Source organism: Medicago truncatula, chromosome 2, assembly GCF_003473485.1.
Source record: "Medicago truncatula cultivar Jemalong A17 chromosome 2, MtrunA17r5.0-ANR, whole genome shotgun sequence".
In the NCBI taxonomy this organism is placed as follows: Eukaryota; Viridiplantae; Streptophyta; class Magnoliopsida; order Fabales; family Fabaceae; genus Medicago; species Medicago truncatula.
Window position 1 is genome coordinate 23208935 of NC_053043.1, and position 72089 is coordinate 23281023.

General features: G+C 35.1%; 1 protein-coding gene, 2 long non-coding RNA genes and 1 other non-coding gene across 4 annotated transcripts; 2 read left to right on the forward strand and 2 right to left on the reverse strand.

The window, feature by feature from the left end:
• The first annotated feature begins 30427 nt into the window (after positions 1 to 30427).
• On the forward strand, positions 30428 to 30561 carry LOC112420546 (small nucleolar RNA Z247). Its single transcript, XR_003010726.2, has one exon. It is a non-coding gene; the product is annotated as a small nucleolar RNA Z247 (small nucleolar RNA).
• An 8991-nt stretch (positions 30562 to 39552) lies between these two features.
• On the reverse strand, positions 39553 to 40864 carry LOC120578053 (uncharacterized). The gene is made up of 3 exons (XR_005643998.1): positions 39983 to 40864; positions 39816 to 39888; positions 39553 to 39699 (listed from the first exon to the last, which is right to left on the reverse strand). It is a non-coding gene; the product is annotated as an uncharacterized lncRNA (long non-coding RNA).
• Positions 40865 to 52264: 11400 nt separating this feature from the next.
• Positions 52265 to 57339, forward strand: LOC25488317 (probable flavin-containing monooxygenase 1). Its single transcript, XM_024775945.2, has 5 exons — positions 52265 to 52846; positions 54776 to 55013; positions 55114 to 55289; positions 55556 to 55905; positions 56673 to 57339. Exons 1-5 carry the CDS (start codon positions 52409 to 52411, stop codon positions 57022 to 57024), a joined length of 1554 nt encoding a protein of 517 aa, XP_024631713.2. The 5' UTR covers positions 52265 to 52408; the 3' UTR covers positions 57025 to 57339.
• Positions 57340 to 66040: 8701 nt separating this feature from the next.
• On the reverse strand, positions 66041 to 66714 carry LOC25488316 (uncharacterized). Its single transcript, XR_003009634.2, has 2 exons — positions 66519 to 66714; positions 66041 to 66415 (listed from the first exon to the last, which is right to left on the reverse strand). It is a non-coding gene; the product is annotated as an uncharacterized lncRNA (long non-coding RNA).
• Between the last annotated feature and the right edge of the window lie 5375 nt (positions 66715 to 72089).

Consider the following 72089-nt stretch of genomic DNA (forward strand, 5'->3'; position numbering starts at 1 on the left):
GTGTGATTGCATAAATGCAAGTAATAATTGGTGAGAATATGGTGAATTGTTTGTATGAACATATGTATTGTGTTGAGATATATGTTTATGCATACATGACTGATGGTGACGGATTTTATATCCAATGTGGTGAGTTGTTTGTGTGAACATATGAATTGTTGTTGAGTCATATGTTCATGCATACATGACTGATGGAGACAAATATTTTTATATATCCAAATGGTGATGATATTAGTGATGATTATGATGTTCTGTCGGCATCATGGGCGACGGCCTAAATATTGGTGAGATCGGTACCGCATGCATATAGAGTTGTGTCTAGGATCATATCATGTTGTGGCATGAGTCCTAGTTGTGCAAATTACTTGATGTACTTGTGGTTGTACGTGATTGATGGTGATGTTTGTATTTGATGGATTGTTGTGTCATGTTATGATTAATGATGTGAATTGATAAACTAATGAAAGTAGTGGAATTGTGAATGATGATTATTGATGATGATGTGTTCATTGAATATATGCCGGTGAGACTTGAATTGCGGTGATAATGTATGTATGGAATATATCTATTTTGATTCGTACATGATATTGGATTATGCTATTTCTGCTTATCTGTGTTATTGATTATGTTGATGTAATACTCACCCCAGTGGTTTTAACCGCCTACTTGCCTGTATGGGTGAGTAGACGTTGTGCAGGAATAGTAGCTTGGTGTTTTCCTGATGTTGGTGCATAGTGGGAGCTTTCTCCACTATCGGGTCTTAGAGTAGAGCGGCTCTGATCTAGGATTTTGTTGTTAGCTCTAGATCTTGTTGGATTATTTTTTTTATTTGTTGAGATTTTGTCCATGTGTCGGACTTGGAGGATTTTATGCTTATGTATTTTGAGATCACATGACATGTATGTTGATGTATGAGATTTGTATCCGCTGCGACTGATGAGGTTTTATATACATGCATGCTGACTGTTTATTCGATTTTGTTTTCTTTGATTTGGTGAAAGTAGCGACTATTTCTTGAATATATGAATTATTCGCATGTTTAATTACTTTAATAGTGTTAGGGTGTTACAATAAGAAGCTTACTTGCAAGATGAAGACCAAAGGTGACTGCTATTGGGGAAGCCAAAGATTTAAACACTTTAAGTGTTGATGATCTTGTTAGCTCTCTCAAAGTTCATGAGATAAGTCTTAATGAACATGAGTCTACTAAAAAGAGTAAATCTATTACTCTACCATCTAAAGAGAAGTCATCAAAAGCTCTTAAAGTTGTTGAATAGGAAGAAGAATCACCTGATGGAGATTCTGATGAAGATCCTACTGAGAAGATGGCTATGCTTCCCAACAAGCTTTAGTATCTGGCAAGGAAGAACATGAAGTTTCTGAGTAAGAGAAGTGGCTATAAGAACTCCAAGAAAGAAGATCAGAAGGGATGCTTCAACTGTAAGAAGCCTGGACACTTCATTGTTGATTGCCTTGATCTTCAAAAGGAGAAATCAAAGGACAAGTCAAAGAAGTCAAACTTCAACACAAGGAAATTTAGGAAACAGATCAAGAAGAGTTTAATGGAAACTTGGGAAGATTTAGACAGTGAGCCAGACCCCGTTTTCCCAACTTGAATTTTTTTGTATAAATCAGAGTAAAACAACTAAACAGGATGCTACACTTCTTTCAAATTTGAATATAGTAAAATTACTAATCATCTCAATCATCAAATTAAATCTTATTGCAGCGGAAATTATTTCAACGTTTAAAACAACCTTGGCACAAATGTCTAAATGTAAAATCTCATAAAATTATTCCAACAACATGTTCATAAAATAATTCGTAAGGAATAGAAAGCAACAACAAAATTCCCATCTTGTTACGTATCAGAGCACCTAAGACACACGTGAGAGAATCCACTCACGATCGCAACTATTCTTGGTTACCTGCAAGTTACCCAATTGTGAGGGCAACATTTTCCAAGCAGAATGGGTGAAATTTCACATTCAATAATAATAAGCATATAATTCATCAGAAGCATTTAACAACTTATACTTCATCAATTAATAACATTAACTCTTCTTATAATACTTCATTAATTAATAACATTAACTCTTCCTATAAGACTTCATTAATAACTCAATCAACTTCTAATCATCATTAACTTCATATTCATCACATTACACACAACGTCATATAGCAACATAAACATCACATCATAAACATCATTTTATAACATCATATACTTCACATCATAAACATCATCATATAACAACATAATCACATCATAAACAACATCGTAAACAACATAACAACATCATAAGCACTTCATTAACGACACATGGGTAAATAACAACTTAACAACAACGACACGACTTCAACTCGACAATGCAACTTAGACATCTTACACATCTTGAACCATCCAGACAAATGCAACTACGACCTCTTAATCATGCATGTGCTACCAACCAGGGCATCAAGCCCTCAACTTATTTGAGCAAAGGCTCCAGGGCATCAAGCCCCCAACGTGTTGAGCAAAGGCTCCAGGGTATCAAGCCCCCAACTTAAATGAGTATGCATGGACTCCACAACGTGTACAACTTGGACAACATCAACAACTTAGGACTCCAACACTTTGGAACGACCTCTTACATCTTAAACCGACCCATGCAGCTTAATTAATATACAAGAGCAACATAGGCAGCACATAATCATCTCAAGATATAATAATGTCAAATAATAATCAATCATCAACTTAAGCATCTTATATAATTCACATAATGCATATTAAAATATATCACATTACTAACAACATCAAATCATATTCATCAACATATACATTTATATAATAATTCATCAATCATGAACAACATCATATAACATCATATTCATCAACATATACATTCATATAATAATTCATCAACCATGAACAACATCATATTCATCAACATATACATTCATATATATATATATATATATATATATATATATATATATATATTAAATCATCCAACAAGGATATTCACATCAAACCAAATTAGATCCATCACCACATAGGTTAAATATTCTTAAACCCCTTAATTAAAATCCTAGTACTTCTAGTCTTTAGGTTTGGAATAATTCCATAAGTTTTGGATTAACTTAGAAACGGTTATGCTGAATTTTCATAAAATTTCACTAAGATCTACTTGGAGTATTTTCATCATATCTCAAGAACAAAAAATCATTTTCACGTCAAACCAAAGCCACTGCAAAGCCAACTCCATTATCTACAACTTTCATGTTTACACCAAAGGCCAATTCAAAACAGAAACGTGTAAAAAAAACGCAAGAACATGAAACAGGACGTGCTGTCAGAGAGCAACTCGGGAAAAACCCACTTTTCACTCCAAAATCCCAATTTTAACTTCCCTATGCCCAAATTTGATCCAAAAACTTGTCTAACCATTTCTATACATGTTAAGGCACTCAAAACCATATAAAACATTGCACTAAAAATAACACATGATCTGAACATCAATTCTACACAAATTCAACAGATTTTCTACTCTATTAACAACCAATTACAACTTCAAAACCTAATTCCCAAATTCCCATAACTACAACCTACAACATGCTAAACTCAATTTCAGAATTATACAACTTAGAATTAGAGAAAATTAGTTTCACCCTTACCTTAAATTAGATGATCAGACTCTACAAGATTACTCCTCTTCTCACAAGATTCTTCTCTTCTCTGACTTCTCTCTTCTCTTGGTATTCTCCCTTTTTCTCCAAAAACAGTTTCACGTAATCCTTATTTTTCTAATTCTAACTCTCCCCCCTTTTATATAAATCCTTAACCTACTTATTTTCTCTTATTTTCAAATCTGCCCTCCAAGTCTCGATATTATATTCTAATATATATATATATATATATATATATATATAATAGAAAATATTTCTATAACAAATAACAAATATATTTCTACACCAAATAAGAAATATATTTCTACACCAGATAACATATATATTTCTACACTAGAAAACATATATATTTCTACACCAAATAACATATATTTTTCCACTTATTCCACTAAACTCTTCTAATTTCCAAAACAGCCCCCACAACCTAATCTTATTTTATTTTCAAATCTTATTCTATTTAAATCAACAACACATCACAAAAATCATATAAATCACATAAGTCATAAAAATAGACTCTAAACTCAATAAAATAAATAAATATTAAAATAGGGCGTTACAAAATCAGTCTTAAAGCATGTTGTGAATGCATCAAGGAAGGGTCGAAAACCTTCTTTGTACCTAAAGGTGCTAAGAGTGAAACTGCTGTTCAGTCAGATCCTGAAGCTACTAGCTCTGAGGCTAAGATTATTTCAAAGCCAAAGAACTCTAAGCTAAGACTTCAAAGATTAAGATTTTGAAGAGATCATAATTTGTTCCTCAGAGTCTGTTGAAACTAGAAGCTAGTATCTTAAAGTCTAAGTTTCAGAAGAAGAAAACAGTAGTTGCTACTTGGGAATCAGAACCAAGAGGTACTAAACCTAAGGGAATGAGTAACCAGAGGAAATCAAACTCTCGGCACAAGGTACAAGAAGTGAAGAGTAAAACTTCTAGTACTAACCTCAAAGGAAACATAAGACAATGGGTACCTAAATATGAAAATATCAATATTGCAGATATGTCTAAGAGCAAAAGTAAAGCAAAAATCATGGTACCTAGACAGCGGTTGCTCAAGGCATATGACAGGAGAGAAATCTATGTTCCTCACCCTTACAATGAAAGAAGGAGGAAGTGTGAAGTTTGGAGGTAGACAACCTAGCAAAATCATTGGTACAGGAACTATTGGTAACTCCTCTATCTCAATTAATAATGTGTGGTTGGTAGATAGTCTTTAACACAACCTTTTAAGTATCAGTCAGTTTTTTGAAAATGGTTATGATGTGATGTTAGGAAAGACCAACTACACAGTAATAAAAAAGGATGACAAATCCGTAATATTCAAGGGAAAGAGAGTAGAGAATGTCTATAAAATTAATTTTTCTGAACTGGTTGATCAGAAGGTAATTTCCCTTCTATTAGTGAATGATAAGAAATGAATGTGGCACAGAAGGTTGGGACATGGTAACTAGCGATTAATCTCTAAGCTTAGTAAGTTACAACTGGTCAAAGGCCTACCTTACATTGATTATCATTCAGATGCACTTTCTGGTGCATTCCAGAAAGGGAAGATTGTGAAATCAACTTTTAAAACAAAAGACATTGTCTTAACCTCCATACCCTTAGAATTACTTCATTGGATCAGTTAACACTACATCCTTATATTGAAGTAAATATGGATTAGTCATTGTTGATGATTATAGAAGATGAACTTGGGTAAAATTTCTGAGAATTAAGGATAATGCATATGATGTATTTAGTAACTTCTGCACTTAAATACAGTTTGAAAAAGAAATGAAAATTTTAAAAGTCAGAAGTGATCTGTTGGAACAAAATGTGTTTTACAATAAACCTTAATGAGTTTTGATGATAACAAGGTATTAAAAATTGTCAATTGGTTTTTGCTAATAATTGTTCAAGTGTACAGGACCATAGGCAAAACTCTGTCAAATTTGATTCTAAAGGCACTCTGAATTTCTGCACTTATTTGATATATCTTAGAAATTCTTAAGTCTAGAGTCTTTAGTGCATTGTATTGTGAACACCACTGATTGTATATCAAGTGTTCAAGTCAAACAATTTTCTGTGTAATTTTGTTTGATTAGAAGTCTCTTGCTTTAGTGCTTGAGCATTGGAAGTCTCTCGCCTGCGTGCTTGAGCATTTGGGAAGTCTCATACTAAAGAGTATTGAGCAGTTGTAATCTGTGTGATTATTTCTTTGTGGAAATATCCTTGGAAGTGCAAGGGGAACTGGACTACTTCCGGTTTGTGGAAGGAACCAGGATAATTGCTTGTGTCTCTCTCTTTCTTTTCTCTGCTCTGTTTTTATTCCGCTGCATATCTGATTCTGAACATCACATCAGAAGCATTCCCAACCAGCTTCTGAAGTGATACCAGAAGAAGAATTTTCGAGAAAAAAAAAAAACACAATTCAACCCCCCCCCCCCCCCCCCCCCCCCCTCTTGTGTTTTTCTCACCTTCAATTGGTATCAGAGCTTGCTCTGTTATCAAAGCACTTAACCGTGTGACAGATCAAGATCTGAGAAAAACATGTTTGAGGAACCTGAATCTTCTACATCTACAAGATACAATAATGTTAGTCATGACTATGGTACATCTGACAAGAAATCAGAGTCTGGAAAAGCTCCAAAGTTCAATGGAGATCCAGAAGAGTTTTCTTGGTGGAAAACCAACATGTACAACTACATCATGGGATTAGATGAAGAGCTGTGGGATATTCTTGAAGATGGAGTTGATGATTTGGTTTTGGATGAAGAAGGAGCTGCTATTGACAGAAAGATTCACACTCCTGCTCAGAAGAAGCTTTACAAAAAGCATCACAAGATCAGAGGGATCATTGTTGCTTCTATACCACGCACTGAATATATGAATATGAGTGATAAATCCACTGCTAAGGCAATGTTTGCATCACTCTGTGCTAACTACGAAGGTAGCAAGAAGGTTAAAGAAGCAAAGGCACTAATTCTAGTTCATCAGTATGAGCTGTTCAAGATGAAGGATGATGAGAGTATAGAGGAGATGTACTCAAGATTTCAAACTTTAGTATCTGGACTGCAAATACTGAAGAAGAGTTATGTTGCTTCTGATCATGTGAGCAAGATTCTGAGAAGCTTGCCTTCTAGATGGAGACCCAAAGTAACTGCCATTGAGGAAGCTAAGGATCTAAACACTTTGAGTGTTGAAGATCTTGTCAGTTCCCTCAAGGTACATGAAATGAGTTTGAATGAGCATGAATCCTCTAAGAAGAATAGATCTATTGCTCTACCATCTAAAGGATAGTCTTCCAAAGCTTACAAGGCCAGTGAATCTGAAGAAGAGTCACCAGATGGAGATTCTGATGAAGATCAATAAGCTGTCTAACAAGCTTGAATATCTGGCAAAGAAGCAGAAGAAGTTTTTGAGCAAGAGGGGTGGTTATAAGAACTCCAAGAGAGAAGATCAAAAGGGATGCTTCAATTGTAAGAAGCCTGGACATTTCATTGCTGATTGCCCTGATCTTCAGAAGGAGAAGTCAAAGAGCAGACCTAAGAAACCAAGTTTTAGCTCGAGCAAATTCAGAAAGCAAATCAAGAAGAGTTTGATGGCGACCTGGGAAGATCTGGATAGTGAATCTGGTTCTGATAAAGAAGAAGCAGATGATGATGCAAAAGCAGCCATGGGGTTAGTGGCAACAGAATCATCAGAAGCCGTATCAGAAGCTGAATCAGATTCAGAAGATGAAAATGAGGTATGCCTAAGGGCAAGAGAGAAACAAAGGTCCTGGTACCTAGACAGCGGGTGTTCAAGGCATATGACAGGAGAGAAAGCTTTGTTCCTCACCCTTACCATGAAAGATGGAGGAGAAGTGAAGTTTGTTGGCAACCAAACTGGAAAAATCATTGGTACAGGTACTATTGGTAATTCCTCCATTTCAATAAATAATGTTTGGCTAGTAGATGGTCTGAAGCATAACCTATTGAGCATCAGTCAATTTTGTGACAATGGGTATGATGTTATGTTCAGTAAGACCAACTGCACTCTAGTCAACAAGGATGACAAATCCATTACCTTTAAGGGAAAAAGAGTTGAGAATGTCTATAAGATTAATTTCTCTGATCTGGCTGATCAGAAGGTAGTTTGCCTTCTGTCAATGAATGATAAAAAGTGGGCATGGCATAGAAGGTTGGGACATGCTAATTGGAGATTAATTTATAAAATCAGCAAGTTACAACTTGTCAAAGGTTTGTCTAACATTGATTATCATTCAGATGTACTCTGTGGTGCATGTCAGAAAGGAAAAATTGTTAAAACTTCTTTCAAATCCAAAGACATTGTATCAACCTCTAGACCCTTAGAATTACTCCATATTGTTTTGTTTGGACCAGTTAACACTGCATCCTTATATGGAAGTAAATATGGTTTGGTCATTGTTGATGATTACAGCAGATGGACTTGGGTAAAATTCCTAAGAAGTAAAGATTATGCTTGTGAGTTGTTTAGCAGCTTCTGCACTCAAATACAATCTGAAAAGGAAATGAAAATTTTGAAAGTCAGAATTGATCATGGTGGAGAATTTGAAAACGAGCCATTTGAATCTTTTTGTGAAAAACATGGAATTATCCATGAATTCTCTTCTCCTAGAACTCCACAACAAAATGGGGTTGTAAAGAGAAAGAACAGAACTTTACAAGAAATGGCCAGAACCATGATTCATGAAAATAATTTAGCTAAACATTTCTGGGAAGAAGCAGTTAATACTTCATGTTATATCCAAAATAGGATCTATATCATACCTATACTGGAGAAAACTGCATATGAACTCTTCAAAGAAGAAGACCCAATATCTCTTACTTTCATCAGTTTGGATGTACTTGTTACATTCTAAATACTAAAGACTATCTAAAGAAATTTGATGCCAAGGCTCAAAGAGGGATTGTTTTTGGTTACTCTGAAAGGTCAAAAGCATACAGAGTGTATAATTCAGATACACATTGTGTTGAAGAATCTATGCATGTTAAATTTGATGATAGAGAGCCTGGAAGTGAAACTCCAGAGCAAGTTGAAAGTAATGCAGGTGTAGATGATTCTGAAGATGCATCAGAATCTGATCAACCTTCTGATACTGAAAAGAATCCAGAAGATGAATCAAGTCCAGAAGCTGAGTCAAGTTCAGAAGCTGAATCTAATCCAGAAGCAAATACTGAAAATGCTTCTGAGGATATTCAAGATAACACTCAGCATGTAGTTCAATAAAAATTCAAGTACAAATCTTCACATCCTGAGGAGCTAATAATTGGAAGCAAAGATAGTCCTAGAAGAACAAGATCTCATTTCAGACAAGAAGAATCTATGATAGGATTGCTGTCAATAATTGAGCCAAAGACTGTTGATGAAGCTTTCTCAGATGATGGATGGATATTAGCTATGCAAGAAGAGCTAAATCAGTTTCAAAGGAATGATGTGTGGAATCTGATACCCAAACCTAACCAGAAGAACATTATTGGAACAAAATGGGTATTCAGAAACAAGCTGAATGAACAAGGAGAGGTAACCAGAAACAAAGCTAGACTTTTTACACAAGGTTATAGTCAACAAGAAGACATTGATTACACTGAAACATTTGCTCCAGTTGCAAGATTGGAAGCAATCAGGTTACTTCTATCCTATGCAGTTAATCATGGCATAATATTATATCAAATGGATGTCAAGAGAGCATTTCTTAATGGTGTCATTGAAGAAGAAGTGTATGTCAAACAACCTCCTGGGTTTGAGGATCTTAAGCATCCTGACCATGTTTACAAACTTAAGAAATCACTATATGGCTTGAAACAAGCTCCCAGAGCTTGGTATGATAGACTAAGTAATTTCTTAATCAAAAATGATTTTAAGAGAGGCCAAGTTGACACAACACTCTTCAGAAAGACACTTAAGAAGGACATTCTGATTGTGCAGATATATGTTGATGATATAATATTTGGTTCTACTAATGCATCTCTTTGCAAGGAATTTTCAAAGCTAATGCAGGATGAATTTGAAATGAGCATGATGGGAGAATTAAAGTTCTTTCTTGGAATTCAAATTAATCAAAGCAAAGAAGAAGTATATGTTCATCAAACAAAATATACAAAGGAGCTTCTGAAGAAGTTCAAGCTAGAAGATTGTAAAGTGATGAACACTCCAATGCATCCAACATGCACCTTAAGCAAAGAAGATACTAGAACTAAAGTAGACCAGAAGCTATACAGAGGTATGATTGGTTCTCTATTATACTTCACTGCGTCTAGACCAGATATTTTGTTCAGTGTATGCTTGTGTGCAAGATTTCAATCAGATCCTAGAGAATCTCATTTAACTGCAGTTAAGAGAATCTTCAGGTATCTGAAGGAAAAAACTAATCTTGGACTCCTGTATAGGAAATCCCTAGATTATCAGTTGGTTGGATTATGTGATGCTGATTATGCTGGTGACAGGATTGAAAGAAAATCAACCAGTGGAAATTGTCCATTCCTGGGAGAGAATCTGATATCCTGGGCAAGCAAAATACAAGCAACAATTGCTATGTCTACAGCAGAAGCAGAATACATTTCAGCTGCAAGTTGTTGTACACAACTACTTTGGATGAAACATCAGTTGGAAGACTATCAGATTAATGCTAACAGTATTCCCATCTTTTGTGATAATACTGTTGCTATTTGTTTGTCAAAGAATCCAATTCTACATTCAAGAGCAAAGCATATTGAAATCAAACACCATTTTATCAGAGATTATGTTCAAAAAGGAGTTTTAGATATACAATTCATTGATACTGAGAATCAATGGGCTGATATATTTAAAAATCCTTTAACTGTTGAAAGATTTGATTTTATCAAGAAAAATTTGAACATGTACTTTGTGTCTGATTAAGATTTGCTTGCCTCTGAATAAGAAGTTTGGTTCTGAAGTTTATTCAGAAGCTTTGGTCCATCAGAAGCTCTTAACTAAAGTTCTGAGAAAAATGTGCTTTCTGAAGATGACGTCAGCACTAAATCTTCAGAAGTTGTGTTCTTTACTTCTGAATAACAGGGTTAGTGGAAGCGTTGGCAGTTACGTCTCAGTAACACCTGCCCCATTAACCAAGGTTGTAAGTCTGAAAAGTTTCTGACGTGGTCTATTCGTATTGGAGTATAACAAAAAGGGCAATGATGATTTTATATGCTTTTAAACTAGCTTACACGCGCCCCCAATTTGTCATTAATGTTGTGTTTGTTTGTCCCCTTGTGAATTGCAATCGTTTTACTTAAAACACTTTGACAATACACACACTACTCACTTCACAACCAACACTTTCATTTTTCTCTAAACCTTCTCTACGAAGTAAGCGCATTGTCTCCTAAAACCCTAGAAACCCTTTTCACTTCAATCATTTCTAATGGCTTCCTCAAGCTCTGTTCCTTCAATTAAGATCGACACCAACGAATCCTATGTGCTCAAGGATAGAACGATGACTATACCTCTAAACAAACTGGATGTTCAAGTAGAAGCCACCGTTGATTTTGGTTCCTTGGAAAGGAACGGTATGGATATCAAAGGTTATTTTGTTGCTCAACATATGTTGGATTACTTCACGATGATCAACAGACCTTCATATGAAAACCTGGTCAAGGACTTCTATGTAAAGGCAGAGGTGTTCGACAGGAAAAACGCTAAAGAAGAAGAAGTCAGGGCTGTAAAGGAGAACCCCAGACTCAAAGGGAAATCAAGAGAAGAAATGGGTTTAAGACCATTCAATGGAACAGAAATCAGATCAACAGTGATGGGTATGGAGATTACCATCACAGTAGAAACTATTGCTAAAGAATGTAGATGCCCAAATGAAGGTCAGTATCAAGTGGATGCAATCAAAGACCAATGGGAGAAGAAGATTAATGAAGTTCTATTCAATGGAAATCCAAAAGCCAAATCTTCTGACTTGTCTCCAACTCATAGGGTGCTCAAGAAGATTGTCTCAGAATGCATCTTTTAGAAAGGAGGTGGTACTGATGCTCCTTCTTTGGATCACAAGTTGGTTCTGTACTTCCTTGCTACCTATGAGAGTATAAACCTTCCAAAGTACATATTGCATCATAAGTGCTGGGCTCTGAGGGAAAGTCAAAGAATTGGTAGAAGACAGATTCCTTTTGGAAGACTTTTATCTGAACTCTTTATTCAGGGAAAGCTTCTAAAGTATCTGAAAGAATCTGGAGTGTCCTCAGATGAAGAGCTTGGAACCGTTGTTGGGAAGATCATCAGTGGGAAAAACTCTCAGGTCAATGCAGCTGATTAAGGATCTAATTCTGAGTGAAGAGGATCTGAAGACAGAGACTGTACAATCAGATCTTATGACGAATTTCCCTTTTATCTCAAGAGAGGATAATCCTGAAGTTATGTATTAGTACATCAAAGCTCACTTTCAGCATACGGGTGAAATTATCAGCCTTGCATCTATTCCTGACAAGATAGGAGGAGCACCTCTCAAGGTTAAAGGGAAAAGGTCAAAGAATGCTGATAAGGATGATGCTTCTGAACCCAAACCCAAAAGAGCTAAAACTGTTAAGGCTGAAGGTTCAACTGTTTCTGCTTCTGATGAAGTCATTCAGAAGAAGAGAAACAAAGAGTCAGAGGTTTGGGATGCTGCCAGAGAAGCTGCCCTTCGTGAAACAGTCATCTAGAAGAAAAGAAGCAGGGAGATTAAGGTTCGAGATGCTGCTAGGGAAGCTGCTCTTCGTGAAGAAGATGAACCACAAATGAAGAAGCATAAAACTCCTATTTTCACACCTATGGTAGAAGTCACACCTAAGCAGAAGCAAATGGCTAAGGAAGTTGTTGTTAATGAATTAGCTAAGAGGAAGGAATTAGCTGAACTTTACAGACAGCAAAGAGATGAGAAGCTCAAAGCTGCAGGGATTGAAGACTCTGGTTTACTGGATGCTAAGAAAGCTGACAAGATAGCATCTTTGGTTTCTGATATTAGCAAACAGATAGTTGATGAAACAACTAATCTGCTTGGAGGAAATCTGGAAGGAAAAGGAACTTCAGAAGCTGTCGCTTCAGAATATGTGTCAGAAGCTGTGAGAGTAGAAGCTTATCCTTCAGGTAACTCAACTGATCCTAGCTCTCATGTTAATATTCAGATTCTAAGTTCTTCCCCTTCTCTTCCATCCTCACCATCATCGTCCTCCACTGATTCAGATAACTTAACTCTGAGTCAGCGCTACAAAAAATCCATATCATATTCATCAGAACCTTATGAATCCATAGAGCTACAGGAAGAGCAAATTAGACTTTCACAAAAGAGAATAAAAATTTGTGAAAATTTGCCTGCTGACCACTTTTTTCAACCACCTGTCATCCAACCTCTTAACATGATTCCTGCTGATAAACCATCTGGATCCTCATCAAATCCAAAATCAAACACTGTCATACCAAAACCATCCTCTCCATCAACCCTTTCCTCCATAGAAAAACATTTAGGTGGTGAGATGAGTATAACTCCACAAAAAGCCTCTGAGACAGTCCCTGAAAAGACTGTTTCAGAAAATCAACAACCACCAAATCCAGTCATAGGAAAAAAACCTGAAGTTCTAAGTGAACTTCAGAACCAACCTCAAATTAACCCAGAACCCCAATTTGAGGAAACTGTTTCTGAACATGCAGTTCCTGAACAAGTTGCTTCTGAGGAACCTGCTCCGGAACATGTTTTTCCTGAACAAGTTGCTTCTGAGCAAACTGTTCTTGAACTTAGTGTTCCTAAACAAGTTGATTCTGACCCAACCCAACCTGAATCTAACTCTGAGTCACAAGCAGCATCTGATCATCCATCCGCGTCACAAATCTTAACCATCCAACAACCTTTTCCAAACATTCTGGAATCCGAATATATTGATAATGAGATGCTAAGAATCAGGGATGAGGTTAAAGAACTTATTTCTCTTAGAAAAGTTTCTACACTTTCCATCCACTATGAAGATCAATGGATGAACCTGAAGAAGAATGTTGCTGAGCTGTTAGACAAGATAAGCAAGAAATGCCTAAGAACTCAAGTTGAGGTTCTTAAGAGGCATCTGGAAGCTATGCACAAAGCTGAAAGAGCTAAATGTCCGGTTCTCTGTCTTGCAAATGCTCCTTTCTTTTCAGAAAGTGAGTATACTACAAAGGATGCAAAGCTAGTTCAGTATCTACAGAAAAAGCTCTTGTCTACTCAAGCTATAGCTCAAGCTAAGGATGAAGAACTTCAGAAGATGAAAAAGAAGACAGAAAATTTGGAAGCTGTTGTTTCTAAGCAAACAGAAGACATGAAGCTGTTATCAGAACAAGTGAAATATCTGATGGAAGTAGCCTCTAAACAAGCCAAACCTTAGTTGCACACCTTCTTAGCTTGCTTAGTTTATCTTTCATTGTTATGCTTCTGATACAGTAATTGCTTCTGACAATGTATGCTTCTGAAAAATTTGTTTCTGATCTTGTGTGTTTCCAGTTTTTACTAACTTTTCAGTTGAATACTTTAATTGTTTTTCATTATCTTTAAAATGAATGATATTCAGTTTTCTGCTCTAATATTGTTAAGTGCTTCTGATTATTTCTCACCTTTAATTTTTTTTTATATACTTTTTACTCTCTTTCGTTTTGTCTTTCTTTTATATTTTTTATTGATGACAAAAGGGGGAGTAAGTGTATAGTATTTTTTGGCTCTGAGCCCCATTAATTTAATCAAATTAAATTAATAGAACCATTTTCTAAACTCTTGGTAATTTTTTAATACTTCTGAAATTTTATTAATTACCTTGTGCGCATTTTATTGAAAATTTAATTAACTTGTATAGAACTTAGGGGCAGCTTACAAACCTCACCTTAAAGGTCTATTAGACTCAGGGGGAGCTTACAAACCTCATATCTAGTAGTCAACTTGTTAATTAGATCAACAACAATTGAACATTTTAAATACTATTGTTTGTCATCATCAAAAAGGGGGAGATTGTTGGAACAAAATGTGTTTTACAATAAACCTTAATGAGTTTTGATGATAACAAGGTATTAAAAATTGTCAATTGGTTTTTGCTAATAATTGTTCAAGTGTACAGGACCATAGGCAAAGTTATTCAATTTCAATAGGTCTTGGAAAAAACAATAGAGAGCAAAGGAATTTAAAGCATCTGAAGAAAACTACGTCTGAAGCTATGAAGTGCTTATGAAGTTTCAAGTGCCTCTGAAGTAATGACGTCATCAGAAGCAGAAGTCCATCAGAAGCAAAGTTGATCAGAAGCAAGATTTCATCAGAAGCTATATCATCACCAGAAGCTTCAATTGATCAGAAAATTCAATCTAAAATCTCAAAGAGCTGATTCTTTACGTTAATCTCGTCTACGAAAGCAAAGGATCAAAAGGGAAGTGCCAACGTTCATCTGAAAAGCACTGGGTGCTTGTACCTCTTTGAAGAGTTGACAAAGTACAAGTGTACAACCACTACCTCCACGAACCTGAGCATGTCCTCGCTACAAGACAAGATAACAGCTCTGCCTGCAGAATTGTTCCTTCAAGATAGGAATGAATTTGAAGTTGATCCTTCATAGGACTACACCCAAATCAGGCAAAAGATTACTGGTGGATGATCAAAGGAACTCAACGACTCTTTAGACGTGCTAAAAAATCTCAACGTCTCTCTACTCACCTCTATATAAAGGAGTGAAGACTTGAAGATTGGAAGAGATATTAACACAAGTTAAAAGCGCCAAAACTCTGTCAAATTTGATTCTAAAGTCACTCTGAATTTCTGCACTGATTTGATATATCTTAGAAATTCTTAAGTCTAGAGTCTTTAGTGCATTGTATTGTGAACACCACTGATTGTATATCAAGTGTTCAAGTCAAACAATTTTCTGTGTAATTCTGTTTGATTAGAAGTCTCTTGCTTTAGTGCTTGAGCATTAGAAGTCTCTTGCTTTAGTGCTTGAGCATTGGAAGTCTCTCGCCTGCGTGCTTGAGAATTTGGGAAGTCTCATACTAGAGAGTATTGAGCAGTTGTAATCTGTGTGATTATTTCTTAGTGGAAATCTCCTTGGAAGTGCAAGGGGGACTGGACTACTTCCGGTTTGTGGAAGGAACCAGGATAATTGCTTGTGTCTCTCTTTCTTTTCTCTGCTCTGTTTTTATTCCGCTGCATATATGATTCTGAACATCACATCAGAAGCATTCCCAACCAGCTTCTGAAGTGATACCAGAAGAAGAATTTTCGAGAAAAAGAAAACACAATTCAACCCCCCCTCTTGTGTTTTTCTCACCTTCATGATCATGGTGGAGAATTTGAAAATGAGTCATTTGAATCTTTTTGTGAAAAAACATAGAATTGTCCGTAAATTCTCTTCTCCTAGAACTCCACAACAAAATGGGATTGTAGAGAGAAAGAATAGAACTTTAAAAGAAATGGTTAGTACCATGATTCATGAAAACAATTTGGCTAAACATTTCTGGGCAGAAGCAGTGAATACATCATGTTATTTCCAAAATAGAATCTATATCAGACCTATCTTGGAGAAAACAGCATATGAACTCTTTAAAGAAAGAAGACCCAATATTTCTTACTTTCATCAATTTAGATGTATCTGTTACATTCTAAATAACAAGCTTTACCTAAAGAAATTTGATGCCAAGGCCCAAAGAGCAATCTTTTTAGGTTACTTTGAAAGGTCAAAGGCATACAGAGTGTATAATTCATATACACTTTGTGTTGAAGAATCAATGCACATTAAATTTAATGACAAAGAGCCTGGAAGTGAAACTCTAGAGCAAGATGAAAGTTTTGCAGATATACAGGTTACTGAAGACATTCCAAAACATGATCAGATAGCTGAATTTGAAGATAGTTCATAAGCTGAACCCACCCCAGAAGCTGAACCAACTTCAGAAGCACAAGATGAAAATGCTTCTGATGAAACTCAAGATGGCTCCCAGCAAGCAATTCAATCCAAGAATACATTTAAGTACAAGTTTTCATATCCTCAGGATCAAATCATTGGAAACAAAGATAGTCCTAAAAGAACAAGATCATACTTCAGACAAGAAGAGTCTATGATAGGATTGTTATCAGTGATTGAACCTGCTACAGTTGGTGAAGCACTTTCAGATAATGAATGGATATTAGTTATGCAAGAATAGCTCAATCAGTTTCAAAGAAATGATGTGTGGGATCTGGTACCCAAACCTCAGCAGAAGAACATTATTGGAACAAAATGGGTATTCAGAAACAAGTTGAATGAACAAGGTGAAGTAGTCAGAAGCAAAGCTATACTTGTTGCACAAGGTTACAGTCAACAAGAAGGCATTGACTACACTGAAACATTTGCTCCAGTTGCAAGATTGGAAGCAATCAGTTTACTTCTATCTTATCCAGTTAATCATGGCATAATATTATATCAAATGGATGTCAAGAGTGCATTTCTTAATGGAGTCAATGAAGAAGAAATGTTTGTCAAGCAACCTCCTGATTTTGAGGATCTTAAGCATCCTAACTATGTTTATAAACTTAAGAAATCACTATATGGCTTGAAACAAGCTCCTAGAGCTTGGTATGATATACTAAGTAATCTCCTGATTAAAAATGATATTAAAAGAGGTCAAGTTGACACAACACTTGTAACGCCCACTTTCGTTTAATAGTTATTTAATCGAGTTTAGGCAATTATATTATAGTTATATAATATATGCATGATTTTGATATGTTTTGATGATATGATTGATGACGTGATAAGTTATGAGTTTTGGAGGATTTGATTATGATATGAGATTTATTTTATTGATAAATAGAATAAAGATTTGAAAATAATATAAAATATTTAGTTGAGGGTTGTTTTGATATTTTAGATAGTTTTGGGGGAGAAATTGAGATAAGATAAGTAATTAGGAAGAGATATAAATAGAGAAGACCTAATTGTTAGAAAAACGGATTGTACGTGAAAACTTTTGGAAAAGGGAGAAAAAGCTTTGAGAGGAGCAAGAGACCAAGAGGGCTGCGATTTTTCTTCATAACCAGGTAAGGGTGGGACTAATAACTCAGTAGCATTAACCTCTGTAATTCTGATGATTAGTTGACATAGTTAGGATTGATTTAGAGAAGTTTTGGAATTAGGTCAAAACCCTAAGAATTGAGAATAAACGGTAAAACTTGTTTAGATTGATGTAAGAATTGTCCTGTAACCTTAGAATATGTTTAGGATGAATTCTGGAATCAAAACCAAGCTTAGAACCTTGTGAAACGTCGGATTTTTGTGTTTTTAGGAAGCCTGGCCGTAGCGACATTCATCGCTCGCCACGGCGAGCTATGATCCTCGCCTCGCGAGTGATGAAGATTCATCGCTCGCCACGCGAGCCTTTCCCCTTCGCCTCGCGAGTTGTCTGGTGCAACTCGCCATGGCGAGCAACCTTTCCTCGCCTCGCGAGCTTAGGCAGAGTGCATGTCATATTTCGTGTTTCGACCTTTTTAGTTGGACCTTGAGTGCCTTTGAGTACCTGAACATACCTAGTATTGATTAGGGATGATTTATAGTTAGGATTGAACCCAGAACAACATCAGTTTGGGAGATTAGTGTTACTCGCCATGGCGAGTAAGTACTCTCGCCTCGCGAGTACAACCAGAAGGTAGTTGCTTGAGTGTTTGTGCGATCTGTGTCGCATGTGTTGATCAAGAGTGAACCCCTAATTGGCATTGAGACCTAGTGATGATGTTTACTGCAGCCTGTAGAGTTGTTTAAGACTATATTGATATTAATTGAGTATGAACTAATGTATTGTATATTCATGCAAGATATGAAGGTTTGATAATAATGCAATTTATGTGCTATTGATATAATGATATCATCTTGCTGTGTGACTTGTTTATGCTGCTTCTGTTATTTAACTAAGTGCATATGTATATGATAATGTTTAGCTCCAAATTATTGGATGCATGTTGATTACGATGATTACGTGTTCTGTTCATAAGTGTCCATGCATAGCATATCATTGAGCTTAGTCCTCACCACGAATATTAGGAGCTTTGTCCTCCGCACGTTTTATAGGAGCTTTGTCCTCCGCACGATTAAAGTATATTAATACGTATGATGACGATTGGTACCACATGCATATAAGGAGTCTAAGAGCATTGTCACATTGTCATGATTAAGATGCCTTGTTGATAATGATTGAATATGTGATTACGTGATAAGTGTTATTTGATATGTTATGATATTCCTAATTATTGAACAAACGATTACGTGATAACTGTTTAGCAATTATGCAAAGTTAATAATGGAATGATTATGTTGTTAATTTATGATTCTCAATTACATTGATTAATGTTATTGTATTATGAAATCTCACCCCTTCTGCTTGAAAATGTTGCCCTTCGTATGGGTAACTTGCAGGTGATCGTGCTTAGTGTGCAGTTGCCGTCGTGAGTGGCCTTGCCTTCACTGTGTCGTCTAGGTCGCTCTGATACGTAACGGGATGGGGTTATATGCTATAACATGCTTCATTCTCTTACGTGGATAATATGTTATTTTTATTATGTTATGGATTATGAACTATTTTTGATGGGGCCTACGTGCCAAACTGATTTATGATTTTTGAATTAAATATTCCGCTGCTATGTTAAAGATATTGTGAAGGTTAAATTATTATTTAACTGTTTATGGATTACGTTTCTATGTGATATCCCGTTTATGGTTTTTACTCTGATAATTGTTTATGAAATTTGTATATTGGGAAAACGGGGTGTTACAATTGGTATCAGAGCAGGTCGATCCGTCCGGTCAATTAGAGAGTCATGTCGAGTCTTAGTAATATTTATATTACTATCTTATGTTGTTGTTGCTACTTTGGTAGAATATCAGAATGGCTGGAAGGAATGATGCTGCGTTAGCTGCTGCTCTACAAGCTGTTGCCCAAGCTGTGGGACAACAACCTAACGTGAATGTTGGTGCAAATGCTGAAGCTAGGATGTTGGAGACGTTCATGAAGAAGAACCCTCCGACTTTCAAAGGACGTTATGACCCTGATGGAGCCCAGACGTGGCTTAAGGAGATTGAGAAGATTTTCCGGGTTATGCAGTGCACGGAGGATCAGAAAGTGCGATTTGGTACTCATCAGCTGGCCGAGGAAGCTGATGACTGGTGGGTTGCTCTTCTGCCTACCCTTGGGCAGGAGGGAGCTGTTGTGACTTGGGCTGTTTTCAGGAGAGAGTTCCTGAGAAGATACTTTCCGAAAGATGTTCGCGGAAAGAAGGAGATCGAATTCCTTGAGCTGAAGCAAGGAAATATGTCCGTGACAGAGTATGCTGCCAAGTTCGTGGAGCTGTCTAAGTTCTATCCGCACTATACTGCAGAGAATGCTGAGTTCTCGAGATGCATCAAGTTCGAGAACGGTTTGAGGCCCGACATTAAGAGGGCGATTGGATACCAACAGCTGAGAGTTTTTCAGGATTTGGTTAATAGCTGCAGGATCTACGAAGAGGACACGAAGGCTCACTACAAGGTAGTGAATGAGAGGAAGGGCAAGGGACAGCAGAGTCATCCTAAGCCGTACAGTGCCCCCGCTGACAAAGGGAAACAGAAGATGGTCGATGTTAGGCGGCCTAAGAGGAAGGATGCTGCAGAGATTGTGTGCTTCAATTGTGGTGAGAAAGGCCACAAGAGCAACGCCTGTTCTGAGGAAATCAAGAAATGTGTCCGGTGTGGTAAGAAGGGTCATGTGGTGGCTGATTGCAACCGTACAGACATTGTTTGTTTTAATTGCAACGGAGAGGGTCACATTAGTTCACAGTGTACTCAGCCTAAGAGGGCGCCGACTACTGGTAGGGTCTTTGCTTTGACTGGGACTCAGACAGAGAATGAGGATCGTTTGATTAGAGGTACTTGTTATATTAATAATACTCCTTTAGTTGCTATTATTGATACTGGTGCTACGCATTGTTTTATTGCTTTCGATTGTGTTTCTGCTTTGGGTCTTGATTTGTCTGATATGAATGGAGAGACGGTTGTCGAAACTCCAGCTAAGGGTTCGGTGACTACTTCTCTCGTATGTTTGAAATGTCCTTTGTCTATGTTTGGTCGTGATTTTGAAATGGATTTAGTTTGTCTACCTTTGAGTGGTATGGATGTGATTCTGGGTATGAACTGGTTAGAGTACAACCACGTTCTTATTAATTGTTTTAGCAAGTCAGTACATTTCTCTTCCGTCGAAGAGGAAAGTGGTGCAGAGTTTTTATCTACTAAGCAGCTGAAGCAACTGGAACGCGACGGTATCTTGATGTTTTCGTTGATGGCTACTTTATCTATTGAGAATCAAGCGGTGATTGATAGGTTACCGGTGGTGTGTGAATTTCCTGAAGTTTTTCCAGATGAGATTCCTGATGTGCCTCCAGAGAGAGAAGTTGAGTTTTCTATTGATCTTGTTCCTGGAACGAAGCCGGTCTCGATGGCACCTTATCGTATGTCTGCCTCCGAGTTATCTGAGTTGAAGAAACAGTTAGAAGACTTGCTTGAGAAGAAGTTTGTTAGACCAAGTGTTTCACCTTGGGGAGCGCCGGTTTTGCTAGTAAAGAAGAAAGATGGTAGTATGCGGTTGTGTATTGATTATCGACAGTTGAACAAGGTAACTATCAAGAATAGGTATCCACTTCCGAGAATTGATGATTTGATGGATCAGCTAGTGGGTGCACGAGTTTTCAGCAAGATTGATTTGAGATCAGGTTATCACCAGATTAAAGTAAAGGATGAAGATATGCAGAAGACGGCTTTCAGAACGCGTTATGGTCACTATGAATATAAAGTTATGCCTTTCGGTGTGACCAATGCACCTGGAGTGTTTATGGAGTATATGAATCGCATCTTCCATGCATTTTTGGATCGGTTTGTGGTTGTGTTTATCGACGATATTTTAATTTACTCCAAGACCGAAGAAGAACATGCTGAGCATCTGAAGATTGTCTTACAAGTGTTGAAAGAGAAGAAACTTTATGCTAAATTGTCTAAGTGTGAATTCTGGTTGAAAGAAGTGAGTTTTCTAGGCCATGTTATTTCTGGTGATGGAATTGCAGTGGATCCGTCTAAAGTTGAAGCGGTATCACAGTGGGAGACTCCTAAGTCAGTTACTGAGATTAGAAGTTTCTTGGGTTTAGCTGGTTACTATAGAAGGTTTATTGAAGGATTTTCTAAGTTAGCTCTTCCGCTAACGCAGTTGACTTGTAAAGGTAAAACTTTTGTGTGGGACGTCCATTGTGAGAAAAGTTTCGGTGAATTGAAGAAGCGTTTGACGACTGCTCCAGTGTTAATTTTGCCGAAGTCGGATGAACCTTTTGTGGTATATTGTGATGCGTCCAAGTTGGGTTTAGGAGGTGTACTTATGCAAGAAGGTAAAGTGGTAGCTTATGCTTCAAGACAGTTGAGAATTCATGAGAAGAATTATCCTACGCATGATCTCGAGTTGGCGGCCGTAGTCTTTGTATTGAAGATATGGAGACATTACTTGTATGGTTCGAGATTTGAAGTGTTTAGTGATCACAAGAGTTTGAAGTATTTGTTCGATCAGAAGGAATTGAATATGAGACAGCGAAGATGGCTCGAATTGTTGAAGGATTATGACTTTGGTTTGAATTATCATCCAGGTAAAGCTAATGTTGTTGCAGATGCCTTGAGTAGGAAGACATTGCATATGTCCGCCATGATGGTCAGAGAGTTCGAATTGCTTGAACAGTTTAGAGATATGAGTTTGGTTTGCGAATGGTCACCTCAGAGTGTGAAACTGGGTATGCTGAAGATTGATAGTGAATTTCTGAAAAGTATCAAGGAAGCACAGAAAGTTGATGTAAAGTTTGTGGACTTGTTGGTTGCTAGAGATCAGACTGAAGACAGTGATTTTAAAATCGATGATCAAGGTGTGTTGAGATTCCGAGGAAGAATTTGTATCCCAGACAATGAAGAGATTAAGAAGATGATTCTTGAAGAGAGTCATAGAAGTAGCTTGAGTATTCATCCGGGAGCTACGAAGATGTATCATGATCTAAAGAAGATTTTCTGGTGGTCTGGTTTGAAACGAGATGTGGCACAATTTGTGTATTCCTGTTTAGTTTGTCAGAAGTCGAAAGTTGAGCATCAGAAACCTGCTGGGATGATGGTACCTTTAGACGTGCCAGAATGGAAATGGGATAGTATATCGATGGATTTTGTGACGAGTTTGCCGAATACTCCGAGAGGGAGCGACGCAATTTGGGTTATTGTTGATAGGTTGACGAAGTCAGCTCATTTCCTACCTATTAATATTAGTTTCCCTGTTGCCCAGTTGGCAGAGATTTACATCAAAGAGATTGTGAAGCTGCATGGTGTTCCTTCGAGCATTGTATCAGATAGAGATCCAAGATTTACTTCTAGATTTTGGAAAAGTTTGCAAGAGGCCTTGGGTTCGAAGTTGAGATTGAGTTCGGCGTATCATCCACAGACAGATGGTCAGTCGGAGAGGACAATTCAGTCGCTAGAGGATTTGTTGAGGATTTGTGTTCTTGAGCAAGGAGGAACTTGGGATAGTCATCTTCCGTTGATCGAGTTCACTTATAATAATAGTTATCATTCTAGTATTGGAATGGCACCGTTCGAGGCTTTGTATGGTCGGAGATGCAGAACTCCGTTGTGTTGGTTTGAATCAGGAGAAAGAGTGGTCTTAGGACCAGAGATTGTTCAGCAAACTACTGAGAAAGTTCAGATGATCCAAGAGAAAATGAAGGCGTCGCAGAGTCGACAAAAGAGTTATCATGATAAGCGTAGAAAAGATCTTGAATTTCAGGAAGGAGACCACGTGTTTTTGAGAGTCACTCCTATGACTGGTGTAGGACGTGCTTTGAAGTCAAAGAAGTTGACCCCGAAGTTCATTGGTCCGTATCAGATATTGGAAAGAGTTGGAACGGTGGCTTACCGAGTGGGTTTACCGCCGCATCTTGCGAATTTGCACAACGTTTTCCATGTGTCGCAACTTCGGAAGTATGTTCCGGATCCATCTCATGTAATCCAAAGCGACGATGTGCAAATTAGAGACAACCTTACGGTAGAGACTTTACCGTTGAGGATTGATGATCGTAAAGTGAAGACGTTGAGAGGCAAGGAGATACCTCTCGTGAGAGTCGTTTGGTCGGGAGCGACTGGTGAAAGCTTGACGTGGGAGCTTGAGAGTAAGATGCTGGAGTCTTATCCAGAGTTGTTTGCTTGAGGTAAATTTTCGAGGACGAAAATCTCTTAAGTGGGGGAGAGTTGTAACGCCCACTTTCGTTTAATAGTTATTTAATCGAGTTTAGGCAATTATATTATAGTTATATAATATATGCATGATTTTGATATGTTTTGATGATATGATTGATGACGTGATAAGTTATGAGTTTTGGAGGATTTGATTATGATATGAGATTTATTTTATTGATAAATAGAATAAAGATTTGAAAATAATATAAAATATTTAGTTGAGGGTTGTTTTGATATTTTAGATAGTTTTGGGGGAGAAATTGAGATAAGATAAGTAATTAGGAAGAGATATAAATAGAGAAGACCTAATTGTTAGAAAAACGGATTGTACGTGAAAACTTTTGGAAAAGGGAGAAAAAGCTTTGAGAGGAGCAAGAGACCAAGAGGGCTGCGATTTTTCTTCATAACCAGGTAAGGGTGGGACTAATAACTCAGTAGCATTAACCTCTGTAATTCTGATGATTAGTTGACATAGTTAGGATTGATTTAGAGAAGTTTTGGAATTAGGTCAAAACCCTAAGAATTGAGAATAAACGGTAAAACTTGTTTAGATTGATGTAAGAATTGTCCTGTAACCTTAGAATATGTTTAGGATGAATTCTGGAATCAAAACCAAGCTTAGAACCTTGTGAAACGTCGGATTTTTGTGTTTTTAGGAAGCCTGGCCGTAGCGACATTCATCGCTCGCCGCGGCGAGCTATGATCCTCGCCTCGCGAGTGATGAAGATTCATCGCTCGCCACGCGAGCCTTTCCCCTTCGCCTCGCGAGTTGTCTGGTGCAACTCGCCATGGCGAGCAACCTTTCCTCGCCTCGCGAGCTTAGGCAGAGTGCATGTCATATTTCGTGTTTCGACCTTTTTAGTTGGACCTTGAGTGCCTTTGAGTACCTGAACATACCTAGTATTGATTAGGGATGATTTATAGTTAGGATTGAACCCAGAACAACATCAGTTTGGGAGATTAGTGTTACTCGCCATGGCGAGTAAGTACTCTCGCCTCGCGAGTACAACCAGAAGGTAGTTGCTTGAGTGTTTGTGCGATCTGTGTCGCATGTGTTGATCAAGAGTGAACCCCTAATTGGCATTGAGACCTAGTGATGATGTTTACTGCAGCCTGTAGAGTTGTTTAAGACTATATTGATATTAATTGAGTATGAACTAATGTATTGTATATTCATGCAAGATATGAAGGTTTGATAATAATGCAATTTATGTGCTATTGATATAATGATATCATCTTGCTGTGTGACTTGTTTATGCTGCTTCTGTTATTTAACTAAGTGCATATGTATATGATAATGTTTAGCTCCAAATTATTGGATGCATGTTGATTACGATGATTACGTGTTCTGTTCATAAGTGTCCATGCATAGCATATCATTGAGCTTAGTCCTCACCACGAATATTAGGAGCTTTGTCCTCCGCACGTTTTATAGGAGCTTTGTCCTCCGCACGATTAAAGTATATTAATACTTATGATGACGATTGGTACCACATGCATATAAGGAGTCTAAGAGCATTGTCACATTGTCATGATTAAGATGCCTTGTTGATAATGATTGAATATGTGATTACGTGATAAGTGTTATTTGATATGTTATGATATTCCTAATTATTGAACAAACGATTACGTGATAACTGTTTAGCAATTATGCAAAGTTAATAATGGAATGATTATGTTGTTAATTTATGATTCTCAATTACATTGATTAATGTTATTGTATTATGAAATCTCACCCCTTCTGCTTGAAAATGTTGCCCTTCGTATGGGTAACTTGCAGGTGATCGTGCTTAGTGTGCAGTTGCCGTCGTGAGTGGCCTTGCCTTCACTGTGTCGTCTAGGTCGCTCTGATACGTAACGGGATGGGGTTATATGCTATAACATGCTTCATTCTCTTACGTGGATAATATGTTATTTTTATTATGTTATGGATTATGAACTATTTTTGATGGGGCCTACGTGCCAAACTGATTTATGATTTTTGAATTAAATATTCCGCTGCTATGTTAAAGATATTGTGAAGGTTAAATTATTATTTAACTGTTTATGGATTACGTTTCTATGTGATATCCCGTTTATGGTTTTTACTCTGATAATTGTTTATGAAATTTGTATATTGGGAAAACGGGGTGTTACAACACTCTTCAGAATGACTCTTAAGAAAGACATTCTTATTGTGCAGATATATGTTGATGATATAATATTTGGTTCTACTAATGCATCTCTTTGCAAGGAATTTTCTAAGTTAATGCAGGATGAATTTGAAATGAGCATGATGGGAGAATTGAAGTTTTTCCTTGGAATTCAAATAAATCAAAGCAAGGATGGAGTATATGTTCATCAAACAAAATATACAAAGGAGCTTCTGAAGAAGTTCAAGCTGGAAGGCTGTAAAGTTGTGAACACTCCAATGCATCCAACCTGCACCTTAAGCAAAGAAGATACTGGAACAAAGGTAGACCAGAAGCTGTACAGAGATATTATTGGTTCTTTTCTATACCTAACTGCATCTAGGCCATATATTTTATTCAGTGTATGCTTGTGTGCAAGATTCCAGTCAGATCCTAGAGAATCTCATTTAACTGTTGTTAAGAGAATATTCAGGTATCTAAAAGGAACAACTAATCTTTGACTCCTCTATAGGAAATCCCAAGATTATCAGTTGGTTGGATTTTGTGATGCTGATTATGCTGGTGACAGGATTGAAAGAAAATCAACCAGTGGTAACTTTCAGTTCCTAGGAGAGAATCTGATATCTTGGGCTAGCAAAATACAAAAAACTATTGCTATGTCTACAACAGAAGCAAAATACATCTCAGCTGCAAGTTGTTGTACACAACTACTTTGGATGAAACATCAGTTGGAAGACTATCAGATAAATGCTAACTGTATTCCCATTTATTGTGATAATATACTGCTGATATTTGTTTGTCAAAGAATACAATTATGCATTCAAGAGCCAAATGTAAAGCCCTATTTTTTTTATTTCTTTTTGTCTTTAGTTTTTATACTTTTTAATGATGACAAAAGGGGGAGTAGATGTATAGTATTTATAGGCTCTGAGCCCCATTAATTTAATTTTAAACAAGTTAAACTAATATGACCTTCTTCTTATCTCTTAGTCTATTAATGTGAGATTATTCTGAGTGACATTTCGTTTTTAACTGATGAATTTAATTAACTTGGATAGAACTCAGGGGGAGCTTACAAACCTCACCTTAAAGTACTATTAGACTTAGGGAGAGCTTACAAACCTCATACCCTTATAGTCAACTTGTTAATTAGATTAACAATAATTGCACATTTAAAATACTAATGTTTGTCATCATCAACAAGGGGGAGATTGTTGGAACAAAATGTGTTTAACTTTACCCTTTGAGAGTTTTGATGATAACAAGGTATTAAAAATTGTCAATTGGATATGCTAATATTTGTTCAAGTGTACAAGACCATAAACAAAAATTTGGAATCATTATTAGGTTCTGGAAGAACAAAAGAGAGCAAAGGAATCAACGAAAAGGAAGCTTAATGCGTCAGAAGAGAAGTGCTCCTGAAGACAAAAGTGCTCCTGAAGTAATGATGTCATCAGAAGCAAGTTCATCAGAAGCAAGATCACCAGAAGCTAAAGCTCATCAGGAGATTTAGCATTAGCTTTAGCTTTAGCTTTAGCTTCTGGTGATCTTGCTTCTGATGATCTTGCTTCTCTTTAAAGCGTCAGCTGTTCAATGGATTTAATCTCGTCTAAGCATTGCAGAAGATTGGAAAAGTGAAGCAACAACTATTTTGAAAGGATTTGAAGGCATTGGATGTTTGTTCTTTGAAGAGCGTTGACATAGTACAATTGTACAAAGTGTACAACCACTATCTCCACTACTCAGTTTGTGTCTCTGCTACAAGACAAGGATAATATCTCTTCCTGCAACAATGTTTCTACATATTGTGAATGGATTTGAAATTGATCCTTCATAAGACAATAACCATATCAAGCAAAAGATCATTAGTGATTGATCAAAGCTTCAACCGACTATATTTTGATGTGCTAGCAATTCACAATGTCTCTTTCACACCTCTATATAAAGGAGTGAAGACTTAGAGAATGGCAAGACTCAACAACAATTTGAAAGCACTAAAACTCTGTTGAAATTGTTCTGCATCAAAAGTTCACTTAGAATTTCTTATCAAAGTTCATATCTTAGAAATTCTAGAGTTTTAAGAATTCGTATCTGATTTGTATTGTGAACACCACTGATTGTATATCAAGTGTTCAACCTCAAACAATTTTCTTTGTAATTCTGTTTGAATTTAGAAGTCTCTTGCAGTTGTGCTTGAACATTAGAAGTCTCTTTCTAGTTTTAGCAGTGAGCAGTTGTAATCAGGGGGCAGCCTTGTGATGCTGCCTTCACGTTTACATCGAAGAAAAATAAAGGAGGCACTGTCAAGCGGTTTGTTGGGTTTGTCAAACGAGTAGCACGATTTCCAGCAGATGACCGGAAAAGAAATTTTAAAATTTTTAAAGAAGCAAGCTAGCTCAATAAAGGTAAAAAAAAAAAAAATAAAGATTAGCTGGTGTAACCATTTATGAGTCATCAAAAAATTCTTCTTCATTTGTGAATAAAGATTGGAAAAATTGGGTTTTATTACATGGCAAGTCGAAAGAAGTGGAAGCGGATGTTAAGGAGATTGGTAAGACTGTAAGGGTGAGTTTCACGTGTGATACTTCTAATGTTTTAATTTGTTGACGAAGGAGGGGAGGAAAGGGTGGCGGGATGATGGTGGAGGTGGGGTGGGTAATGAGGGCGTTGTGGTAGGATAGGGAGATTGGTCCGGTTGTTGATTAGTGTTGGTGGGTTGGTAGTGGGGGGGTCTGTCGTTTCCAATGAGGTTGTTATCTTATAATGTGAGGGGATTAGGTGGTGGTGAGAAAAGGGGGGAGGTCCGAAAGTTGGTTTCTGAAAAGCATTCTTTTGTGATGTGTATCCAAGAATCTAAATTGGGAGTTGTCGATGACTTGATGATTAAATTGATTTGGGGTGACGCAGCTTGTGGTTATTCCTACCAACCTTTGGTGGGAGCTTCTGGTGGATTGGTGACAGTTTGGGACACTTCTTGTGTTGTTGTTTGGTCTACTACGAGCTTTAGTCATGTGTTAGTAATTAAGGAGACGGTTGTTCGCTCGGCGGAAGATTTTATTATTATTAATGTGTATGCGCCATGTGATCCGATGGCTAAAGGGGAGTTATGGGATTTTTGACACCTTTAGTGGCTAACAATAATGATGTATGTGTTTGTGTTTGTGGGGACTTCAATTCCGTTCGCAATTGGAAAGAAAGAAGAGGTCGGTCGAGTGTGTTTAGGCAGGCAGATGCTGATTTGTTTAATAAATTCATTGAAGACAATTTTTTGATTGACTTACCTATCTGCGGCCGTCTGTTTACTTGGTACCGTGGGGATGGCATTTCAATGAGCAGAATAGACCGATTCTTGTTGTCTGCAAAGTGGTGTGAAGCTTGGCCAAATAGTATTCAAGTTGCTCACCAACGGGGTTTGTCTGATCACGTTCCTTTATCGTTATATGTTGATGCAGCCAATTGGGGACCCCGACCATTACGTATGCTCAGGTGTTGGGCTGAATTTCCAGGATATGATGACTTTGTTCGAAATAAATGGGTAAGGAATGGCATCAACAACACTCTCAGAACTTGAATGGTAAGATTACAACGGTGAAAAATTGAATCTCTATTTTGGATTCAAAAGGAGAGACGCACGTGTTACTGGATGATGAGATGTCGGAGTTGTTAGAGACACAATCCCTTAATTATTGGATCATATCAAGTCAACACATCAAGTTATAAATAACAATTATCTGCATATCAAGTCAGCACATCTTATACATAATTAGCAATTATGTTTCCTTATAGCTTATCATATTCTGTTGTATATATTGTATGTCTTACTCAACATTTTAAAGATAAGAAATACAATACAAACTTTCTATCTTGGCATCAGAGCTCTTAAGCTGAAAAGCTCTTGATCCATCAGAAAAACATGGCTTCCGCTGCCAACAACAACAAAAATGACCTACCATCATCTGTATCTGTCAAGCTGGACAGAAACAATTATCCCCTATGGAAATCTCTAGTTCTACCAGTGGTCAGAGGATGCAAGCTCGATGGATATATGTTGGGAACGAAAAAGTGTCCTGAAGAATTCATTACCTCTTCGGACTCAAGCAAGAGCAACAACCCTGCCTTTAAAGAATGGCAAGCCAATGATCAACGCCTCCTTGGGTGGATGCTCAACTCGATGGCTACTGAAATGGCAACTCAGCTGCTGCATTGTGAGACCTCCAAACAGCTTTGGGATGAGGCTCAAAGTCTGGCTAGAGCACACACAAGGTCTCAAATCATTTATCTCAAGTCTGAATTTCACAGCATCAGAAAAGGGGAAATGAAAATGGAAGACTATCTAATCAAAATGAAGAACCTTGCTGACAAACTCAAACTTGCTGGCAATCCGATTTCAAATTCTGATCTGATCATTCAAACTCTTAATGGTTTGGATTCTGAATATAATCCTATAGTTGTAAAATTGTCCGATCATACCACACTCAGCTGGGTGGATTTACAAGCTCAATTACTAACTTTTGAAAGTAGAATTGAGCAACCGAATAACCTCACCAATCTGAATTTGAATGCAACAGCAAATGTTGCAAACAAATTTGATCACCGAGACAACAGGTTCAATTCCAACAACAATTGGAGAGGTTCCAACTTCAGAGGTTGGAGAGGAGGCAGAGGAAGAGGCAGGTCATCCAAAGCACCATGCCAAGTCTGTGGCAAGACTAATCACACTGCAATAAATTGCTTTCACAGGTTTGACAAAAACTACTCAAGATCCAATTATTCAGCAGACAGTGACAAGCAAGGATCTCACAATGCCTTCATAGCCTCTCAGAACTCAGTCGAAGACTATGACTGGTACTTTGATAGCGGTGCAAGCAATCATGTAACACATCAAACTGACAAGTTCCAAGACTTGACTGAGCACCATGGTAAGAATTCTCTGGTTGTTGGTAATGGTGATAAATTAGAGATTGTGGCCACAGGTTCTTCAAAACTTAAGTCACTCAATTTAGATGATGTCTTATATGTACCTAACATTACCGAAAATCTATTAAGTGTTTCAAAATTGGCTGCTGACAACAACATATTTGTTGAGTTTGATAAAAATTGTTGCTTTGTGAAGGAAAAATTGACAGGGAAGGTAATACTAAAAGGGCTACTTAAAAATGGATTATACCAGCTCTCAGGCACCAAAGGAAACCCATATGCTTTTGTATCTGTCAAGGAAAGCTGGCATAGGAGACTTGGTCATCCTAATAATAAGGTCTTAGACAAAGTCTTGAAAAGTTGTAATGTCAAAGTACCACCTAGTGATAATTTTAGTTTTTGCGAGGCATGCCAATATGGCAAAATGCACCTTTTACCTTTTAAGTCTTCTTCTTCTCATGCCCAGGAACCACTTGAGTTGGTCCACACTGATGTATGGGGTCCTGCACCAATAATGTCTTCCTCTGGTTTTAAATACTATGTGCACTTTATTGATGATTTCAGTAGGTTTACCTGGACTTATCCCTTGAAACAAAAGTCTGAAACTATGCAGGCTTTTACTCAATTTAAAAACCTAACTGAAAACCAGTTCAATAAAAGAATCAAAGTAATTCAATGTGATGGTGGTGGTGAATACAAACCTGTGCAGAAACTTGCAATAGATGCTGGTATACAATTTAGAATGTCATGCCCATATACCTCTCAACAAAATGGAAGAGCCGAGAGGAAACACAGACATATAGCTGAATTTGGCTTAACCTTACTTGCACAAGCTCAAATGCCCTTACATTATTGGTGGGAAGCCTTCTCTACTGCAGTATACCTCATTAACAGACTGCCATCCCAAGTTACTCAAAATGAGAGTCCCTATTCACTCATATTTCATAAAGAACCTGACTATAAGTTGCTAAAACCATTTGGTTGTGCGTGTTACCCTTGCCTCAAACCGTATAACCAACACAAGCTACAATTCCACACAACCAGGTGTGTGTTCTTGGGATATAGCAACTCCCACAAAGGTTACAAATGTCTCAACTCTCATGGAAGGACTTTCATATCAAGACATGTCATCTTTAATGAAGACCTTTTTCCATTCCATGAGGGGTTTCTCAATACAAGAAGTCCTTTGAAAACAACAATTAACAATCCATCTACTTCTTTTCCTTTGTGCAGTGCAGGTAATTCTATCAATGATGCTAGCATACCAATCATTGAAGAAGAAAATCAAGATGAGACAAACGAAGAAGACTCTCAAGGTGTTACTAGTGACACAGAACAAACTGACAATGGTTCATCAGAAGGTGACACCACTCATGAAGAGACACCAGACATAGTTCAGCAGCAAAATGTGGGTGAATCAAGCTTGGACACAAATACAAGTAATGCAATACACACAAGGAGTAAGTCAGGCATTCACAAGCCGAAGCTACCTTACATTGGAATCACTGAGACTTACAAAGACACAGTGGAACCTGCAAATGTCAAGGAAGCTCTCACAAGAACCTTATGGAAAGAAGCAATGCAAAAGGAGTTTCAAGCTCTCATGTCCAACAAGACGTGGATACTAGTCCCTTACCAAGATCAAGAAAACATAGTTGACTCAAAATGGGTCTTCAAGACCAAATACAAGTCAGATGGTTCCATAGAAAGGAGGAAAGCCAGACTAGTTGCAAAGGGGTTTCAACAAACAGCTGGAATCGACTATGAAGAAACATTTAGTCCTGTAGTCAAAGCTAGCACAGTCAGAGTCATCCTCTCAATTGCAGTACACCTCAATTGGAAAGTTAGGCAACTAGACATCAACAATGCGTTCCTAAATGGATACCTCAAAGAAACCGTATTCATGCATCAGCCAGAAGGATTTGTTGATCCTACCAATCCTAATCACATATGCAAACTATCTAAAGCAATTTATGGGCTGAAGCAGGCACCGAGAGCTTGGTTTGATAGTCTCAAAACTGCATTGTTAAATTGGGGCTTTCAAAACACAAAAAGTGATTCTTCTCTTTTTCTTTTAAAAGGTAAAGATCATATCACATTTCTCCTTATATATGTGGATGACATAATAGTCACAGGCAGCAGCAACAATTTCCTTCAAGCTTTCATCAAACAACTTAATGATGTCTTCTCTCTCAAAGATTTGGGTCGTTTACACTACTTTATGGGCATAGAAGTACAAAGAGATGCAAGTGGAATGTACCTTAAACAATCCAAATACATCGGTGACTTGCTGAAGAAATTCAAGATGGAAAATGCCTCACCATGTCCAACACCGATGATAACAGGAAGACATTTCACAGTTGAGGGGGAGAAATTGAAAGATCCAACTGTGTTCAGACAAGCCATAGGAGGGCTGCAATATTTAACTCACACAAGACCTGACATAGCCTTTTCTGTTAATAAACTCAGTCAATACATGAGTTCACCTACCACTGACCATTGGCAAGGTATAAAAAGAATCTTGAGATATCTCCAAGGCACCATCAATTATTGCATGCACATCAAGCCATCCACTGACTTGGATATAACAGGTTTTTCTGATGCAGACTAGGCCACTAGTATTGATGATAGAAAATCCATGGCTGGTCAATGTGTGTTCCTTGGTGAAACACTCATCTCTTGGTCCTCAAGAAAACAAAAAGTAGTATCAAGATCAAGCACAGAGTCAGAGTACAAAGTACAGAGCACTAGCTGACCTAGCTGCTGAGATAGCATGGATTCGTTCACTACTTTTTGAACTGAAACTCCCATTGCCAAGGAAGCCCATACTATGGTGTGATAACTTGAGTGTCAAGGCACTAGCTTCTAATCCAGTATTGCATGCTCGTTCTAAGCATATTGAAATTGATGTTCATTACATCAGAGACCAAGTACTACAAAATAAGGTTGTTGTGGCTTATGTTCCTACAACGGATCAAATTGCAGATTGTCTCACCAAGCCATTAAGTCACACACGTTTCAGTCAACTAAGAGACAAACTTGGTGTGATTCACTCACCACCAGTTTTAAGGGGGGTGTTAGAGACACAATCCCTTAATGATTGGATCATATCAAGTCAACACATCAAGTTATAAATAACAATTATCTGCATATCAAGTCAGCACATCTTATACATAATTAGCAATTATGTTTCCTTATAGCTTATCATATTCTGTTGTATATATTGTATGTCTTACTCAACATTTTAAAGATAAGAAATACAATACAAACTTTCTATCTGGAGTTACATGACTTGTCTCTTAATCTTCAGTATTCAATTAATGTTCTAATTGAATGTATGCAAGATTTTAGATTTGATTAGTAGCATATATATATTTTGCGATTGAAAAGAACTTTTAGCCGGAATCACTTTCGGAAGCATTTTGATTATTAACTTTTCAGAGATCAAAATAAAAAACAAATTTTGTATCTTAACCGTCTTCATGTTATCAATATATTTAACCCTTTTTCTGAAGTAGCTATAAAAACTGCAACATGTAATTGACAATGGGAGAACATTGTTATTTGAAAATTAACGCAAAGTGCAACTCATAATTACTTATAAGAAATAACATAAAGAAATACATCCTCAAAGGCACAATCCAAAATAGTTTTGAACAACATAAAAACAAAATGGCTTAGTGGAATTTGAGAAGCCTTCACTTTAGTGATAACAGGGTAGACCCCAATAAGTTGAGTTTGTACTTTTTTTTTTTTTTTATAAAAATAAAATAATATTAATTCATTCAAATCGAGAGATTACATCAGGATGAATCTGCGTACAAACTCACAACATCCAAGTTAATAGCATATAACGACATAATGCATACAAAAATATATGATAAAACTAAAGTGACCGGATTATTCATGGCCTTTGGATCTGCAACGTTGATGCCCAAATATTTGATTGAATAATCGATCTTTCAATATGAATCAAATGAACACCGCAAGAAGACGGGAAATCAAACAATGCCGTACAAGACGACGAACAACAAACCACCACACTAAGATGTGAAAATCACTTATTTAGATTGGAATAGAGAAAAAAAGATGAAGAGGGGTGATTTTAGGTCAAGAATTGACCTGAAACCACCCTCAATGAAGAAACTGGAAGAGAAAACCTAAAGAGAGAAAATTAGGGCCGGCTTATTGGAGAGGGAGAGGAGAGATAAACCAAAACAACTTCAACCACGTATATTGATCCTTCTTCAACTCTTTTCTTAATCATAGGCACAATAGTCTTTCGCACAAATGCTAAAATTTTGCTACCCTCGCTAAGAAACAATAAAATCAAATATTTGAAAATTATCTCAGCAACAATGTAAATATTGCAAACAAATTAAATTAAACACATTTTTGCGACATTGAAGAAATAATACTAATTGGACCAGAGGATTGTTCCCGTGAGCTTAGCTCAGTTGAAAAGAATAATGTATAATATATGTAAGGTCTGGGGTTCGAACCCCAGACACCACCAAAAAACAAATTGGACCGGAGGATTCTAAGAAAAAAAGCAATTTCCTACTCGCATCTTTTTTTTTGGTCGAATTTCCTACTTGCATCTTCAGCATTGGGATTTTTCAAGCCTTATGTTTAGGAATATTGCTTTTCATGCTTTAATGTTTGCTAAAAAACATTAGCATTTTACAAAAATAACTCCTCGACAGTTAACTACCATCAAGCATCGTATAGAATATGTGAATGATGGTTTCAATATCTTCAAATTAATTAACATACTAAAATAGAATAGATTTGCAGTTTTAGTCTACTATGAATTATTCCAACTTTAAAAGTCATATATAGTTATACGTTTTTCCCTTTCACATTAAAACAATTTAAAACTGACCACCATTCTTACCAAAGTAAAATATTTTCAAAATCTACCACCAATTTAATTAATAATTCATCAACGGTTTATACCCTGAATTTTCTTGAAATAAAAACTAAGATTTGTAAGGGTTAATTTATAATCAGAGTCTAAAAACTAAGACTCATCAACAATTTATACCATTCTTGCCTCTCATTAGCAAGGCCGGCCCAAGGCATAGGCTGCAGGTGAGGCGGCCTAGGGCCCAAATTTTATTTTTTATTTTTTTTATAAAGAAGTGGCTTATATATGGACATTTGGTTTAAACGGGATATATATAAGACTAAACACAAAGAAGGCCCAACCATTTACCAAACTTCAGCCCATCACCCATTTCATCCTTATTTTAAAAACCCAGCGTCATATTGTTTTCACACTCCAACCCATCGCTTTCGTTTTCATCCCCAACATTACATTAGATAAAACGCAAAACTTAGAAGTAAAACCTAAATCCCATAAGCAACACAAAAAATTCCTCCTTCTCGGAGACTAATTTGTTTATTATTTTGAGAATAAAGTCTTCATGTAGCTCTTATCTTCCTCTCAAAAAAAGAGTGAAAAGACATTTGGTCCTCAAATTTGTATGTGCACGTCAATTTCATCCCTCAATTTTTCGAAATAGCCAATACGTCATTGGATTTTATAAATGTCCATCAATTTAGTTTGTCTGTCAAGTCTCGTCGTTAACAATGCTAACGTGTCACATTAAGCGCTAACGTTGAGTTCCAAGTCAGCTTCCATGTGTACATCGACGAATTTGATCGAAATTTGTTTGATTTTTTTTGGACTTTTTTTTCAAATGAAAGTTAACACAAATTGTTACACTGTCGAATTGATCCCTGAGCTATTCATTAAAAATTAAGTTGATTCCTGAATTATGTTACTCACCATCAATCAATTTGATCTTTAATATTGTCAAATGAATTGGCCCTCGAATAATAATAACAAATTTGGTGATTCTGTCTATAAATAGGCACTGAAGTGAAGTATATATTGTGTTCACTAAACACAAAATATTAACTTGCAGCTAAAAGAAATGCATAGGCAAGACAAATTTAACAGAAGCATTAGGGTCTCTTTGGCTAATTTGAGTTTATCTACTGATAAAAATATTTGTGAGACTGTTTGAAAAAGTTTATGGAAACAACTTATGACATAACATATGACATCTCTATAAGTTATATTCAGCCTTTTCCATTAGTGTTCAAGATAGCATATGAAAACAGTTTCCCTTTATGTACATGTCATAAGGTGCTTTCAAAAGTTCTCCCAAATAGTCTCTTTCAAAAGTTCTTCCAAACAGTCTCAAAGTGCTTATGCTAGTAGACAAGCTCAAATAATTCAATTAAGACAGACTTAGTTTATACATAATACCTTATACTATAAGCACTCAATTAAGTTGTTTATCCAAATAAAACCTTAGTAAAATATTTTTCGTAATAATTAAAAATGGAATCTTTCATCTCACGGTAAAAAAAAGTAAACAACACATTGAACCTCGCTATCTTCATTCATTCAAATTTCAAAGTACAAACATATAAATTTTAAGGAAAAATCATTTGCTAGAAAAGTATATTAAAAAACAATAATTTCTTGTGATCTAGACAACCCATCAAATCTTCAATGGCACAGTAGCAACTACTCAACAAATATACATGAACAATCATGAAATTCAAAACCAGTGAAATCACGAAATAATTATAAAAAAAAAGCGTGAAATGTGGCGAAAATGAAGAACATGTACTTGATTTGATTACATTAAGATTACAATGGCATAACCAAATTAAAAGAGTTTGAGCAAGGTTTAACTAAGTGAGATGGAATCAAATCAAATTCTTCACATTTATTAGTTTTTACCATTTATTTGACAGTATCAATGATCAAATTGATATATAAAAAAATAATTTAGGGATCGATTTGGTGGTGAATGACATAATTTAAGAACCAACTTTATTTTTAATGAATAATTCAGAGATCAATTTGACAATGTAACAATTTGTATTGACTTTCAAATACTACCATGTTTCTCTCAGACTTGTAAGAGCAGCTCCAACGGCAGTTTTTGAGGACAGACTGCTAACATGTCATCCAGTTTTTCAACAAATTACCATTAGAGTTGTGCAATATTTTGACAACCATTATTTTCTGACACCAAGTACAAAAGGACTTGCATATTATTAAAATATTAATATATGAATTAAAATTGTGGGATCATGCATTGATTTTTTAATTGTTGGGTATGGAGCCTTGTTGGAAGCCACCCAGCTTTGAAGAGTCAGGCTCAAGACTGAATTCTTCAGATAAGGCAACGTACACTTTTCACGCAAACAAAAAACTCAATTAAACCTACAAGAATTAGGTTATAAGAGATTCAAAATAAATTATCTATCTGAGAAATTGTCAAATTTAAAAGAATCACGTAATTCTTTAATCAAAAGACAGTCACATGTTTCATTATTATTTGGTTGTCAAGTTTGCTACTGCTTCCTCTCCAAAAAAAATAAAAATGTTGGCTACTGCTTGAAATTCTGCTATACAAATTGTATTATAAAGTCCTATGCTGATCATAACTATTGTTTTCTCAATAAATATTGAAGATATAGGTAGTCATCATTAGTTGATGGTCGTTCTATGAGCCGTCTCCGATAATTTAAAGGTCTCATTGTAATTTTGACAATTTTAATTTAAAAAGTATTGAAAAAATTCAATCCACTTAGAATGACTAACATCTACATTATGACTTTTACCCACACACAAATAGACATTTACATACATAAAATGTATAATTGATAGTAAAATAATTGAATTTTGGACTTTTACCTACAGAAAAATGACATTAGTGACGAATTTTGTCCGTAGATGATGTAGTATTTTTCTATCAATCAAAAGTAAGTATTTGTGTATCGTTTCAACAGGGACTAATGCGATATTATAGGTCGTTCAACATTAGGGTTTAATTGATTGTATGTTATAGAACCTAATCGAACTATAATGTGGTAAATAAATGGAGATTTGACAGAGATTAAAAAATGCTGGGATTAGACTTCACTGACCAATCGTCGCATATATTCTCATGATCATGCATATAGATTCTAGTTATTATCCGATATTACCACATATCCTCGACAACACCATTTATGTCTAAATCGTGAGCTCAATCGTATTTTTTGATCGACGATTTCTTAGTCTATCAAGCAATCTGATAGCATTAAGCTTTGATATTTGAAATGATTATCAAAACCTAAACCCCATTTATAGAAATCTAGTTTCAATCACTACTACAAAATATCCCCTTTAATAGCACTCATTTTCGCGTTTAATAGCGCTTTCGAAGCGCTAAGAAAGCCCCCGTTATTATAGGTCAGTATACTATAATAGCGATTTTAAAGCGCTATTAAAAAGCAATGTTTCAATAGCGCTTTCAAAAAAGCGCTAATATATATAGCCTTATTTTTATGCTATTAAAGTCGTTTTCTAACAACCGTTTCTTAGCACTTTCAGAAAAGCGTTATTGTAGCCTTCCTACACACACCGGCTTTTCTTAGCGTTTTACTGAAAGCGTTAATAAAAGTTACTTTTTTTTTTAATTTAAATCTACAACCATAAACACTATAATTAAATATACTATCTAAAAGGCTATAATAAGATACTGAAATATGAATATAGCCAATTGCAGTCATAATAATCTCATTACAAATTGATCATAAACTTAACTAAAAATTTCATGATATGAATCAATCCACAATTACCAACGAAAAAACACCTAAATTTAAGAGAACTCGTGTCAAGCTATCCAATGTTTAGTTAATAAATCTACCAGCAACATTTTCTCCTGTGTCGTATAAAATGAAACGAAAAATTAATTAACATCGAATTTTCAGCACAAACCAACGGTAACTCAATTAAAAAATGAAAATGAAAATTGTTGAAAAAGAAAACGAAACTCACTAATATACTTGACCATAAAGGTTGCCCAATCCTCCTCGACCTCAACTAGCTTATCTTTAGGAGCTTCAAAGTACTTCAAATATAAAAGTAGCGAAAAATTGTATTAGAAAATGAATGCCTATATATATAATTACAAATTAATAGTATTTTTAAAATCACATACGTACATTTGTAGGTGTTTAAGAAGCAGCCTTAGCATTAAAAAGCTTGTCAAATTGTAGAATCCATAACAGTTCAGTGTATCATACTTCACAATATAAATTATTGAAACCTCAAATGGTGATAGCATAGAATGAATATCCCGGATTTAGGACATATTTCAAGTAACAGAAACAAATTCAGATAGCCAATGATATTCCAATTGAAAATATAACTACCTTCAGAATGCTAGTAGTTACAGTAATAAAATCTTGTAGAAATCCATAGGCTAAAAGACAAGATTACCATATCATAAGAATAAGAGTAAGAAAATTACCCACGCCTGCAAAATCCAAGAACGTATGCAGGCAGCTACAGCTGCAGAATTGTTGCGGCATGAACATTTCCAAGGCCAATGTTTTCAGCAAACCCAGCTAGGAATTGTTGAGAATCGTCGCCATTAATATGAAATGAAGTAGAGTAAGTCGGTGCACTGAATATAAACAAAATAATCATTAAAATAGAAGTACACAACATCATTAACAGCTGCTATCTAGCAGTAAAGAAAGAGACACAGACGCAAGACTATGAAGATCACACTTGCTGCAAGCATCTAAAACCAAATTAACTGATGCTCGATACAAGGAGTCCCGAATATTTGTAGGTTCAACAGACACATGCACACCAGAATTTCTGCATAATTGACGTAATTGTTCATGTCACAGCCAAAAATCATTCATGTCAGTACAATTTACAATTTAGTATATCATAGTTCACAGTATAAAAGTGTTTGTTCATTTTATTTTATTAGAAGTGTCGCTGATTGCTTGAACAGATCAATTTATGCACTGCCAAAATTCAAGATATGTATTATTGCAAACAGCATATTGAACCAGATAGCAAGAGATCCAAAAAAAAGTCCCAACAAAGGGTAAAGATAACAGTAAAATTTCGGAATAAAAAAAAAGTGGTACCCTTGTATCATATACAAACTTATATCATTCTATGAAGTCAACTATGTTAAAATACATCTTATATTTATTTCGTTTAAAATTCAGGCTCCAAAACCTCATTTTCGTCCTTAAAATTGTAGGATGTTGTCAAGTTAGTCCCTAAAATTAAGAAATTGACAAAAATATGCCTAAAATCGAAAATACTCCGTCATTTTAGTCAACAGTAACACATTCATACCTTATTCTTTTAGTGAGCAATTCATTTTAAGTATTTAACTTTACAGAATTACGTAAAATATTGTCTGGACTAAATAACAAACAATTTACAATTTCAATGTTCCTGTTAATTCCTAATTTTAGGAATCAACTCACCAGAACCATACATATTAAGGGACCAACTAGGACATTGACTCCTCTAGTTAGTACAAGAGCATTCCCAATTCAACTATCAAACAACTAAACTCATGATGCCATTTCTAAATTCTAATCCCATAAAAAGGGGGGAAAAATAGTGGTAAAAACTCAAAATGTAGAAGCAAATGTCATTTTCATTAGCATGTGCTTCTAAACATTGATGAAAATAAGACCACAATCTCTAAACCTAGCTGAGATGCTAAGGTTGAGCTTATGTGTGCCTATGATTTGTCTCCCCTCCACCCCTCATCACCCAAAAACATGAAATATACAAAATTGTGGCCTAATTGAATTTAAACAAGGAGTAGTGAAATTATAGATGAACCAAATTTTTACCTTATGAATTGACTAACACAAACTAGCTAGGTACCACACTACAAATTGTTGCCTAAATTACCATATGGTAAATGTTTAGAGATTGAGCACCATAATTGTTGTAGTTACCATAAGTGATCAAATTTTGTGGTCCACTCAAATTTTATGGTCCACTGTTATGATATAATAGTAAAGTTTGAAACAAATTTGACACTCAACAAAGAAACTCCAAATTGTAGTGATTTCTATTAATAACTATATAATACAAACTGTAGTGATTAAATATGTTTTCTACCATAATTAACTAGTGATTAATTAGTATGCTATCTTCTAATTGCATGCTTCAAATTGAAAAGTTTATCTAATAGTAGAAATATCATTACGCATGGAACTTTGAAAATAATTAGTGCACTTATGTAAACTTGTGTTTAGTTTTGTATATTATTGAATACACAGGGACAAAAAGAATACAGAGACAAGATGGTAAAACATATACAACCTTAAAACTCTATTTTATAAAATGCTATAAGCGGAAATAACGATCTCTTCTTCATCGTGAGTTTGATGGAGATATGGATTGAGGTGGTGAGAGGGAGAACGAGTGAACGGTGAGGTGAAAAAACGAGATCAATAGAGAAAAATATGTGATGGGTTTACGATTTATGAGATGGTTCTGTGGTGGTGAGAAAAATGAGCGAAGTAGAGAGAGGGAGAGATCGAGTGGTAAAGTGAGAGAGAGTGAGAGACACGAGTGAGGAGAGATAATGGGATAGAGATTGGAAAACTGTATTTTTTATTTTCATAAAGCCCAAAAGCGTTATCTATAACCCGTCCAACAATAGCGTTTCTGAAAAGCGCTATTAGTGCGTACCAAAATAATAGCATTCATAAGAAAGTGCTATCTAACCTAGTTTTTAACATGTTTTTCTTAGCGCTTTCTTAAAATTGCTATAACAGGTCTATGAGTTGTTTTTTAATAGTGTTTATCCATAAGCGCTATTAAAAAACATGGACTAAATAACAAACAATTTACAATTTCAATGGTCCTGTTAATTCCTAATTTTAGGAATCAACTCACCAGAACCATACATATTAAGGGACCAACTAAGACATTGACTCCTCTAGTTAGTACAAGAGCATTCCCAATTCCACTATCAAAGAACTAAACTCATGATGCCATTTCTAAATTCTAATCCCATAAAAAGGGGGGAAAAATAGTGGTAAAAACTCAAAATGTAGAAGCAAATGTCATTTTCATTAGCATGTGCTTCTAAACATTGATGAAAATAAGACCACAATCTCTAAACCTATCTGAGATGCTAAGGTTGAGCTTATGTGTGCCTATGATTTGTCTCCCCTCCAACCCTCATCACCCAAAAACATGAAATATACAAAATTGTGGCCTAATTGAATTTAAACAAGGAGTAGTGAAATTCTAGATGAACCGAATTTGTACCTTACGAATTGACTAACACTAACTAGCTAGGTACCACACTACAAATTGTTGCCTAAATTACCATATGGTAAATGTTTAGAGATTGAGCACCATAATTGTTGTAGCTACCATAAGTGATCAAATTTTATGGTCCACTCAAATTTTATGGTCCACTGTTATGATATAATAGTAAAGTTTGAAACAAATTTGACACTCAACAAAGAAACTCCAAATTGTAGTGATTTCAATTAATAACTATATAATACAAACTCTAGTGATTAAATATGTTTTCTACCATAATTAACTAGTGATTAATTAGTATGCTATCTTCTAATTGAATGCTTCAAATTGAAAAGTTTATCTAATAGTAGAAATATCATTACGCATGGAACTTTGAAAATAATTAGTGCACTTATGTAAACTTGTGTTCAGTTTTGTATATTATTGAATACACAGGGACGAAAAGAATACAGAGACAAGTTGGTAAAACATATACAACCTTAAAACTCTATTTTATAAAATGCTATAAGCGGCAATAACGATCTCTTCTTCATCGTGAGTTTGATGGAGAGAGGGAGAACGAGTGAACTGTGAGGAGAAAAAACGAGATCAATAGAGAAAAATATGTGATGGGTTTACGATTTATGAGAAGGTTCTGTGGTGGTGAGAAAAATGAGTGAAGTGGAGAGAGAGAGATCGAGGGGTAAAGTGAGAGAGAGAGTGAGAGACACGAGTGAGGAGAGATAATGGGATAGAGATTGGAAAATTGTATTTTTTATTTTCATAAAGCCCAAAAGCGCTATCTATAACCCGTCCAACAATAGCGTTTCTGAAAAGCGCTATTAGTGCGAACCAAAATAATAGCATTCATAAGAAAGTGCTATCTAACCTAGTTTTTAACATGTTTTTCTTAGCGCTTTCTTAAAAGTGCTATAACAGGTCTCTGAGTTGTTTTTTAATAGCGTTTATCCATAACCCCTATTAAAAAATATGGACTAAATAACAAACAATTTACAATTTCAATGTTCCTGTTAATTCCTAATTTTAGGAATCAACTCACCAGAACCATACATATTAAGGGACCAACTAAGACATTGACTCCTCTAGTTAGTACAAGAGCATTCCCAATTCCACTATCAAACAACTAAACTCATGATGCCATTTCTAAATTCTAATCCCATAAAAAGGGGGAAAAAATACTGGTAAAAACTCAAAATGTTGAAGCAAATGTCATTTTCATTAGCATGTGCTTCTAAACATTGATGAAAATAAGACCACAATCTCTAAACCTATCTGAGATGCTAAGGTTGAGCTTATGTGTGCCTATGATTTGTCTCCCCTCCAACCCTCATCACCCAAAAACATGAAATATACAAAATTGTGGCCTAATTGAATTTAAACAAGGAGTAGTGAAATTCTAGATGAACCAAATTTGTACCTTACGAATTGACTAACACTAACTAGCTAGGTACCACACTACAAATTGTTGCCTAAATTACCATATGGTAAATGTTTAGAGATTGAGCACCATAATTGTTGTAGCTACCATAAGTGATCAAATTTTGTGGTCCACTCAAATTTTATGGTCCACTGTTATGATATAATAGTAAAGTTTGAAACAAATTTGACACTCAACAAAGAAACTCCAAATTGTAGTGATTTCTATTAATAACTATATAATACAAACTCTAGTGATTAAATATGTTTTCTACCATAATTAACTAGTGATTAATTAGTATGCTATCTTCTAATTGCATGCTTCAAATTGAAAAGTTTATCTAATAGTAGAAATATCATTACGCATGGAACTTTGAAAATAATTAGTGCACTTATGTAAACTTGTGTTCAGTTTTGTATATTATTGAATACACAGGGACAAAAAGAATACAGAGACAAGATGGTAAAACATATACAACCTTAAAACTCTATTTTATAAAATGCTATAAGCGGCAATAACGATCTCTTCTTCATCGTGAGTTTGATGGAGAGAGGGAGAACGAGTGAACTGTGAGGAGAAAAAACGAGATCAATAGAGAAAAATATGTGATGGGTTTACGATTTATGAGAAGGTTCTGTGGTGGTGAGAAAAATGAGTGAAGTGGAGAGAGAGAGATCGAGGGGTAAAGTGAGAGAGAGAGTGAGAGACACGAGTGAGGAGAGATAATGGGATAGAGATTGGAAAATTGTATTTTTTATTTTCATAAAGCCCAAAAGCGCTATCTATAACCCGTCCAACCATAGCGTTTCTGAAAAGCGCTATTAGTGCGAACCAAAATAATAGCATTCATAAGAAAGTGCTATCTAACCTAGTTTTTAACATGTTTTTCTTAGCGCTTTCTTAAAAGTGTTATAACAGGTCTCTGAGTTGTTTTTTAATAGCGTTTATCCATAACCCCTATTAAAAAATATGGACTAAATAACAAACAATTTACAATTTCAATGTTCCTGTTAATTCCTAATTTTAGGAATCAACTCACCAGAACCATACATATTAAGGGACCAACTAAGACATTGACTCCTCTAGTTAGTACAAGAGCATTCCCAATTCCACTATCAAACAACTAAACTCATGATGCCATTTCTAAATTCTAATCCCATAAAAAGGGGGAAAAAATAGTGGTAAAAACTCAAAATGTTGAAGCAAATGTCATTTTCATTAGCATGTGCTTCTAAACATTGATGAAAATAAGACCACAATCTCTAAACCTATCTGAGATGCTAAGGTTGAGCTTATGTGTGCCTATGATTTGTCTCCCCTCCAACCCTCATCACCCAAAAATATGAAATATACAAAATTGTGGCCTAATTGAATTTAAACAAGGAGTAGTGAAATTCTAGATGAACCAAATTTGTACCTTACGAATTGACTAACACTAACTAGCTAGGTACCACACTACAAATTGTTGCCTAAATTACCATATGGTAAATGTTTAGAGATTGAGCACCATAATTGTTGTAGCTACCATAAGTGATCAAATTTTGTGGTCCACTCAAATTTTATGGTCCACTGTTATGATATAATAGTAAAGTTTGAAACAAATTTGACACTCAACAAAGAAACTCCAAATTGTAGTGATTTCTATTAATAACTATATAATACAAACTCTAGTGATTAAATATGTTTTCTACCATAATTAACTAGTGATTAATTAGTATGCTATCTTCTAATTGCATGCTTCAAATTGAAAAGTTTATCTAATAGTAGAAATATCATTACGCATGGAACTTTGAAAATAATTAGTGCACTTATGTAAACTTGTGTTCAGTTTTGTATATTATTGAATACACAGGGACAAAAAGAATACAGAGACAAGATGGTAAAACATATACAACCTTAAAACTCTATTTTATAAAATGCTATAAGCGGCAATAACGATCTCTTCTTCATCGTGAGTTTGATGGAGAGAGGGAGAACGAGTGAACTGTGAGGAGAAAAAACGAGATCAATAGAGAAAAATATGTGATGGGTTTACGATTTATGAGAAGGTTCTGTGGTGGTGAGAAAAATGAGTGAAGTGGAGAGAGAGAGATCGAGGGGTAAAGTGAGAGAGAGAGTGAGAGACACGAGTGAGGAGAGATAATGGGATAGAGATTGGAAAATTGTATTTTTTATTTTCATAAAGCCCAAAAGCGCTATCTATAACCCGTCCAACAATAGCGTTTCTGAAAAGCGCTATTAGTGCGAACCAAAATAATAGCATTCATAAGAAAGTGCTATCTAACCTAGTTTTTAACATGTTTTTCTTAGCGCTTTCTTAAAAGTGCTATAACAGGTCTCTGAGTTGTTTTTTAATAGCGTTTATCCATAACCCCTATTAAAAAATATGGACTAAATAACAAACAATTTACAATTTCAATGTTCCTGTTAATTCCTAATTTTAGGAATCAACTCACCAGAACCATACATATTAAGGGACCAACTAAGACATTGACTCCTCTAGTTAGTACAAGAGCATTCCCAATTCCACTATCAAACAACTAAACTCATGATGCCATTTCTAAATTCTAATCCCATAAAAAGGGGGGAAAAATAGTGGTAAAAACTCAAAATGTAGAAGCAAATGTCATTTTCATTAGCATGTGCTTCTAAACATTGATGAAAATAAGACCACAATCTCTAAACCTATCTGAGATGCTAAGGTTGAGCTTATGTGTGCCTATGATTTGTCTCCCCTCCAACCCTCATCACCCAAAAACATGAAATATATAAAATTCTGGCCTAATTAAATTTAAACAAGGAGTAGTGAAATTCTAGATGAACTAAATTTGTACCTTACGAATTGACTAACACTAACTAGCTAGGTACCATACTACAAATTGTTGCCTAAATTACCATATGGTAAATGTTTAGAGATTGAGCACCATAATTGTTGTAGCTACCATAAGTGATCAAATTTTGTGGTCCACTCAAATTTTATGGTCCACTGTTATGATATAATAGTAAAGTTTGAAACAAATTTGACACTCAACAAAGAAACTCCAAATTGTAGTGATTTCTATTAATAACTATATAACACAAACTCTAGTGATGAAATATGTTTTCTAGCATAATTAACTACTGATTAATTAGTATGCTATCTTCTAATTGCATGCTTCAAATTGAAAAGTTTATCTAATAGTAGAAATATCATTACGCATGGAACTTTGAAAATAATTAGTGCACTTTTGTAAACTTGTGTTCAGTTTTGTATATTATTGAATACACAAGGAGAAAAAGAATACAGAGACAAGTTGGTAAAACATATACAACCTTAAAACTCTATTTTATAAAATTCTATAAGCGGCAATAACGATCTCTTCTTCATCGTGAGTTTGATGGAGAGAGGGAGAACGAGTGAACTGTGAGGAGAAAAAACGAGATCAATAGAGAAAAATATGTGACGGGTTTACGATTTATGAGAAGGTTCTGTGGTGGTGAGAAAAATGAGTGAAGTCGAGAGAGAGAGATCGAGGGGTAAAGTGAGAGAGAGAGTGAGGAGAGATCATGGGATAGAGATTGGAAAATTGTATTTTTTATTTTCATAAAGCCCAAAAGCGCTATCTATAACCCGTCCAAACATAGCGTTTCTGAAAAGCGCTATTAGTGCGAACCAAAATATTAGCATTCATAAGAAAGTGCTATCTAACCTAGTTTTTAACATGTTTTTCTTAGCGTTTTCTTAAAAGTGCTATAACAGGTCTATGAGTTGTTTTTTAATAGCGTTTATCCATAAGCGCTATTAAAAAACATGGACTAAATAACAAACAATTTACAATTTCAATGTTCCTGTTAATTCCTAATTTTAGGAATCAACTCACCAGAACCATACATATTAAGGGACCAACTAGGACATTGACTCCTCTAGTTAGTACAAGAGCATTCCCAATTCAACTATCAAATAACTAAACTCATGATGCCATTTCTAAATTCTAATCCCATAAAAAGGGGAAAAAAATAGTGGTAAAAACTCAAAATGTTGAAGCAAATGTCATTTTCATTAGCATGTGCTTCTAAACATTGATGAAAATAAGACCACAATCTCTAAACCTATCTGAGATGCTAAGGTTGAGCTTATGTGTGCCTATGATTTGTCTCCCCTCCAACCCTCATCACCCAAAAACATGAAATATAAATAATTGTGGCCTAATTGAATTTAAACAAGGAGTAGTGAAATTCTAGATGAACCAAATTTGTACCTTACGAATTGACTAACACTAACTAGCTAGGTACCACACTACAAATTGTTGCCTAAATTACCATATGGTAAATGTTTAGAGATTGAGCACCATAATTGTTGTAGCTACCATAAGTGATCAAATTTTGTGGTCCACTCAAATTTTATGGTCCACTGTTATGATATAATAGTAAAGTTTGAAACAAATTTGACACTCAACAAAGAAACTCCAAATTGTAGTGATTTCTATTAATAACTATATAGTACAAACTCTAGTGATTAAATATGTTTTCTACCATAATTAACTACTGATTAATTAGTATGCTATCTTCTAATTGCATGCTTCAATTTGAAAAGTTTATCTAATAGTAGAAATATCATTACGCATGGAACTTTGAAAATAATTAGTGCACTTATGTAAACTTGTGTTCAGTTTGGTATATTATTGAATACACAGGGACAAAAAGAATACAGAGACAAGTTGGTAAAACATATACAACCTTAAAACTCTATTTTATAAAATGCTATAAGCGGCAATAACGATCTCTTCTTCATCGTGAGTTTGATGGAGAGATGGATTGAGGTGGTGAGAGGGAGAACGAGTGAACGGTGAGGTGAAAAAACGAGATCAATAGAGAAAAATATGTGATGGGTTTACGATTTATGAGAAGGTTCTGTGGTGGTGAGAAAAATGAGTGAAGTAGAGAGAGAGATCGAGTGGTAAAGTGAGAGAGAGTGAGAGACACGAGTGAGGAGAGATAATGGGATAGAGATTGGAAAACTGTATTTTTTATTTTCATAAAACCCAAAAGCGCTATCTATAACCCGTCCAACAATAGCGTTTCTGAAAAGCGCTATTAGTGCAAACCAAAATAATAGCGTTCATAAGAAAGTGCTATCTAACCTAGTTTTTAACATGTTTTTCTTAGCGCTTTCTTAAAAGTGCTATAACAGGTCTATGCGTTGTTTTTTAATAGCGTTTATCCATAACCGCTATTAAAATTGTGCTATTTAAAGCCAAAATTGTGGTAGTGAATAGATAATGTTCTAACCTAGATTCAAAAAGTATTTTTTAATAACAATCTAAATTCATAAGATCAAAACATTAAACACAAGAACAAAATCAATATCAAATAAGACTATAGTCATATATTGCTTGAATCAATAAGAATACATATTGTGCTTGATCAGTTACATCTAATACCAACAAGGTGAAATTTAGCTACTCATTGTCATGGAAACCTTGCAAAAATGGAAGAAATGATGATAATACATGACAAGCTCTTGATCTCTCAAGTAATCTTGATGAATCTCCACTCTAACACTCTTGCTTTGTGTTTCTCTTACAATTTCGCCTCTGTCTCTCTCTAAAAGTACATAAATAACATATCTGAAAATAATGAGAGAATTGCTTAAATAGTATTTCTGATAAGTGACTTCTAGCCGAGCGAGAAGATGCTCGCCATGGTGAGTGGAGCTTTCTTCACCAGTGGGTTTCTACCACGTAAGCAAGTGGCCTGAAACCGCCTTATCTCACCATGGAGAGGCTATTGCTCGCTTGGCGAGGCCCTGTTTTGCTGGAAATGCTGGCTCTCTGGAACTCCTCGCTTTTTGTCTTCCCATGGCGAACTGGCTCTCCATGGCCTCGTTGTGGTGAGCTAGAGACTTCTCAAAACTACTGCTCTCTCGAACTCCTCGCTGCAGGCTTGCTGTGAGCTCGCTTCCTCCTCGTTGTGGCAAGGCATGGACTTGTGCAAATGGGAGCTTTCTGGAACTCCTCGCCTCTGATTCGCTTCTCACTCGTAGTGGCGAGCTCCTTGTCGTTAATATCTTGCCTTTGCTCGTTGTGGCTAGCCAGTCTTTGCCTTTCTTCATCTTTCTTTGCTCAATTCAGGTTATGTCTTGCAATTTCCTGCACAATGGGATGGAGTAAGATACAAAAAGCATAAATTGGCATTTGTTCATTAATTCTTGACTTTTTTTAAATAACTTGTAAAACAAGTAACAAAAGTGTCTAAAATATAACATATAATTAACTAATTTATGGCACTTATCTGTACATACAAGTCTTCTTTTTCTTGTTTTTTTTTTAAAAATTTTTGAAACCCTTTAAGTTTGAGCCCTCTGTCAAGGGCCTTGATGCTCTTGCACAGGGCCAACCTTGATTGTTCTATGTTTGAGGTAATCAAATTGTAACTAACTTTTTCATTTATAATTATTCATTCTCATCATACGAGAGTTTTATACCTTTTCTCTCATTTCTTCGGTAAATGTTGGTGTATATTGCTATTTTAATTTTGTTTTTTCTAACTTTAAATAATTTACAAGCAAACAATAAAAAATAGTCATCCCCCACAAAAAATAAAATATAATCATATTCGTAGAAAAAATAAATAAAAAATAGTCGCGCAAATAAATTTCCAAGTTGATAAGCTTAACTGTTCATTTTTTAATTCATCATTTATGCATGAGCCATCCTCTATTGTTTTGTTTATTGTCCTATTTGATTGTTTTTTTTGTAGAATATTTGTTATTTGTCAATTTCACTTTTTACTCAACCTATTGGATAAGTTTGATTTGTCTATCCAGTCAAAAAGTTTGTATTACTATATTGATTTATTGACCGTTGTTCTGTTGTCCACCATCCGTGTGGATTTTTGTCACTAGTATAAGAAATGTTTGTTGATTCGTCTCAAAAATTATTTTTAAGTAGGTAAAATTATATTTTTAGTCTCTTAACTTAATTTTAGGTAACAGTTTGATCCTTTATTTTTTTTTTATTTTAATTTGGTCTTTTTTGTCCATTTTCATATACATTTTCAAGCTTCAAATCTAATATTCTTATGCAAACATAGACGATGATCATAGATTTGAAGACTAAAAGATCATAAGAAAGTAAAATCATGAATTTTAAGTTTAAAAATGTATATAAAAATGGACAAAAATGACCAAATTGAAATGAAAAAGGATAAATGACCAAACTGTTACCTAAAATTAAGTTAAGGGACTAAAACTGTAATTTTAACTTTTAAGTATTATGGTTAATAAATAATTACTCCAAATTTGATATTTGATGAAAATAATTCTTGATCAGATTTTTATTTTATTTTGGCCAAAATTCGAATTACTATAACACCTTTAAAATTTGAGTAGTGATATTTGAATAATTATTTGAGATAATTTTTGTGATAATTTTTTTTTCTCTCTCTTTTTATTGAGAAAAAAATAGAGAAAGAAAAAGGAAGGAAAATAATAAGAAAATAATATGAATATCAGAGAAAAAGATATCAAAAAAATGTTGTATAAATATAATTTCTCTAAAATCTAGAGGGTTAATATCAATAAAATAAAAAATATAACAATGATCAAAGTTGTATATTGACATAAAAAATAAATATGAGAAGGTGGTAGTAACTTGTTTGAAAAAACACCGATGCCGAAAAGTTTTTTTTTTTTTTTTTTTTTTTTTTATGATACAAGAAGCTGGAATGTTAGAGATGCATTAAAAAACAATTTTTTTTTGGACATAATGTTAGTATGAGACGACAAATTACAAAATATTTTTAGCATAAATAATCCTGGTCATTGGTTCAATGCATTTATTTCAAAAGATAATTGCCTGCAACTATATCTGAGTACATCAGAGCAAATAATAACCTAGCAATTAGTCTTATTATTTATAAAATGGAAAAAAGAGTTGCAATTGTTGGTGCAGGAATAAGTGGCCTACTTGCTTGCAAATATGTTACACAAATTGGTTTTAATCCAATTGTCTTTGAAGCTGATGATGGTGTTGGAGGATTATGGAGGCATACTATTGAATCTACTAAACTTCAAAACCCAAAACAAGCATACCAATTTTCAGATTTTCCATGGGATTCTTCTGTAAAAGAAGATAATCCCAATAACCATCAAGTGCAAGAATATCTTAACTCCTATGCTCAACATTTCTCCATCATTCCTTACATAAGGTTCAATTCAAAAGTCATTGATATTGATTATGTTGGAGAGTCTAATGAAGAAATGAAGTCATGGGAATTATGGAGTGGTAATGGCTCTCCTTTTGGCTCAAAGGGAACATGGCATATTACTGTGGAAGATACTAAAGATTTCTCAACAAAGGTATGTTTTATATAGATTGTAATTTTGTGCAAAGTTTGCATAACTTTCATATTTCTTTTTCTTTTGGCTTAATTGCACTTTTGGACCCCTATCTTTTCAAAAGTTGCGGTTATGGACCCCTAACTAATTTAAATACAAAACAGCCCTCTATGTTTTGATTCTTTAGCAATTTTGGACCCCCAAGGCAAAAAAAAATTAAAAAATTGACACGTGACACCTCATTTAAGGTGCCACGTCAGCGTTGACCGAGTCAACAATGGACTGGGGGTCCAAAACTGCCAAAAAATCAAAACATAAGGGGCTGTTTTGTATTTAAATTAGTTAGGGGTCCATAACCGCAACTTTTGAAAAGATAGGGGTCCAAAAATGAAATTAAGCCTCTTTTTTTTGTTCATTTCATAGTTACAAATGTGTTGAAAAAGTAAACATTAAAGATAAATAAGGGAAATATGATTTGTTTGAAATAGTTTTTGTTTTTGGTTTTTGAAATATACAAGTCCTTTTTTTATAATAGTTATCATTTTACATGTTTTAGTCTAAAATTAAAAAATTAAATATAATTTTCAAAATTGTAATTTTAAAAATAGTTTAATAAAAAAAAAATTAATTTTCAAATTTTTAAAACTAAAAAAGAGTTTTTGAAAAGTATTTCAAAGATGCTCTTGAAACATATACCGTGGTATTACTCGATTTGAGAGATGTTTAAAATTGTGTTTTTATGGAAGCAATTTGTGTTCAACAAAAGTTAAAGCAATATGAGAAGAGAGATGTCAGAGCAACCGAGTTCTCCCTTTCGGTGTCCCCACAGGTCAATCCATTATGACCGTAATACCATAAAATTAAATTTTTACTTTAATCATATTTACTTCAAATTATGGTAGTCTTGGGAGATTGGGTGACAGGAGAAGTGGCGTTATTTTGTGGTGATTTGGTTTTTTACATTTGAAAGGGTTTAAGGGTTTGTTACAAAAATTTGAAATGGTCTAGTTCGTTTAATTTGAAAGGGTTGTTATTGATGTATTGGATTCATCTTTTGATTTGAGTTCTTACGCGTTGCTTGTTCGAAAGAGTTTTTTATACTTGTTGTTGTTTAGGGAGTTGTTGGCACTTGGATTCTTGTACCGTGTTGACGATCGATCCATTCGCCATCTTTATACTCTAACTGCTCTGTGCAATGTTCACTTTTCATTCTTTTGTAACCTGGTTTCGCTCTCGTACGCGGATACGCTGTGTTGCGCCTGTGATTAGTGAATTTTTGTTAGGATCAATTAGAGTAGATCCACTTGGACTGATTTATCACGGTGTATTCCTGTTTCGGCTTTCCTAGTCATGTCCTATGTCCCCCGTCTTTCTATCTTTTTCTTTTTATTTAATATATTTTCATTTTGCAAATTTTTTTTTTATTGAACTTTAAGATTAAAGTAATAAGGAAGAAACTTTTTTGTAAGTAAAAATAAGGAAGAAAAATACCAACATAACGATTGATATACTAACTTTTGTGATTAAAAAAACATAATTACTTCAAAAGCCACATTTTCATTTGTTGATAATATAAAATTTTCTAATGTGAATGTAGTTAAATTATTACCTTGGTAGACTTCATTGGTTTTGTGAATAATGATCTCATCAGTCACATATCTTTATGGTTCAAAGATTGGTGTGGTGCATTTTGGCATTCCGTCCAACCTAAATTTTATGAGTGGTTGTCGAAAGTTTGCTTAGACTTTCGAAGAGCTGACATCAGCTCGACACTCGTACAGGTGAATCTATTATGTGTACACTTAAAATCAAGCATATAAAGATGTTGTAAGGTATCCCTAATATAAATTTAAATTTTTCAAAGAATATATTAATTTTTCAATCAATATATCCTTATAAACTCTGCATTACAACAATACTTTAAACTAGATTGAAAATTTACAAAAACAGGTACATAAAGCAGAGTTTGTTATTCTTTGCATTGGGAAATATAGTGGTTTTCCAAACATTCCTGAGTTCCTCCCTGGAAAAGGCCCAGAAGTTTTTAGAGGTAAGGTTATGCATTCTATGGATTACTCTGCCTTGGACAAAGAAACTGCTGCTGAATTGATAAAAAATAAGAGAGTTACAGTAGTAGGCTCAGGAAAATCTGCTCTTGATATAGCTGCCGAATGTGCAAATGCAAATGGTAAGAATATATTTGCGCAAATATTTACAATATTAACGTTATTTCATGTTACACTTCTTGTTAATCCTTAATTTGAATTTCAATGCATTAACTTCTACAGGAACCACTCACCCTTGCACGATTATCCATAGAACTTCACATTGGTTTCTCCTGGATTTCAACATTTTGGGCATTAGTCTCGGATACTTATATTTCAATCGTTTCGCAGAACTTTTAGTTCACAAGCCCGGAGAAAACTTCCTTCTTGGCCTTTTGGCCACTTTACTATCACCATTGGTAAGATACATTGTAGTATTATATTATCATATACGTTTCATAAACTGATTTATTTGTTTTTGCAAGAGTCACTACTAGAAAAAGCAAAATCAGGGAGAGAAATTAGTGACGGAAAAAATAAAATCTCTCACAAATTTATTGGTCACAAAATTAGAGAGGGATTTCATGTTTTCCCTCACTAAATTTCCGTCACTAATTTTTGTTTTTCTAATAGTGAGTGAACATTGTGTTCATAATTTATTTATACTTGTACTCTAAATTTTCAGAGATGGGGAATTTCTAAACTTGCTGAAACATATCTGAAATGGAAGTTGCCACTGAAGAAGTATGGACTAGTACCTAATCATAGTTTTCTTCAAGAAATATCTGCATGTCAAATTGGGATACTTCCTGAATCATTTTTTGAGAAAGTAGAAGAAGGATCCATCATGATAAAGAAATCACAAAGCTTTAGCTTCTGTAAAGAAGGTTTGATCATCAATGAAGAAGCTAAGCCCTTAGAAACAGATGTAGTTATTCTTGCCACAGGATATAAAGGTGACCAAAAACTTAAAAGCATATTCAAATCTCCAATATTCCAAAATTACATTGACAATTCAAAGATTTCTCTCTATAGGTCAGTAACATTTGATCTTTTTTTCTTTTAATGTCCGATTTTCTTATGTATGATTTGGTCCTACAAATACATATAAAAAATAATTCATCATGTCAAAAATAATAAAAAAATACATATTGTATCTATTTTGAAAGATTAAGCCAAAATTCTTGAGTAAACCACCAATTTGATCCTTGCCTTTGTAAGTCACTCTCAAATTAGTCCCTGACTCTATTAATATTTTAAAATAGTCTATGTCTTTTGTTAAAAGTTTTTCAATTAGATTCATATCTCTTTATTTTTGTCACATGACGAGGGACTTAATAGAGAAACTTTTGACAAAGACAAAGACTATTTTAAAATATTAATTAAGTTATAGACTAATTTGAAAATGACTTATAAAACAGATACCAATTTGATTGTTTACATATTTGGAGTGACCTAAACTACACTTTTCGCCTCCTATGTTTCAAAATGTTGCAATTTTGGTCCCCTATTAAAAAAAAAGGCAATTTTGGCCCCTTTCATCCCAAAATTGCTGAGAAGGCGCCACGTGTCCCAAAAAAGGGTCATAATCGTAACTTTTTGTAAAGATAAGGGGTCAAAAGGCATATTTCCCTTATGTTAGGAAGTCAAAAGAGCATATTTCCCTAAACATAGGGGGTCACTTTTGCCATTTTTTTTGATAGGGGGCCAAAATTGCAACATTTTAAAACATAGGGGACGAAAAGTGTAGTTTAGCCTAAATTTTAAAATTCTCTATACTAATCTATGGTAAACCACTACAGGCATATAATACATCCTCGCATCCCACAACTGGCAATGATAGGATATGCTGAGGCAATATCAAATATTGTTTCTAATGAAATGAGATGCCAATGGATAGCACATTTTCTAGATGGAAACATTGAATTGCCTAATATAAAAGAGATGGAGAAGGATGTTAAATTATGGGAAGACAACATGAAGAAATATTCAAGAAAATTTTATTGGAGATCATGCATTGTTACTTGTGGCATATGGTATAATGATCAATTGTGCAGAGACATGAAATGTAACCCGAGGAGAAAGAAGAGTCTTTTTGCAGAACTATTTGAACCATATGGGCCCTCTGATTATAACGGTCTTGTTCGTAAATGAACATTTATGTGAAATGATCCTTTTTGTTTAGAGGTGTGTTATTCTCACAATTCTCACTTCAGCAGAATAAATTAACTGGAGGGGTACATGGAAGTTGCTAGAGAAAGCACAACACTCGTGAAGTAGTTATGAGTCACTTTTTTTCGCAATATATAGATAGCTTTATCTTTTGGTTTATTTGTCATTATTTTTCAAATGTTTGCGACTTGTTGTCTTTTTCATTTATAGCAAACTTTGTTTTACCCTTCTTAGTTTATTGACTCGTCTATGGAACTCCTTTTGTTTATGTAATAACATATTGTTTATGGTAGGTAATGCTCATAGATGGATTCTTGTTTGTTTGAGATCAAATCCTAAGCTATGCCAAAAATAAAAGACTGAAAAAAAGAAAGAAAATAACAAACTGCCGTTTTTCATATATTAGTGAGATGCTAGTAGGGCTGGACAGATTGGGCCGACCCGTCCAAAACCGGCCGGCCCGTGAAGGAGAAAAGGCCCACGGGCGGATTGAACCGGGTTAGACGGGTTGAATTTTCGGATTATGGTGGGTTAATATGGACGTTAGTGGGTGAAAGGATTTGGGCCGCGGATAACCATAAACCGACCGAAGTAAACTAACAAAAGAATAATAAAATACTCCTATATATTATAAGGTCACGTGTTATAGTGGATAGCTGTGTACTATGACTCTTTTTTGATAAAAAAAAAAAGTTGTGTATACAGCTGTATCACACAAACACAAGTACATATCTCTTACCCAATGTTACCCTCATCAATGTTTAATCCAGCAAAATTCCTTTTGCATCCGACGCCATGGAAACTTGTTGGCTCATAAAAACAAATGAATCCATATTACTTCTTGCTTCTCTATCACAAACCTCTCTCTTGTTCATCTTCCATTAATTATAAAACTTTTTTCATTCACCTCTTCACATGATGTTCTTTTGCACTGTGATTCTGGAATTTTTTGAAGTTTTTCTATCAGATTTCATTTACGTCACAATTGACATAATCCGGCCGACTACCCGCAGTAACCGCCATCCACTAAAATCCTAGCCTCAAATGGACGGCAGCGGACTGTGAATATCAAATCCTCGGCTTGATCGATTTTCCATTTTCAGCCCAAAAACCGGTCAGCACCGTCCGCTATCCACCCCTAGATGCTAGCACCCCTCTTTAAATAGCTAGGTCTTATGCCTAGACGTAATACAAAATTGGGCCTGGGCTCTTTGTGGGGCCAAGCTGCTGACAATACTATCCGGTCCATATGAAACTTTGACCGCAAGGTTTAAGGCAGTGGATTGTGTGTGGGGAGGTGTAGGGTGCGCCAACAGGGAATCTTGTGAAGGACCGTTGGATTTATCAGTAGTGGGGGTAGTTGGAATGACTGGACCAGATGGATTGTGGACAGAAGGGATTTAGGAAGATGGATGGGGAGTTTTCGAGGACTGCTCTTCAGTTCTAGCATACTGATCTAACAATGCAAGATTATCTTGGGGAATAGAATCAGGAACGTGTAGTTTGGATGGAGTTTGGGGTCATTTAAGTGTTTTGAAAGTAAATCTAGTGGGGAATCTAAAGAGTTTGGTTGGAAAACACTTGAAGGGTTCTGTCTCTTCAAGTTTCTCATAAACCTGAAGGTGAGAAAAACACAAGAACGGGGGATTGAATTGTGTTGGTTTTTTCTTCTTTTTCTCCTATGCTGAAAACACTGATCAGAAGCAGATATAGTTCTACTTCTGAAGTGATGTTCAGAACTAGATGCAGCGGATAAAAACAGAGAGAAAGAGAGAGAAGAAAGACACAAAGCAATTATACAGGTTTCTTCCACAAACCGGAAATCAGTTTTGTCCCCCTTGCACTTCCAAGGAGAGTTCACTATGTAGTATCTAATTACAATTCCTCACTTCTAAAACTAGCAAGAGACTTCAAATGCTCAAACACAACTGCAAGAGACTTTCTATGCTCCTGAACACAATCAAGAGACTTCTAATGCTCAAGCACAACTGCAAGAGACTTACAAATTCAAACATAATTATAAAGCAAAATGTTTGAGGTTGAACACTTGATATACAATCAGTGGTGTTCACAATACAAATCAGATACAGACTCTTAAGACTCTAGAATTTCTAAGATTTGAACGTTGATAAGAAATTCTAAGTGAACTTATGACGCAGAACAATTTTGACAGAGTTTAGGCGCTTTCAAATGGTTGAGTCTTGCATAATTCTCTAAGTCTTCACTCCTTTATATAGAGGTGTAGAAAAGAGAAGTTGTCACATTGTCAGCACATCAAAATAGAGTCGTTTGAAGCTTTGATCAATCACCAATGATCTTTTGCCTGATATGGTTATTGTCCTATGAAGGATCAATTTCAAATCCATTCCCAGTATGTAGGAACATTGTTGCAGGCAGAGCTGTTATCCTTGTCTTGTAGCAGAGACGCAAACTGAGTAGTGGAGATAGTGGTTGTACACTTCGTACAATTATACTTTGTTAACGCTCTTCAAAGAACAAGCATCCAATGCCTTCAAATCTATTCAAAATAGTTGTTGCTTCACTCTTTCAGTCTTCTGCAATACTTAGACGAGATTAAATCCATTGAACAGCCTTTGAAGCTTTAAGTCTTGCATGTCCTGATGAACTTCAACTTCTGGTGATCTTCAGCTTCTGATGAGATGCTTCTGATGAACTTGCTTCTGATGACGTCATCACTTCAGGAGCACTTCTCTTCAGATGCTTCAAGCTTCCTTTTTGCTGATTCCTTTGCTCTATTTTGTTCTTCCATAACCTAATAATGATTCCAAATTTTTGTCTATGGTCCTGTATACTTGAACAAATATTAGCATATCCAATTGACAATTTTTAATACCTTGTTATCATCAAAACTCTCAAAGGGTAAACACATTTTGTTCCAACAAAACCGGTTGACTTGTTGCTTCTTGTTTGGCCGAAGAGTCTGCCACCGTTGTTTCTTCTGGAGAATCCAGTATCACACTCTGTTCTAATTCAGTAGGAATAGGTGAGAAATGAGTTGTTAGGTTCTTGCTGTTGTGCTCCCCGATTTTCGGATATCAAACCATTGATTGATTTGAATCGTCAATCTTTGAACTCTCAATTTTTATTCGTGGGAAGGGAAAAAATGAGTAAAAAACCCTTATCGAGACTTTGGATTCGGGGGTTGGTTTCGAATAGGGAAGGTGTTAAGCACCCTAAACGACTTCGGTACTCCGAAGGAACCGCTTACCTAGATTATCTTGTGCTAAATTCATTTGGCTTACTTGAAAAATTATTACCTAAAAATCTAAGTGAAAGAATGGAGGGAGCAGGAGTATGTTTTTGGTTATTTTTATTTGATTTGGAAGGACAAGTCCTCTACCTACGTACCCTTTTTGGGAAAGGGATCAAAACTGACGTAGTTCCACTCAAAAATTTCTTTGGTGGGTTAGGTTGATTTTAAGATTTTTGAAAATGGGTTTTAAGAAAAGAAAGAGGCCTCAAGGCATGAGATAAAGAAAACAAGTGAGGTTGATTGATTTTAAAGTTTAAAAATGATTGAAGTTAAATTAAGATTGATTGAGAATTTGATTAAAAAAATAAAGAAAAAATGTTGTTAACAAGATGATTTTTTGAATTTGACATATTTAGGTTTTTTTTGATGAAAAGGTTTTTTCTAAACTAACGGTAAGCTAACGTAACGACGTATAAGAAATAAATGTGAAGTGTCGGTGCATGTGTCGGTGCTTGTGTTACCTACATTATTACATCAATTCCTAAATACAACCCTAAGGCCTTTATGCCAAAATAAAATGCAAGAAATAAAACTTACATCAATTTCCTATTTATACACACTAAGTCAATGACAAAATAAAATGATGAGAAAATTAAATGTGCATGCTATGATTCAAAACAAAGATTAAATCGTTAGTAATCATAAGGAATATTGTGATGAATGAGACATAAGAAATAACAAGCAAGAAATTAAGAATAGACATATGAAAATAACAAGTAACAATTAAAATCATCATATAAAGACACAATAAAGCAACAATTGAAAGCAAGTGAAGAAATGAGCAAAAAAATAAAAGAAACGAGTATGATGAATTTTTGAAAATTGGAGAAAATTAAGATGATAAGAACAATATTTTTGGAATTTTTTAAAAGCATTAAAATGTCAAAAAAGTGTAAAAAGTATTTAAAATGATAAAGAACAATTAAAAGAAAGAGATTGGCTCAGCAGGATACAATCTGGACCGTTGGATGAATCCAGAGGTCCAGATCTAAATCCCAAGCTCTCATCACAGCCATAGGATCTAAGATCCAACGGTTAAAAAGTAAAGCACACAGTAGTAGCAAGAAAGCAGCGCACAGAATTGAAAGGTAGTATAAAAGCAAGGTTACAGGTTTTTAACTCATTTCAAACCATAAAAACATCTCTCTAAAAAAAAATTTGAGTTCTCCCTCTCTCACTAAAATGACAGCGCCCCTTACTTCTTCTTCTCCGGCGAGATAAATTTTCTGGCGCGGTGGCCGGTGGTGGCACCACCGCGCCGGAGTTCAAAACTCAACCGTTTCAATTTTTTTCACATATTCGAATATCCTTTTTCTTCCTTATTTCAAATATCAACTCAAAAATTACAAAATCCAAACACAAAAACCTAGATCTAAAAGTGAAGTTCGAAAAAGAAAGTTACCAAAATGGATGAACACGAATGGATCTGTTCTTTCTCTTGTAGCTTCGATCGAAATGCCTTTTGCTCGTGTTCGGATTCACCTTCGCTGTGTTCTTCACACCTTGCTTCAGCTTTGACTTCGATTCTACTACTGTTGGAATTTCGGATCTTCACACTTTGCTTCAAGCTTCTTACTGATTCGGTTTTGTGTTGTTGAAGCTTGCACCGATTCGAGTTCTTGTTAGTTGATGGATCCGGTTCACTCAAGGAAGTGATAGTGAGAAAAATGGTTATTTGTGTGTGCTTATGAGATTGTATGTATGTTGGTTTTGTGAACGGTGGTTGATTCAAAGAAAAAAAAAAAAGAGTTGTTTATTGATGATTGAATCAAAAAATAGTTGCTGGAAAATTGTTTGTTGTTGTGAATGTTCTTGAGAATTTTTAAAAAGAAAGTGTTTGATCCTAATTCTTGGGCTGCCGAAAAAAAATTGTGTTTGTGTGAAAATCAGTGCAGCCCCCTCTCTCCAATGATTGGGAGTCTATTTATAGTGGTACAATTAGGGTTTGAGCTGAACATGACTTGGACGAAAATGCCCCCCAAATGGGACTGCAAAGACCATATGACAATTTGGACAAAAAGACTAAAGCAATAAAAACAAGACAAATAAATGATTTAAAAATAAAGAAAAATCGTAAGTCACTTAAAGGAAAGACAAGAAAAAAATCATAAAAATAGAAGCAATTAAAATAAAAAGAGATAAACACTAATGAAATAAAAAGTGATGAAAGAAATTAAAATGTTTAAAAAAGTTGCCTTCGGAACCTGACATGAGGTACTTCAAAGTATCCTCTCTGTCCTAAATTTCGTTTGAAATGATTTAAAAAAAAAACACGACTTTTTAAAATACGATTAGACCTTTTAAAATGACTTGACTGTTATGACTAAAAAGATTATAAAAATGCAAATGAAATGATTTTAATTGTTGTAAAAATGCAAGCGGCGACTTAAATGCAAGATAAAAGTTTTTAAACGACTAAAGACGAAAAAACACGAGTTTCAAATAGTAAAAAAAATGAATAACAGAGAAAGTGGACTATTTTAAAATATGGACAAAAAAGATTTTAAACGGTCCAAATTTGGGGTATGACAGCTGTGATACGCGCAAAGCTGAGACACATGGATGATCGGGTGGATCCTTGAGGACAAAGGAAGTTCCAGTTCATATGCCACCACACTGATTCGGCGGAGAATGAAGAAGGGTCCACAATACTCTTTAGCAAGCTTGCGAGAAACTCATTGGTGCACAGTTTCATGCGTAGCCATACAAGGTATCCAGCTTCAAAGGTACACTATGTTCTTTTTTGGTTTGCTTGGTTTTCCATCTTCTGTCTACTTCTTTTTAAGTTCTCTTTAATGGTGTTACGAACTTGTTGTCTTTGTGTGAGGGAGGCGTCCATATCAGTGATGGTGGTTTGGCCCTTGAAATATGCAAGAATGGAAGGAGGGGCGTCCATACAAGACTTCAAAGGAGGACATTTGAATGGAATATTGGAAAGATGAATTATACCATGATTTAGCTAAGTGCAAAGACTTGAACCACTAGCGGGGGTGGTCACTGGTGAATTAGTGCAAGTAGGTTTCGAGACTTTGTCTTACCACCTCGGTTTGGCCATCTGCTTCTGAGTGGTAGGCTGAACTGAACTTGAGGGTGGTTCCTTGGACTCTAAACATTTATTTCCAGTAGTTGCTTAAGAAAAGTGAGTCTCGATCATAAAGGATGAACTTGGGAATACCATGGAGCCTACTGATTTCAGTCGAGAATCGGATGTCCAAATATTTTGCGTTGTATTTGGTTGGCAACACAATGAAGTGTATGAACATGGTTAACCTGTCACAAACGACCTAAACTGCAGTATTGCCGAAATAATTTGGTAAGTGTGTTATGAAGTCCATTGTTCAATCATCTAGTACTTGTTGTGGTGTATTTAAAGGTTGTAATAACCCTTGTTTCTTTGTCGGTGGGTATCTTTTATGTTGACATGTAGAGCAGTTTTTAACCCGTTCTTTGATTTCCTTGTGCGCGTCAGGCCAGAGAAAGGAAGTAGCAAGTCTTCAGTGAGTTGGTTTTGCACCTGAATGGCCAGCGGTGGGGGAGTTATGGAACTCAGAGATAATGGCTTGTCGCCAATCAGGTAAGTATATAACATAGATTTTGTCTTTACAGAACAACGGTCCTTCTTTGAAAGTGTAATGTGGAATGGGATTCTCTAGGCTGACTAAATTTGAAATTAGTTTCTTTCCTTGCTCATGTTTGTTATAATATCTGCGCAGATCCTACAGTATGTTGGGGATAATTGAGGAGATGGTCATGAGGAGTGAAGTGGTTTCTTCGGAGTGTTACCGATTATTCTTGAAATATTTGTAGTCAAGCTTTAGTGTGAAAATGGATAACATTAAAGTATAGAGACTATTACGTGGGTAGATTGATGATCAAATCTCACAGATCTTTGATAAGGAGTTATCAAGTCTTCACATAGATATAAATATTAAGAGTAATATTATATTGGATTGACCCGCCATGACAATGTTACATATAATGTTATGTAAAAGTCACAGGTCATTCTCATAGTGATAAGTGGTGTATTCCACCCTTTGACCTGAAACCAACGTGTACTCTTGATGTAGGAGTCGAGTACTTTGTTGTTGTACAAACGTTGTTTGTAACAGGATGACTATAAAGTCGATTGATGGGTATTTGATGAATCATGTTGAGGGACACAAGTGTCCAAGATGGAATTTGCGCTCCTGCATAACTAGAAAAATGTATATGGGCTTAATATTGAATTGGACAAGGGTGACATGTTATGCCTTGTGTTCAATATATACATGAGGACAAAAGGGTAATTACAGAAGATATTTATCACAAAAAGGTTTGTAAGATCACGTGACATTCTTGTTACTTGGGTAGCAGTAATGTGTTACTAGATACCTCTCATTGTTTATAATATTAAATACTCCCTCCGTCCCTAATTATAAGACCCTTTTATGATTTTTTTTTTGTCCCTTTTTATAAGACCCCTTTGTTATTTCCAACTACATTAATTATTTCTTTACATACATGCCCCTATTAATTATACATCTTTTTCTTCAATCAACACTAAATAACATGTTGAAAACATAAACCATCTCTCTCTTAAAGGATAAAATTGTAAAAACAATACTAATTACAAACATATTTAATACAAATATCCACTTTCTTAATTCCCGTTATTTTTTCAAAAGGGCCCTATAATTAGGGACGGAGGAAGTATGTAGTTTAGTATTATTGCCAACGTTGCAAGAACCTAAAGTGTCACATACAAAAGGACAATTGAACAAGAGAAATAAGTAAGACTTATTTGGAGCTGAGTTTAGTAAGTGGTGCTAATTAAATTAGCATATCAAGAGAATGCGTTATTAGGTTGTACAAGTACAAGCCCAATGACTTGCTGAGCACACAAGAGATTTTATAAATAGAACCCTTGTATGAAAGCAAAAGTTTTTGAAACCCTGATACCACTTCAAAAACCCTAGTATATACCCTTCTCCCTCTTTAAACCTCCATCTCATAGCAGCTAGCACTATGAGTAGAGGTGATTGTTCGTATGGACTGAGTAGTGGCACTATTGGAAGAGTGGTGCTTGTGATCGGATTCAGATTTTTGACAATAAAGGAACTGCACTACGAGAGATAATTCTTCAATCCCAGATCATGTTCATTTGTAAGGATCCATTGAAAGGGAAATTATTTTGTTTTATTTGCTACGTATTCTGTTTTGTAAATATGATTTCCCTTCATTTCTTGGGATGATGTCTCTCTATTTATTCATGATAAGTTTTTTAGGGATAGGTTTGGATTTTCTACTTTCCTTTTTCTTTAGAAGTTGTTTTTCTCTTATTTTTTATTTTCATTGCGTTGGGTACAATACAACACCCCCTCTATTTATTCATGAGTGTGCTTATAAGTGATTTTTGAGTATGCTTGTAAATGATTTGTGGTTTTTAGAAGAACCAACTTAGTTGGGATGTCTAAATTCCACTTTGATACAAATTCATGATCTTGGTTCATCTAAAAACATCAAATGGTGATTGTCATCTATGAAAACCCAAATTATTACCGATCTCTTTGAATTGCTTGATCCATAGGAACTTACGAAATTGAAATTTCTACTTAAATTTTTTAAGTAATCCATTGTGCCATACAATTATATAAAGTAATTGTAAGACTATATTTTGAGCTATAATTAGTAATTCCTAAAAGGAATTAGGGTGTTATAATGTAATTACAATAAAAAAAGACAATCTAAATAATATAATTTACTATTTTATTTCATTTCATTAACAACATTTAAGAGTATAAATCTATAACTGCATGGTTTGTGAAATTAGGAAAGGAAAACTTAAAAAAACAATTCAACTATAGGGTGCCAACCAAACAAATAAATTTTATATCATTAAATATTTTATCATAAACAATATTTCGTAGATCTTTTTCTAGTGCGATAAATCATTCTTCATTGCATGGTATTTGTCCATTCTCTAAGTTCTTGCACTCCAAGGATCTTGTTCAGCATCAAAACGAACACAATCACATTTGTATCTAACACACTTTGCGACTCGAGGAAGCACACACTTAATTTGATTTTCACATTCAGAGTCAATATGACATTGAAAATGTGCTGTAATAAAACAAAAATAAGAATGTTACTAATTAAAGGGTATATAACGTTTAGGTAAGAAGTAAAGAAAAAGAAAACTTAAATGAATAAAAAAAAGGTTTACCTTCAACGTTCATTACAGCAAGAAATAGAGCAAGAAAGTGGACGATAACATAAACAAACTTCAGACGTTTATCCATATATTCCCCCCCTTGCATGTAACAAGTAGAAAACACTTACCAATATATAATGGTCAATCATTCTTTACATAGATTAAATAGATTTTAGCACACTTATTAAAATGTCTCTTAACTAAATTGAACTGTACATTTTGTCCCTTTAATACACTAAGTAAGGAGATCGCATAAAAATATCAATCATAAGAAATAATTATTTTTTTATCAATTCATGATAAATTTAGGAAAATCACAAAAGAGTTATAATATTGTTGCAACATATGGCACCCTCTAACGTGGAAGTACTTAAATATTTAGTATAATATAAAAGTACAGAATTGATCACAAAATAATTTTTTTGATTAAACTTAATTTAAATTCGAAATACTTCATTTAACATGGAATAAATCCCCAATTTTTTGTCATATTCTACATATTTCACTCTAAAATAACTTGGATATAAATTGACCTACACATTGCTTTACTTATTAAAAACGTGAATAAAAGATCAATTTTTAAGACTTAAATTTGATATTCCCCCCTGCATGTAACAAGTAGAAAACACTTAACAATATACAAAGGTCAATCATTCTTTACACATATTAAATAGTTTTTAGCACTTATTAAAATGTCTCTTAACTACATTAAATTGTACATTTTGTCCCTTTAATACACTTAGTAAGGAGATCGCATAAAAATAATTCAATTATAAGAAATAATTCAATTATAAGAAATAATTTTTTTTATCAATTCATGATAGATAAAGGAAAATCAGAACAGAGTAATAATATTGTTGCAATATGTGGCACCCTCTAACGTGGAAGTACTTAAATATTTAGTATAATATAAAAGTATAGAATTTATCATAAAATAAAAATTTGGATTAAACTTAATCAAAATTCTAAATAATTCATTTAACATGCAATAAATTCCCAATTTTTTGTCATATTCTACAGAGTGGATTCTAAAATAACTTGGATATAAATTGATCCACACATTGCTTTACTTATTAAAAATGTAAATAAAAGATCTATCTTTAACACTTAAATGTGATAATATGTTACTTTGTTGTATTATTAGTTTAGTTTTAATTAATAAATTTTTATTTTATTAATGTTTTATTTTGGATAATTACAAAAAGTTTACTTTTGAATTTAATATCATGTTATAATAAATTTAAACTTTTTGGATGATAACAAAACACTCAACTAGGGTTTCCAACACCTAGCATGTGCATTGTTTACACGATTGGTCACCATCATAAACCAATTCACAATCTAACTTGTGTAATTCATTTTGTTTATCAATCTTCATGTGATCAGTTTTGGCTTGAAATGTTTCAATTGGTTTACTTTTTGGGTCCATAGTCAATCATGACAATTGGTTTATTTTTGGCTTGAAAGTCCCAAGAACAACTCATCATAAATAATTATTGTCATGTCATCACTTTTGGCTTGAGTTATTACAATTGGTTTACTTTTTGGTTTCAAATCTCATCAACATTGATTAGGAACTATGTTCTTTGGGGTTTCACCGCCGCACACCTCCAATTTTACTGTGACGTATGACTGCGCTCTTAAACATTCTGGTGACTTGGTTGGGTAAACGTTGTGAATCAAAAATGTGACGATGCTTCTAGTGTAACAAAATCAGGTTCTTGTTACTATCACACCATCAAACCTATCAATAGTATAGGTCATGTAAAAGAAGAAAAGTAAAGAAAACAAAGAATGAAAGAGAGTGAGGGTCGAACATAAACACGTGAGGTAGAGTATTTCATAAAAAATGGTATTGTGAGTTAAACGTGTGTTGATAAGTTGTCCACATGAACAAAATAAGTGTGGAGAGATGGAATAAAATGGGATGGCTAAAAAAATCAAATCAAAATGATTAAAAAGGGTTTTTGTTTAGTTGAATCATGAACGTAATGACATCAAAGACGTTGTAAGACATCCCAACCAGATTGGCAAGTCTCAGAACCTCTAGTCATATGTCAAACACTCATATATTATTAAAAAGGGAGAAAGTAATAAATACCAAAGGGGGTGGGGAGACTAGGCTAGAGGTCGTTGGACGACACATGTATGGTGTCAGATTCATGGCAGGTGTAACACCCTAATTCCCAACATTGATTGAATAAATAATGTGAATAAATTTAAACAAAAAGGATGTTACACATACTCATCAATCATTCATTCGAATGATAAATAATACTTTGTATTTCATAATGCGGAGAATACTTCAAAAATATTTCATAAAATGAAGGATTATGATTCTCAATCGTCATTGTGCAAAATATCATAAAAATTTCAAATATTTAAGATTCCTAAAATTAAACATTCAACGTTTAACCCCAACCCTAGTGTTATAGATCAGAGCACAGGGCCTTTATCTCGATCCTTCATAGACCATAGACCAAGGTCGTTGTCACCAGCAAATTTTTCAATTTTGAATTTTATTGAACTCATCGTAGAGTGCAGCAAAAGAACCAGGCAATCTGATGACAATTGTTATGAAACTGAGCCAGCAAATTGCAATGAAAGGAAAGGACACAAGATTTATCGAGGTTCAGATCAATTTCTTCTTCGTCCTCACTGATCGTGTACACCTTTATTCCTTAATCAAGTGACAATGTAGAGTACAAGAATTTTCCCCAGCTCTCACAATTTTTTCCAGTGCTCATCTGAACTCTCCCCAAATTGATCTTGAAATCACTTACCACCAATACCATGCTTTATACAAGCAACAAACTAAGATTTATGTAGCTACTGCTTCTCTCTAAAGCAGAAAAAAGAGGCAAAGGCTAGCTATCACAGTAGCTTTACAAAGTTGTTAGGTATTTACTAACTAATTAGCATTTGTTTATGGCGTGATCAATGTAGCAATTCATGAAAATTGTCATTTAGTATATTGCCACTATGTTGCATTGAATTTGGCTATTATAAAGTGAAATAGAGAGAAGCAGTATCAAAGATAATAACTATTATAAAGCGAAATAGTATCAAAGAAAATAACTATATAATAAATCCAAAATTAAAAACTATTTATGCATTAAATTTAATGAAATAAGATACTACAGTTCTCAATAATAATCTACGAATTAAACATGGCAGCATATGAAATTGCAAAAGTAATGGTTTGGACTCCATCCAATTTCCCAGAAACATCACTTTCTAACAAGGCATAGCTCTAGCATTAGTCCCGCAAGAGCGAAGTGTATCAGAGTATGAGATAAAACGGGGTTTAAATGCATAATTGTGTCGACATATTTCTTCGACCATCATATAACTTTCACCCTCCAAACCATAACTATAAAGTTTCTCTTCCGTAGCAAAGACTAAGAGATTACCATTCATAACAATAAACCCTCTAACATTGGGATTTGTCTCATTCAATCTCAATGCTCTTACCCTCACTTTCAATACCTTTTTGCACGAACCTGACTCGTAGTCTTTTAAAAACCAAACAGTGAAAACATAATTTATTAATTTCACCAAACAAATAGAACTATCGGAACTTGTCTTTTTACCCCAGTTGAATATGCCCATGTTGCACATAATATGACAACCTTTTATAGCTTCCCTTGGCAACTTAAACATGGTTGAAATTCCATTCTCTAGATTATAAGACATTATATATGGCTTATAAAAAGGACTGGATTTTGCAAAGTAAGAAGCGCAATCTGAGATAAAATGAAGGCATCCCTTGTGAAATAAAGGCATGTCAAATTCCATGTTCCTACCACCAGGTGAAAAACTGTTTTTCATTGTTGTCCGCACACCTCCTTTGCTATGATAAACACTACATGTATAAGAAGTTGGTGACCACACACCCGAGTTTTCCAAAAGAAACACGTTGAAGTCATCTAAAGAGCAATCTAACATGAGGTTTATACCAGCAAAACTATGATTTCTTTGAAATGACTCAGGAGTAGGAAGTGAAGACCAGGACTTTGTAACTAGATTACATATTACAAACTCAATCCAATCATGACCATTAGTGGTGTCCCAACAACTAGACCATTACTAGAACCTAAGACACAAACTGAATTTGATAGGAATCTCAAAGCTTGTTTAGGGGCACCAGAAGATTGTCGATCTTGAGGCAAAGAATGTGACTCTACTATTTCAGTGTAACTTTGACTTATTTGATCGGGTCGAAGAATGAAGAAGCATGTGTCATCCCTCCCAAACATATTATGTGCCTGCTTTGTTTTGGAAAGTGTTTCTTCCGAAAACTCGGAGGATGAGTTGCAAGTTGATTTGAACTTGCAAATGCTTTTTGCCGGTAGCCAAGAAAATATCTCAAAAGTAATGTCTTGAGAAACTTCCATGTTGAGAATGATGAAAAACAAAGAAATCTAGTGGAAGATGGTGGAGGGATTGTAAAAAGGAGGAATAGAAAAAACAAAAAGCAAAATAACAATTGGAAGATGTGATGGAACTGTGAACTGTGAAACAAAGTGTTTTTTCTGAGTTGCTTTAAGTTGTTTTGAGACGCATGTATATAGAAATTATAGAGCCCTAACAATATCGAATCAATTTTTAAAAATTGGGAATATCTCTTGATTCATTTATTTATTTATTTATTTTTTACGATGGAGCGATTCTCAAAAGATTGAGTTTCAATTTTGGTGGAGCAATTCTCGTTTTTCTGAAATCTACTTCCGTAAAACATCGATTTCTCAGTCGTTAACCGTCGGATCGGGCTGATTTTTGGACATCAGGTTCCCAACACTTGGGTCTACGTTTTCACCGTTCGGATCGTCGAAACAAAGTCTGAGTCAAGAGAAAACTGTCTCGCACTGAAGCAGTATATTTGGGGTTCCGGCAATCAACACCCAGTGCAATTGAGTTTCCGGCGTTTGGGCTTTTCACGGCATAGGGTTTTCACGACACAGTGCAGGTATTCTTGGTTTTCATATTTGCATTGTGTTCCCTCTGCTGTGTTGCGGTTTCTCTCTGCTGTGTTACTGGTATTCTCAATTTCACGACTGTACAGCTATCGCCATACCGCTACATGTTCCTCGTAATTCACTGACACTAATTCTTCAATTTTAGATCGCGCAGCCGCGCTAATGCTTTGTTGCATTACAAAGGCTGATCCACGCGTGTCCCATAATTAGAATTGGTTTGGTGCATTGCAGCCTAGCCATTGATGGCATACACGTGCTCCTGGCCGTGTGTGTCCGACACTGTAACTGTACCTACAGTCACTACAATTATGCAACAACCATCTTCTTCAGCAAATGTGCAGCAGAATTCTTTACCAACTATGACATTTGCAGCAGCCATAGCGGGACAGAAAGTTGTTGACGACAGTCCGTTCCCTACTCCATGTATCAAGGGTGATGCTTTGAGCATCAAAGTAAGAATGTGTTGAGGGCGCGTTTGACCCTTAACAAAAGAGACAACCCATATTTTGCACATGATCTAAGCAACAAAATTGGAAAGGTATGGAAAACACCGACAGGATGGAAAGTGGTGCCTCTAGGCAAAGGCTATTATCACTTTCACTTT

Excerpts from the sequence above, each read along its gene's own strand:
- LOC25488317 (XM_024775945.2), top strand. The coding sequence starts at position 52,409 with ATGGAAAAAAGAGTTGCAATTGTTGGTGCAGGAATAAGTGGCCTACTT. Across the intron at positions 52,847-54,775 it reads CTAAAGATTTCTCAACAAAG|GTACATAAAGCAGAGTTTGT; the intron begins GTATGTTTTATA and ends TTACAAAAACAG. Across the intron at positions 55,014-55,113 it reads CGAATGTGCAAATGCAAATG|GAACCACTCACCCTTGCACG; the intron begins GTAAGAATATAT and ends TAACTTCTACAG.